We start from the raw sequence: 60,948 nt of genomic DNA, 5'->3' as shown, positions 1-60,948 counted from the left end.
CCAGGCCCAGAGGTGCCCAAGGCTCTGAACTGCCAAGCCCAAAGGTGCCGTTACCCTGAACTGCCCAGCCCAGAGGTGCCGGGGCTCTGAACTGCCCGGCCCGGAGGTGCCGGGACTCTGAACTGCCCGGCCCAGAGGTGCCGGGGCTCTGAACTGCCCGGCCCAGAGGTGCCGGGGCTCTGAACTGCCCGGCCCAGAGGTGCCCAAGGCTCTGAACTGCCCGGCCCAGAGGTGCCCAAGGCTCTGAACTGCCCAGCCCAGAGGTGCCCAAGGCTCTGAACGGCCAGGCCCAGAGGTGCCCAAGGCTCTGAACGGCCAGGCCCAGTGGTGCTAGGGCTCTGAACGGCCAGGCCCAGAGTTGCCGGGGCTCTGAACGACCAGGCCCAGAGTTGCCCAAGGCTCTGAACTGCCCAGCCCAGAGGTGCTGGGGGTCAGCCCTGACAAGCCCCGGCACAAATTAAGCACTGGGCAAATGACCATTAAGAAGGGCATTGTGGCTTCCCATGTTCAATACTCTTGGGGGTTCCGGGTAAATGTGCTGAATTACAGGTAAAAAGATGCTCAGCTTCGTTCCCAGAGGTGCCTGACATCGGGAAGACAAGCTGAGCTCTTGCCAGATCATACACCATCATCACCCGGCTTTTCCACATAAAAAGAGCACGTCCCTGCTTTCCCATCAAGTGACCTTTATTTCTGATTAAGAGAACAATAAAAATACAAGAAAGGAGAGAGAGCAGGGAGGGGGAAGGGAGCTGGGGGAGCACAGAGCACAAGCCGATTGGTCCCGTCCCGTCAGAGCTAGTCCTCAACCGGCCCCCAGGGGCCATTTTCTGAAAGGAGGAAGTTGCAGAGCAGGGAGAGACCCCTCCAGTAATGCCTGCCCTGCCCCAGGGAGGGCTCCTGACAGGGTTGGGGGCTGAGAGGCAGCTGTCAGAGGAGCGTGCAGTAGGATTCCTCCTCTGCAGCATGGCTACCATTTGCAAACATCTGGTTCTCAGTGATGGGGTATTCTTTGTCCGTAGTCCGAGACTGCAGATCAAAATCATCTCCTTCAGCTGCTCTCCACGTCTGCTGCAACTGAAATAGGGAAACACAGAGTTGGCGGGTTACTGCTTTCCAGACAAATTGCCCTTAGCTGGGAGCTCCGGGAGCAGCCAGGTCCCTGTGGCTGCCACCATGGACCCTTGTAATACGGGCACAATTAAGGATTTGCACGATTGTTTTCTCAAGGAAGAATTAATCTTGACATTTCAGATGTCCCCTCCTGACCACACCACAAGGCTGCTCCACCCAAGCCCGAGCCCCCAGCCCTACCAGTCTAGGTCACATCAAGCACTCACTACTGTGTGAGCTGGGAAAGGAGGGAGATGGGGGCACAAGTGAACCCCGGCGACCATAGTGCATGGTGCAGTTGAATTGCTGGGAAGACCCAGGAGAGTCTGAAGTGAGGGGCCCCTGGCCTCCCCCAGCCAACGGGGCTTGTCTGGGAGGAGTCAAGGGAAGGAGCCCAGCGCAGTTCTATGCACACTGCTTTGTGTGACTCAGTAGGGCAGAGCAAAGTCCCCATAACAGAGCAGCAGACACACCGACAGCCCCAGAGTCGGACAGACGGGCAGGTCAGCGACTGCTGGCCACAGAGGCATCAAATGCAATTGCTGTCTCTCTCTTGCAGGGAGGGGGCATTCCTCCTGGCCGGGCCAGCCGTGCTGCGGTAGGGAGCCGGAGCAAGGCGCTGGGCTACCCTACCCCCTCCAGTGCACGGGAGGGGATGCCCAATGGGCTGGGCTGTTTTACCCTTAGACACAATATGAGCCACTGCAGGAAATCCCGCCCTCACCGGCACATTCCAGGGCTGAACTGCAGATCCATTGCGCTTCCAGCAGCATTTCTGGGCACAGCAGCGCTCAGCCTCCTCTGCAACCAGGTCCCAGCGGCTCCCGTGCCCCACGATCCCCGTTGGATCTGCCGGGTCCAGGATGATGGGCCTGAAATTCAGGGAGACACAAAGAGTCACGGTGCAGATTCCAGCCGGGCAGAGACAGGGGTGCTGCAGTCCAGCTGGACATAACCCTGCTGCCTGACCCCTCCGGCTCTGTCCTGCTAAGCTCCCGTCTGGTCTTCCTAGGACACAGTGCGGCTAGTTAATGGCTGCCGCCACCTGGCCAGACGTCACAGACCTTCTTCATTTGCTTTAGCTGCTCTCTGCTCGCTGTCAGCCCTTGCCTAGCCCTGAGCTCTAAGGCCTGGCTCTCTCCGTTCTCTCAGACCCCGGGTGTCTCTCGGACCCCACCCACCTGGGCAGAATGAAGACTGAGTCCTTCCTATTCCCTCCTTCACCAGTTCCACTTCCCCAGCGTCTCCCACACATTGTGTGTTAATAATTATTGCCACTGCCTAGGGTATCTTGGCCATTCAGAGCATTAAAGCCCTGCCCCACTTGACGCTGGGGCTTCTCTCGTTCTCCTTGCCCCCAGGGTGCTGTGTCTGGGTCATCAGCAGTGAGTTTCACACACAAAGGGAGCTCCCTGCCCCCAGCTGTGCATGGGGGATCACAGGCAGGTCCCCATTGCCACGGGGACAGGGAGCCGGGATGCACACACAAGGGTGCGGTGGTGTTTGCAGGCACCTGGATTTATAGAGCTGAGACTTCAGGTACCATTCCAGGGTTTCATTCTCAAAGCCGTAGTTGATGGTCCAATAGACACAGAGCTGGGCATGCTGCCGGATCAGCTCCAGCACCGTCCGGAAGCCCTCGGCCATGTTGAAGGCTGGACCCCTGCCCCCTCTCTCCCAGGCATAGACACACAGGAGCTCCAGCGCGTACTGGGGGGGCAGGGACTCTTTCCACCCCAGCTTCTTTTTGTGGGGAAGGACATACTGGGGTGGACAAAAGGAACAGAGGTGAGACCGACAGGCAACAAACCCTCATTCACGCCTAATTCATGCCCCGAAATCCACTCAGAAAAGGTGGGAAGGTCTGGGAGACAGGGGGAGAGACAGAGCTGGAGCAGGGGGAGCTCCTGACAGCAGGGCTCTCTCCGGGGTACTTTGGTGTCTGCTGGGCCTCCAGCTGCATATTCCCAGCATGACTCTGTCCCCCGAGAGCTGCAGGGGGGCTGTGGGGAGCCAGTGCGGCTGCTGTACCTGTTTGTACCAGTGTTTCACCAGGCGGATCAGACTCTTCAGTTTGGTGGGGAGAGCCATGACGAAATTCCTCTGCAGCTCGGTGAAGCAGGGGGAGAACTCGCTCCCTTCGGGATTGCTCTCTGTCAGCCTGAGGTACACCGCGGGGTCGGGTTTATAGCCTCTGTACAGCTGGCCTGGCAGAGAACGAACACAGGCGTGTAGGCCATGGGTAGCTAAACACTGTACGTACCCAAGTGCTGTGGGTGGCATGGCCACTCCCCACCCCGCTCCCTGTGCCCACTACTCCGAGTGGGGCCTGGGGTTGCAATCACAGACCCAGTGCTCATTGGCTCCTGACCTTTCCCTGCGAGTTTCTCTTCCCCTTCCCATAGGAACTACTTTGCGTGGCAGAAGGATACACTTCATTCTGCTCACTCCCACCTCAGATTGTTTTTTTCAAGATTTTTGAAAAGAAAGGGAAAGTAAAGGGGCCAGACTCCATCCTGGCAGAGGCAGATCCTCACTGTGGGCCCCTGCCAGGTGCGTCCTTGGCCTGCCTGCTCAGCCTGGCTGGGGCGTGGCCCAGCACATCACCCTTGGCTGGCACAGCTGCGGCGGGCCCAGAGAATTCATGCAGCTTGTGATGATTGTTTCTGGAGGCCCCTCAGGCCTGTTGGGAGATCAGAGCAGTCCTGAGGTGATGAGTGGCTCTCGTGGGGTGGGGGGCGAGATGGGCAGGTGGACTGGAGGGCACTGTCACCAGAAAGCAGCCGGATGTGGCAGCGGGACCGAGGAGAGTTGGGCTGGGAGTGCTAGTCATTAGCTGGGTCCAGATTGTAATCCTGGTCCTCCCCCGGCCATGCATTGCCCCTCACACTTGGCCCCTAGTTCCCACTGAGCTGAGGGAGTGCTTGAAGCTTTGAGTTGCCTGCTGCATGTGTCTCCACTCTCTCTGAAAGTCCTGGGAGTCATTCAGGTAAGGCTCTTCCCTGAGGCCAAATGCTGCTTGCTTGCTCCTGAATGGTTAAATTTAAACAGTGACTAACAATCCCCCCGCCCCCCCCCCCCCCTCGCTATTAGCTGGTGCCTCTATTCTGAATCACAGGTGGGCAGGACAAGCGAGAGGAAGAGAAGCAGTTTAGGGGAGGTACAGGAAACACACTCCCTGGATGGTGCTTTCTTTTGATGAGGGCTAGTGCACAAGGAGGAGGTCAGGTGTGCGTAGGGTATGCATGTGTGATGGCCACCTTCTTGACCTGGGATTGAACTGGGGTCCTGCAGACCTACAAGCATGGTACGAAGTGAGCTAAAGCTAAAACGTACAGCAACCGACTCCTCTGCTCTGCGGAGCGGATACAGAGGGGAAGCCGTAACCACACTGACCAGTGGGTGAGGCACATCCGTGCACTTAAACATCCACGTGAATTTACACCTGCAAAGCTAGACACGTGAGATACATTTGCAAACCATAGTGGGGAAGTTTGGCCATGAGATTCCCCTTAAAATCTCCTGGTATCACCTGCTTACAACCCAGCACACCCCAGAGAACATGGAGCCATCGCTATCTCGAAAGAAGCAAGAGCTCTGGCAATGCGCCGTGGGAATCGAGAGAGACTAGACAGTCATTGAGAAACACGGCCCCTGCCCTGGGAGTCCAAAAGAGTGCATCTTACCTAGGGCGTCGAAAGCCGGCAGCACATCAAAATCAATATGCTCCCCCATGGTATTAGATGTTAGGGTAAAAGTGAGCACACGGGGGTTCTCCCACTTTGTTTTCTTAATGCTCAGCACTAGGTGTTTTCCCAGGGACCCTCTGCATTCCTCCAGCCTTGTCTGGATTTCAGTAATGATTTTTTTCCGTTCTGCTTTCAGGGACCGGAAATCTGTAATCTTGCTGACAAACACAACGAGGTCCACATCGGAGACGTCTTTCAGGGCCGTGCCCTTCCCTGACGAGCCGGCCTGGAGGAGAAAGCAAGAGACAGAGAGAGAGAGGTCCCACTGAGTCCTTCCGCAGAGAGCTCAGCTGTGGCCCACCCACCTGGAGGAGCTGCTTCCAGGGCCACCCTGGAGACATCCCCTGTGGGACATCCCACCGCTCACTCACGAGTGGGATCAGGGCCGAGCTGATGTGGTTTTGGCCGGTGGCTGTGGCAAACTGAGTCCTAGCCTTGGGACTGAGCATCGGCGGAGCAGGGAAAAGGAGCTTCCTCAAGAGTTAGGGCTGATTCTGGTCTCAGTCACAGGGGTTTTACACCGTGGACCTCAGCCGCGTTCCTCCCATAGATTCAGGCCCTTAGTCAATTCTTCATTTGACTTCAGCCGGCCACTCACATGAGTAACTGCTCCCCAATGGGAGTTAAAGTGGTCTGGGAGGGAAAATCTGATAAAGGACGAGGCCTGGGTGATCTAGCATTGGTGGGGCTGGAGGCCCAGTGTTGGTACCAGTCGTTATTTAAGGGCCCAGGCCAGGGATTCCGGGGAGGGGTCCCCAGTGGGAGAAGAACCATTTTAGCCTGGAAGAGGGCTGGCAAAAATGAGTTATTTTTGTTTGGACCCCTACATGTCTCTGGAAGGGGCCAACCCTCACTGGGGCTCGGCCGAAGGTTAATCCGACCTCACTTGTTAAAAGCATTGAGGAGACCATGTGCAAGCACCGCAGAGGGGTGGCAGGCGCAGCAGTGTGCCCAGCTGGGAGGGGGCTCAGGGGTGATCTAAATACACCCACCCTGCCCCCAGCTTTATAACGGGTCACTAGTGTTGTTAACTGCCCTTACACTAGCGGGTCGCATGCTGCATTGCTCACGTGGCCTGAGCTGCGTGTTTCCAACTTCTTCAGTGCACGCAGCTCTGCAAGTTTTCAAAAAGAATTTGACAAAGAGATTCTCTGGATGTGATGTATTGCTGGGCCCTGGGGCCTCCCACCCTGGTTGGGGGCTGGCCAGACTGATGGCAAGGGGCCCAGCTGGGGTATGTGGGATCAAAAGAAACAGCTGGGGGGGAGGGGCTGGAGTGGGGGCAAGAGCCCAGCTGAGACTAACAATCACCCTAAAAGTGACTCTGCTCCCCTCCCCCAGGCTGGGAGGCCACTGCCTTACCCCATAGCCAGAGTGACCAAACAGTGATTTTGGTGCAAATCCGGGTTTTCCAGTTTTCGCCAGGGCCATTCTCCACCCTTGACTCTGGCATCATCCCCTGCCTGATGCACTGCAGCCCCAAATGCCAGACCCCGAGCCCCATGTCCCAGGGGGCCATCGGTTGGGGGGTCTCGCTAAGGGAAGGGCCATTCGGCAGATATTTTGCCTGCCCTCTGGCTCTCCCCAGACACAGCCCTGCACAAATACTGACAGTGACTGTCTGTCCCCCATTTCCCCACACTGGGGTCCTGCACCTAGGAACTAGCCCCACCTCCCCGCTCGCTCGCCCCTTCCTCAGACACAGGCAGAGGGGTCCCCGACCCTGCGCCCTGATTTACAACAGCATCACCCTAGCTGTGTGCAGATCACCATTGAGTACATTCACCTCCTGGACTGTTCCCCCTCCCCTTCCCACTCCCCCCAATACCTGGAGAGGCAGGGTCTGTGCACCCCATCTCCATCACTCACCTTAACCACCTTCAGCACCCGCATGGTAGAGCCAGAGTTTCTGAAGCAGTTTTGGGTCAGAAACAGGAAGATTGTGTGAATGGCTGTGCTGATCTGCATCTTGAAAACTTGGTTGGGCTGCAGGTCGTTGGTGATGAATGTATCGAGTTCCTCAGCTGGCACCTGGTAGAGCCCCATGCTCTGGTTGAGCTCCATGAGGAGGCGAACAACAGGGGCTGCCGAGGACGGGACTAGCCTGTGTGTGCCCCTGGCAGAGAGGGACCGTCTCTTGCTCCTTCTGACTGCAACAGGCCCTGGGCAGGGAGGGGAACAGCAGATGCAGAGGGTTGGTTGCTGCATAGAGGCCTCGCCTCCTTTCACTTCCTCAGCTCTCTGATCAGTTTCGTTTCTCCCAGGCTGCTGCCTGCCCAGGAATGCTTTGGAGACTGCCCTATGCCCTGCTTCCTGGTTGTAAACTGGAATCTCTGGCTGCCTTCCCAGAACTGCTCTTGTGCTGGGCTCAGCTGTCCTGTCTGCTGCTCGGCATGCGTAGCCCTGGCAGGGTGAACGCGCAGATCCAGGTTACCGCGTCTCAGTGATTTCAGATCACATGTTTTCACTTCGCAAGTTGCAGATGGTTCCAGGCCAGCTGGATTCTGACAGTCCTTCCCTGTTTTTCCACCTCCTGCATCATCACCAGTAATCCAGTGTCCGCAGGCCAAACTCTGTCCTCTCCTCGTCCTGCATTCCCCTCCCAGGGCTTGCGCAGGAGTCACCGACTGGCCCTGGAACCGGAATTTAGCAAATCAGCCTGTTGCTGGTGCATAAGGAGGAGAGTGATCATACGTCCCGTTTTGGCCAGGACAGTCCCTTTTTTAAGCCCTGTCCTGACCCGCCTGACTTTTTTGGCAGAAGTGGACCTTTGGCCTATTTGCTCTTGCCAACTTGATCAGTCTGTTGGTGACACTGGGGCATGGCCACTAGGTAACTCGAGGGGATGGAAGACCACGAGTGTCGATGAAGCCCCCTCGCACTAGGCCCAGGTGTCCTTGGCCCCCCCTCCCACCTGGAGGCACTCGCAGCAGCTCTGCGTACTAGGCTCAAGTGTCCTTGCCCCCCCCCCCTCCCCCGCTTGGAGGCACACACCGCAGTTATGCTGAGGATCTGCAACAATATGCTGCAGAGTCAGACTGCCTGAAACTAAGCAAGGCCAAACAGGGCAGATATGGAAGAACAATGCTGAATAAAGCAGCTTTATGTATAGTTTAACAAATGATACAGAGAACCAGGGAACTAGCTGGGAACTGGATTGGCTGGCTATATGGATACTTGGGGCAGCTTGCGATTGGATAAGTATGCTGGGAAAAAGGATGTATAAAAGCCTGTGTAACTTCCTGCTCTGTGTGCAGGATTTGAGATTCTATTCTCCCTGTACCTTTTTGCAGTTGAAAATAAACTTTTCTGCTCCTCCACCCCGTTGTGATTATTGGGTGTAGCACACCGGGTAACAAACCACTCAAGCTGTTGTTCAGCCTCTTGGCACTGGGTGCCGGCAACAGCTTTTGGTGTCCCTGGGTGGGCTCGAGGCTGCAATTTAGCCTTGCCCAGACCCCTCCTGGAGGTCGAGGATTGCGGCGAGAACCAACACCCAGTGCGCACCGGTGAGTTCACCGGGGCCTCGGAGGAGATGCGATTTGATTGACCCCGGAGGGCACAACGGTGCAATGCACTCATATAGTGGAGAAGCAGTTGTGGTGGATGACGGTGAAGAACCGGTCCCTTGGATGAGGTAGGAACCTTTTGAAATCCGGATTGTATGCTCTGTTGGAACCTGGGAACGCCCAGAGTTACCCTCTAGGTATGGGACAGGGACAGAGCTCAGGGGTTAGGGCACGGTGTACGCCCCTAGAGTGCATTCTAGCAAACTGGAAGGTATTTGATGCGGATCCGATGACTAAGAGCCAATTAAAACGATTCTGTACAGTTGACTGGCCTCAATATCAACTAGAGGACCAGGAGTGGTGGCCACCAGGAGGGTCAATTAATTACAACACGATCCTTCAGTTACTCCTGTTCTGTCAGAGAACAAGGAAATGGAATGAACATATGTATGCGCATTTGTTTCTGACTTTATGTACTCGACCAGATATTTTACAGCACTGTAATCTGACTCCGACCGGTGTCCCCTTCGGCCCCTACACCCACACCTTGTAAGTCCCCAATGGTTGGCCTATACCCCTTAATCACCGAAACTAAAGTCGCCCGGTCCGGATCGGACAGGCGTCCGGCCACGACTGTGCAGGTTTATACTCATGTGCCCTTTAATCCAGTGGATTTGGCTGCTTTCAAAGCACAGGCAGGAGAGTTTTCCACCAACCCAAGCAGGTTTATATCAGTCTTTGAGGGGTGCCTCAGTAGTCACAAGCCGGACTGGGATGATTGTAACATCCTCCTGCGAACCCTATTGTCTGAGGTTGAAAGACAACAGGTTGTGTCCAAGGCAAGGGAGGAGGTGCAGAGACGGTACGACCGGGATCATATTAATGTCCCTGACCCGGAAGCACAAGTCCCCCGAGCAGACCCCAGGTGGGATCCAAATGATCATGGGGATATGACCCGCCTTACCTCCTATAAGGAGTTGGTTTTGCATGGACTCCGTCACTCGGCTGTCCGACATAATAATTGGGCAAAGCCATATGAAGTAATGCAGGATTTAAAAGAAAGCCCAGGGGCCTTTCTACAGCGTATTCGGGACACCATTCGACAGAACACTAATGCAGACCCCGATGATCAGGCAACTGAGTCAATTATTAAGGGAATTTTTACGAGCAGAGCAGCCCCTTATATTAAGAGAAAGTTACAAAAAAAGAAGGATTTAATGGGCATGACCATGGCACAAATCTTAGAGACTGCAAACCGAGCTTATAGTCTGAGAGAGACAGAAAAGGAGAGAAAGCAAGTGAGATTGATGGTAACAGCGCTACAGGCCGGCACTAAGAGAAGTGGCCGGGGAGGAAGGGGCCGTGGACGCGACCGTCTGGGCCCGCAGGAGAGACGACTGGGTTGCAACCAGTGTGCCCTGTGTCGACAGGAGGGACACTGGAAACATGAGTGCCCAAAGAGGAAAGAAAAGTGGGGTGCCCCTATGATGGCGATGGCGGAGCAGGAATAGGGGTATCAGGGGAGACGGACCACCCTACCCCCGGAACCCCGAGTAAAGATGCGGGTGGGAAGCTCAGTGAGTTTGTGTGTGTGTGTTTTTTGGAAAAAAAAGCGGGGTGGGTGAGAAAACCTGTATTTGTGCTGGAAATGTCCCACCTTGATTTTCATGCACGTTGTAAGGAGAGTGGTCACTTTGGATAGGCTATTACCAGCAGGAGAGTGAGTTTGTGTGTGTGGTTTTTGGAGGGGGGTGAGGGGGTGAGAGAACCTGGATTTGTGCAGGAAATGGCTCACCTTGATTATCATACACATTGTGAAGAGAGTGGTCACTTTGGATGGGCTATTACCAGCAGGAGAGTGAGTTTGTGGGGGGGGGGGGGGGCGGAGGGTGAGAAAACCTGGATTTGTGCTGGAAATGGCCCAACTTGATGATCACTTTAGATAAGCTATTACCAGCAGGAGGGTGGGGTGGGAGGAGGTTTTGTTTCATGGTCTCTGTGTGTATATAATGTCTTCTGCAGCTTCCACAGTATGCATCCGATGAAGTGAGCTGTAGCTCACGAAAGCTCATGCTCAAATAAATTGGTTAGTCTCTAAGGTGCCACAAGTGAAAGAAAGGAAGCTATATGTCAAGTTCCTACCCCAAGTAACCGTAAGCGGCTCAGGGCATTTCTGGGTATGGCAGGCTTTTGCAGGATATGGATCCCAGAGTTTGGACTGTGGGCTAAACCCCTGTACAACTGTGTAAAAGGAGCAAATCATGACCCCTTCTATTGGACCCCAGAGGCTGACAGGGCATTTAAAATCCTGAAAAGAAAATTGATGGAAGCCCCGGCTCTGGGCCTGCCGGATCCCTCTAAGCCGTTTCAGTTGTATGTACATGAACGAAGGGGGGTGGCCCTAGGAGTGCTTACACAGCTGTTAGGAGCATGGAGACGTCCCGTGGCTTATTTTTCTAAGCAATTGGATCAGGTTGCAAAGGGTTGGCCGACATGTTTACAGGCGGTCGCAGCTACTGCCCTAGTGCTTAAGGAAGCCGAGAAGCTAACATTGGGAGGGATTATGCAAATCTATACTCCCCATATGGTCCGAGCCTTATTGAATGCAAAGGGAGGGCTTTGGCTCACCCAGGCTCGGATTGCTCGGTATCAGACTGAGCTGTTAGAGAACTGTGAAGTCACCCTACAGCCTTGCCCCTCCCTTAACCCAGCCACTCTCTTGCCAGAAACAGAGGAACAGAAACATGACTGTTTAGAGATCATAGATGCCCAGTACTCCAGCCGTCCGGATTTAAAGGATGTGCCCCTCCCAAATGCAAATTATGAGTGGTACACTGATGGTAGCAGTACTGTAATAGATGGGCAAAGGAGGGCGGGTTATGCTGTTGTGACCCTCCATGACACTGTGGAAGCTGAAGGTTTGCCTGCTGGGACCTCTGCCCAGCTTGCCGAACTAATAGCCCTGACCCGTGCACTTGAACTGTCAAAAGGAAAGCGGGTCAACATTTTTACTGATTCAAAGTATGCTTTTGGGGTGCTGCATGCTCATGCTGGCCTATGGAAGCAAAGGGGAATGCTGACAGCCCAAGGCTCCCCAGTCAAGTGCGGGCCCCAAATCCTCCGGCTCCTAGAAGCCGTACAACTTCCCTCGGAAGTGGCGGTGGTACACTGTAAAGCCCATCAAAGGGAGGATCAAGATGTGGCCGGAGGTAACGCCCGGGCAGATAGAGAGGCTAAGCATGCTGCCACCCTGTCATCCCCTCAGACTGAGAATGCCCATATGCATGCCCTTATCCCATCCGTAGGGGAGCTTCCAACCCCTCAGTACTCTGGGGAGGAGAGACAGCTAACTGACAAACTCGGTCTCCGGGAAAAGGAGGGATGGCTCCATTCCCCCGAAGGGAAGGTCCTCTTACCAAAGGGCCTAATCCGGCCAGTGCTGCAGAAACTACATCAAAGCACTCATGCTGGCAGGGAAGCACTTATCAACTAATGGGAAAATACTTTATCGCTTCCGGACTCCGACCCCTGGCTGCCCAGGTACAAGCGGACTGCTTAGTCTGCGAAAAGAATAACCTCCGACCGGGACATCCTGTGCCACCAGCTGCCCTAGAACCCACTCCGGGCCCCGGACAAGTGTGGCAAATAGACTTTACTGAGTTTCCCCAGACCCAAGTGTTCAAATATCTCCTTGTTATAGTGGATCGGTTCAGCGGATGGCCAGAAGCCTTCCCATGCCGTAACTGCACTGCCAGAACAGTGGCCCTCAAGTTTGTGAAGGAGATCATTCCTCGCTTTGGACTCCCCCTGTGGATGGAATCTGACAACGGGACACACTTCACGTCAAAAATCATTCAAAGCATCTCACATGCCTTACAGATCCCCTGGAAACTCCATACGCCCTGGAGACCGCAAGCCAGTGGGGTAGTGGAGAGTACCAATCAGACCCTTAAACGGCATCTCTCAAAAGTCTGCCAAGAAGCCTCACTGCGATGGCCTGATGCTTTGCCCCTCGTCCTACTCCATATCCACGTTCTCCCAAAGGGTAGATTAGGGCTCAGTCCCTTTGAAATTATGTTTGGAAGGGCATGGCCTATGAATGGCACCCCGGTTCTGTCAGGGGAATGGGAGTTGGGTAATGGTTTTTTGTCACAGTATATGTGTTCCCTGTCTGCTGTGCTCTTGTCTCTTCACAGGTATACCAAGGATTCCCAGCCTCTCCCCTTGGACACTCCCGTCCACTCCTTACAGCCTGGTGACTCTGTGCTTGTTCGCACCTGGAAAGACGAGCCTCTCCAGGAAAAGTGGAAAGGACCCTATATCGTCCTGCTGATCTCCCATACAGCGGCAAAGATGGAGGGACACAAGAACTGGATCCATCACTCTCGTCTGAAGGCAGCACCCGCCCCCTCGTCAGCAGAACAGTGGACCGTCCAACCTGCTGACTCCTCATCTAGTGACGATCTCGGGCTAAAGCTACTGTTTAAAAGACACAAATAGCGGGCACCTTAACGCTAAAATGGGCCCACCCAGGTACTGGAGACCCTGGGTTGGGAAGACTCTGGTGATAATTAATTGGATAACATTGTTATTCTCTGTATTGGTATTTCCAGACTGTGCATATCGGGAGCATAACTCCTTTGTTTCGCTTGCGCACCATGTTGCTAATTTAACAAACCAGACTGATTGCTGGGTATGTGCTCCGACTCCACTGTCCCCCCAAAACGGGAATGCCCCTTGACATGCTGCCCCGACCCTAGCAGAATTAGCCACCACCAAAGAGCAGGAAAGAACGGACTCGCCGTTCTGGAATAAGACCTCTTTACAGCAGGCCACCTATCAGGACCAGGAGTATTCAGTTGCAGTACTCACTGAGGGAGTGTTATGTTTTACCCGAAACCAATCTGATCACTATGGGCGTCCTGTGGGAAAAAGCTCCTGTGTTATTACACAGTGGGCTGATGGGTATTGGATAAAGACCAACAGGGGAGGCCAACAGTGTGGGTGTAATGGTTCCTCCCCTTTTAGGGAAACTCTTACAAATAATCTTACCACAAAAGAGGGGTTTGGAAATGTAACTTGCCGTCCAGTTAACATCTCCAATGTAGCAAGCCAATGGTGGGTTTGCAGTGGTCCCTATGGCGAGTGTAATTTGAACGGCACAATTAGAAATGCCCCCACTTGTACCCAATCAGGAGGATGGGATGCCCCCCTAGGGGCATATGAACTGTTTGGAAAAGCAGCCTTAAATACCCCAGGAATCCCCTTAAGAAACAGTCCTTACTGGGCCCTACAGGGTCACTATTTTGTCTGTGGCCGAAAGGCTTACAAGGTGCTGCCAGCCAGCTGGACAGGTAGCTGTTATATAGCTCATGAAGTTCCTCATCTGTCAATAACTGCCACACTGCCCAAAGGAAAGATTAGAAATGCCCGAGACACCTCTGTTGAGTCACGAGAAAAGACCCTGCGGCGACTGACTAAGGCATTGGAGGGCAATATGAAGAATCCCCTCACAACCAAGAAGCTTGTAGGGTGCTCTGTACTGGGAATAGCGCCACTGGTTTCCGGGCCAGCCATGGCATGCACAGGCCACTATACTGTAAGGCTGCAGATGGTACTTGAGAAGGTGGCCTTAGAGTTAGAGGACTCGGTTAGTGAGTTAGGGTCGGCAGTAAAAACATTAAATAAAGAGGTACAGCAGCTCAGGACGTTTTCCCTCCAAAACAGGCTGGCTTTGGACTATCTCTTGGCATCCCAAGGAGGGGTTTGTGCCCTTGTCGGGCCCCGATGTTGTGTATATGTAAATGATGGCAGTTATAAGATCTATGAAAAGGTGGTACAGGCTGAGGCCCATGCCCGAGCCGGAGCACAGGTTGCCTATACTGCCCCAGAGAACGATTGGTTGCAAACCTTGTTTTCAGGCTGGGGTTTGTCGTCTTGGCTTGGTGGTTTATTTAGCCTGCTATTGAAAGTTCTCTTTCCTGTATTGCTTGTATGACTGGTATTATGCTGTGCAGTATCATGTGTTAGGGCCCTTTTGCAGAAGTTAATAAGTCATTCTCTTCAGGGCTACCACAAAGTGCTTATGCAAAGTCCTATCGTAAAGAAATAAGTAGCCCAAGTGAGAAAACTCAGAGCCAAGGTTGTTGAGTGTTCTCAAAGGGGGGAGTTGTTGGGGACACTGGGGCATGGCCACTAGGTAACTCGAGGGGATGGAAGACCACGAGTGCCGATGAAGCCCCCTCGCACTAGGCCCAGGTGTCCTTGGCCCCCCCTCCCGCCTGGAGGCACTCGCAGCAGCTCTGCGTACTAGGCCCAAGTGTCCTTGGCCCCCCCGCCTGGAGGCACTCACAGCAGTTATACTGAGGATCTGCAACAATATGCTGCAGAGTCAGACTGCCTGAAACTAAGCAAGGCCAAACAGGGCAGATATGGAAGAACAATGCTGAATAAAGCAGCTGTATGTATAGTTTAACAAATGATACAGAGAACCAGGGAACTAGCTGGGAACTGGATTGGCTGGCTATATGGATACTTGGGGCAGCTTGCTATTGGATAAGTATGCTGGGGAAAAGGATGTATAAAAGCCTGTGTAACTTCCTGCTCTGTGTGCAGGATTTGAGATTTTATTCTCCCTGTACCTTTTTGCAGCTGCAAATAAACTTTTCTGCTCCTCCACCCCGTTGTGATTATTGGGTGTAGCACACCGGGTAACGAACCACTCAAGCTGTTGTTCAGCCTCTCAGCACTGGGTGCCGGCAACAAGTCGACAAGAGCAAATGGGACAAATGCCCACCTTTGTCAGAAAGTGGGGTACGGAGTGTCACAGAGTCCCCAGGCGATGCTCTGGAACTGCTCCCTACGAAGCCAGGCAGGACTCTGGGGAAGTCTCCTTTCTGTGAGCAGACTGTTTGCAGGACACACAGCTCACACAGCTTCCACCTTCCTGGGTCTGACCCCGGAGCATTCAGCATCCTCTGCCCCTCTGTGCGCTTCCCACAGCGAGTCCGCCCAGGTGGGGTCCTGGGGAAGCCAGAGGGTCCCGCCCCCCAACTTCGCAGTCAGACGTGACTCTTAGCCAGCCAGTAAAACAGGGGGTTTATTAGACAACAGGAACATGGTCTAAACCAGAGCTTGTAGGTACAGAGAACAGGACCCCTCAGCCGGGTCCATTTTGGGGGGCAGTGAGCCAGACAACCACGTCTGCACTTCACTCCACGTCCCCAGCCAGCCCCCAAACTGACTGACCCTCCAGCCCCACCTCCTCTGGGCTTTGTCCCTTTCCCAGGCCAGGAGGGCACTTGATTCCTTTGTTCTCCAACCCTTTAGCCAGGGGTGAAAGTAAGTTAGAGGACTTACCGCTACCCCGGAGTCCTGAGCAGGGGGGTGGCCGTAACCGGAAGCGGCAGGGCCTTAAATCCCCAGGCCCTTTAAATCTTGATTTAAAGGGCCAGGGCTCCAGCTGCAGTAGTGGCAGCTGGGAGCCTGGGGCCCTTTAAATCACCCCCGAGCTGCCACCTGCAGAGGTGGCTGGGAGCCCCGGGGCTCGGGGGCGATTTAAAGGGCCCAGGGCTCCAGCTGCCGCTACCGCAGCGGAGCCCTGGGCCCTTTAAATCACTGAAGAGCCCTGGGGGCTCCCGGCTGCCACCGCTACCCTTGGGCTCTGGGCTCTGGCAGAGTTTTAAAGGGCCTGGGGCTCCACTGTGGTAGCTGCTGCTGGAACCCCGAGCCCTTTAAATCCCCGCCTGGGCCCTGCTGCCCGAGCCCTTTAAATCCCTGCCGGAGCCCTGCTGCCTGAGCCCTGGGGTAGCGGCAGCCAGGCTCCATCGGGGATTTAAAGGGCCCCGGGGCTCCAGCCCCCGCTACTGCCCCGGCCCTTTAAATCCACTCTGGAGATCTGCAGGGCTCAAGCCTTATCCCACCACCTAGACACTTAAGAACTGCATAGGGGAAACTGAGGCACCCACACAATATTCAGAGAAAACATTAAGAACAGTCCCACTTTGTCACACGGGGAAACGTGCAGGGAGGGAGGGGGGCAAGCAGCAATGCCAGCCCCACGCAGGGGGGGCAGGCAAGGCTCGGGCAAGCAGCAACGCCAGCCCCAGCCTTTGGGAAATATGGTCACCCTATCTAGTATGTGCATCGCTGCTCGCCCAAACCCTGTGCAGCGGCAGTCTAAAAAGGGAACAGAATGTTGGGAATCATTAAGAAAGGAATAGATAATAAGACAGAAAATATCATATTGCCTCTATATATATATCTATGGTACGCCCACATCTTGAATACTGCGCGCAGATCTGGTTGCCCCATCTCAAACACGATATACTGGAATTGGAAAAGGTTCAGAAAAGGGCAACAAAAATCATTAGGGGTATGGAATGGCTGCTTTATGAGGAGAGATTAATAAGACTGGAACTTTTCAGCTTGGAAAAGAGACGACTAAGGGGGGATATGCTATAGGTCTATAAAATCATGACTGGTGTGGAGAAAGTAAATAAGGAAGTGTTATTTACTCCTTCTCATAACATAAGAACTAGGGGTCACCGAATGAAACTAATAGACAGCAGGTTTAAAACAAACAAAAGAAAGTATTTTTTCACACAGTGCACAGTCAACCTGTGGAACTCCTTGCCAGAGGATGTTGTGAAGGCCAAGACTATAAAAGGGTTTAAAAAAGAACTAGATAAATTCATGGAGGATAGGTCCATCCATTGGTATTAGCCAGGATTGGCAGGGATGGTGTCCCTAGCCACTGTTTGCCAGAAGCTGGGAATGGGTGACAGATCACTTGATGATTCCCTGTTCTGGGCACCTGGCACTGGCCACTGTCAGAAGACAGGATACTGGGCTGGATGGACCTTTGATCTGACCCAGTCTGGCCGCTCTTATGATCTTATGTTCATCTGCTTCACATTAATGGGGTATTCTTGGTCGATCTCCCCAGGCTGCTGGGTGTCCTTGAACCCCGCAATCTACTGTCTACTGTGGCTGAAACAGGGAAACGCAGCAGTTGGGGATCGCGCATACCCAGTGGAGGCAATTGTTCCATCTTAGCCCCAGGGCTCTAGGATCAGCCAGGCCCTCGGGCCACCACAAGCATGGGCCTGTGTCACAGGCACCGTGTTTGTTTCACCCGACACGTGGGACTGTCTGTAAAGAGAAGCACCCTTAACCTTGGGAGGTATCTGCAGTGTCCTGATGGCACTGCAAGGGCGCTGGGGCCAGCCCTCAATCCCACCCTGCCAGGATGGGTCACTCCAGGGAGCCCAGCTGGGGGGTGGGGAGATACAGGACATGCAGGGCAGAGGGCTCGGGAAACTGTGCTTGGAGAAGGTGGAGCAGGGACTCCCCCATGCCAGATAGCACAGGGAGAGCGAAGGGCCAAGCCCTGCCCAGAGGACAGGCGGGGGCTGCACAGGGGTTGCAGGGATGACTCCCCTGAGGTTACCCTGCCTGCACCGACTGCAATTTGCGTCTGGGGGTGAGAGAGAGAAGCCTTGCTGTGAGGGGAAGGGGCTCTCCGAGGCCTGGCCCATCTTGGTGCCCTTGTGCATGGAGCTGGGGGCTGGTCCAGGTTCTGCCGGAGCCCCTCCCACATGGACAGGGAGTCCTGCTCTTACCAGTGCAGGCCAGGGCTGGAGTGCGGATCCAGCGGGCTTCCGGCAGCATCGCTGGCCACAGCAGCGCGCCCATGCAACTAGGTCCTAGCTGCTCCCCTTCCCCACAATTCCCATCAGATCTGCCAGGTCCAGGATGAGGGGCTTGAAACTGAGAGAGACACCGAGTCCCGGTGCAGCCTCTACCGGGCAGAGGCAGGGACCCTGCAGCCTGGCCAGGCACCACGCTGCCCCCGCGCCCACAGGCTCTGTGCCGCTTAGCTCCTGTCTCACACTGACTTGGACCGGATCTGGCCAGCTGCACCAGCCAGGTGTCCCTCTCCTCCCGGCTGCCAAGTGCATATGTGGCTCTCGCTGCTCTCCAGGGGCCCCTCGCCGACAGGGCCCCAGGGTGGGATCAAGCCCAGTGCTATGGGAGCCTTGTGGGGAGGTGCTGCCTCCCATCGTGACCCGCTGAGCCCCAGTAGCTTAGGGCAGCGCTGAGCCCTGCCTTGCAGCGGTGCTGCACTGGTACTCAATTCCCACCCTGCATCCCCACCCCTGCACCACCCCCTCCCTGCCCCCGACCCATCTGTCAGCGCCCTCCCAGCTCCACCTCAATCACCCCCCAGTATCTCCCCCTCCAGAGCAGTGCAGAGCAGCTGGAGTGTCTGGGGAATCAGAGCCAGGATCAATAGGTTAATGTACAAATAAATGGGAACATGCGGCAGGGGCTGGCATTTCCCAGCTCTTGGGTTCTCAGCTCGGCTACCATAATTAACACCTTTCTGGATGCAGGACTCCAGATGTGGCCTCACCAGTGCCGAATAGAGGGGAATAATCACTTCCCTTGGTTTGCTGGCAGCGCTCCTACTAAAGCAGCCCAATAGGCCGTTAGCCTTCTTGGCAACAAGGGCACGCTGCTGACTCATATCCAGCTTCTCCTCCACTGTAATCCCCAGGTAATGGGCCATTAGGGAAAACAATAGGCTTTAGGAAAAGCTTATCTTTCCCCCCACCCCCGAGCCTTCCTGAGAATGCTTACTCTGACTCTGCAAGGGCATGTGACCAGACCACATGTCTCTGGACTCCATTTTAGCTGCCTGTATTTTTCCACAAGCTGGGCTGGGAACTGGTTTTGGAACAAGGGGTTACCGCCATATGCTAATGCTATATAAGGGAGTGACATCATCTGTTGTTCTTCACTCCCCGACAACTGAATACCTAAGAAAAGCTCCAAAAGAAAAGGACTTGGAACAGGTGTAACCCTTCTGCCCGTCAGAGTTGGCAGCAACAAGGGCCAGGTTCAGTATCTAGGGGATCCATTCCAATAACACAACGCAAAACCGGCTCGAGCCCCCACCCAGTGACCTGGGACAAATACATACCACCCCCGCTGGGCGCCTCCAAGAGGCAATACTTCCCCTCTCGCAAGCACATAGTCTGAGTGTAACAAAAAGCCTTTTAACAACAGAGAGAAACAATGTGGCATTATGTTGGGGAAACACCACCAACAGGATTCATAACACAACCCAGGAGCAAAAACCCACCCCAAGCAAATTGGGGCCTGTCCTTTCCCTTTAGTTCGTGAGTCCAGCAACCCCAAATCACCCAAAGCCCCAAAAGTCCAACAACCCAAAAGTCTCTGTCCCTGGTCAGGGCAGCCCCAGAGTTCAAAAGTTTATCTGCAGAGTTTTATCTCCCAACCTGGGTGGAGATTGGGGGGGGAAGGTGTTAAGGGGCCCCACCTCTCCATGGGGCTCCGCTCTGCCAGCCACCCTATAGGCTGCTCTAGGCATCCCGCAAACTGCTCTGCTCCACCAGCCGCTCTGCTTCCCATCCCGCAAACTGCTCCACCATATATCTTCAGGCTCCCCCCCTACTCAACACAACACTCAGTGATTTCAGCTCTTAGTAAGTTTAGCTCTTTTGTGATTTCAGCTTGTAGTAGTGCTGGTACACTATTAGACCAAAGTGAATTCAGCTCAGACAGCCTGTAACTAGACTCCTAATAGAATCAAAATTAGCTCTGATATGCCACAGTGGAGACAGAAGGAAGTGCAATTAACATGTAAGGCCCTCACCCGGGGGGGGGGGGGCATACCTCCAAGCATTAATACCTGGCCCCAACCTCTCTCAAGTCACTGAGTTTTGGAACCCATGTCCCTTGCCTAGCGAGTGCTACTCAGTTGATGGCGAGTCCCTCCATCATAACAAAAGGCCAAGTGCAGTTCCACTGTCCTTGATTCCCATAATCAGGGTAATAACAATTTATTCTTCCTACCCCAATAACAGAGACACTGGGGATCCCACAGCAGCCAAAGTGACCATTTGGGCACCTATGGCCTCATGCTAGGCGGGGTGGGTGTGCCTATGCAAATGAGATCAGCCCCTGAAGTTCTTTTCCACAACTTGCCACACCTCACCACCAGATGTCAGGGTGGAGCTCATCCTGACTCTGCTTACACAGGGGTGGGGAGCCCAAGCTGCAAAGCAAGAGCGGCTTGTGCCCTGAGAATCTGCGAGCCTGCGTGTATCATCAGTCAGGGTGAGAGACTGTTAATTCAAATCCTATCCTTCTAGTATGTTAAGATTAGTTTGGGTTTTTGTTTATTTACTAGGTAATCTGCTTTGATCTGTTTGCTATCACTTATAGTCACTTCAAATCTATCTTTTGTAGTTAATAAACTTGGTGGGTTTTTTTTTTTTTGCTTTATCTAAAACCAGTGTGCCTTTGACTGAAGAGCCTGGAGAAAATCTCAGTTTGGTTTGACACAAGCATATTGTGCATCTCCTTCCCACCTTGAGGGGAGGGTGAACTCTATGAGCTTACATTGTATAAATCCCTGTGCAGTGTAAGATGGTACCATTTTGGGTTTATTCTCCAGAGGTGGGGTACGTGCCTGGGGAGCTGGGAAACTGGCTGGTGTCTGCTGGTTGCACTCAGGTACGCAGTTTGGGTGAGTGGCACCACCTACTGTCTTGTTGGGTGATAACGAGGCCTGGGTGAGGCTGGTTGTGTCTCCAGCCAAGGAAGCAGTGTGACCAGGCTCAGCCCAACTGAGTGGTTAGAGGAGCGCAGCGGTTTCTCACAGCTCCCAGACTGCACCCCAGGGGTGACAACCTGTCACACCCCCTCCTCTCAATTCTAGCTCCACAGCAGTGCCCAGTAGCCAGGACCAGCAATTGCAAGGAGAGTGCTGCTCAGCCCTGGGACGGAGCATGCTCGGTTGCTCTGTGCTGCTCATGCAGGTGAAGTCTGGTCACAGGTAGCAGCTGTGAGGGCCTAGAGCAGATGGAAGCTTCAGAGAGCTTAGCTGCGAAGTTCTAACAAGTCTGCACCGTGTGTGTGAAAGGGAGATATTTTACAGAGGCTTCTAACTTGGCAAAAGTTAGGGCAATTTTCATGGGATGGCAAAAGGCATCTCCCAGACCCCAGGGTGACCCACCTGCTAAATTTCCAGCTCCTGCTCCAAAGCCTCGGGGTGCTAGAGCTTCTCAAAGAAGGGGTTACGAGGGTTAACGTGGGCAAAACAACATATTGTTCGCTAATCTCATTCTCAGAAACAGCTGAACCACTTTCGCCTGAAATGTTCCCCCAAATATTCGGCCTGAGACACCCAACATGGGAAACTTCAACCCAAGCAGCTAAAGCCTGGCACTGTTATACCCAACTGAGACCAGCGCCTGAGACTGGAAGTGTCGGGCACCCCTCCCTGCGGGCAGCACTTCCTGCCCCAGCTATCATGGGTATTTTCATGTCACCTCCTCCTAGAGCACCCCTGATTCCCCAAGGGTGGTACAGCCTCTTATTCCTCCTTCCACAGGGCATGGTGACCCTCCACAGGACTAGTGGGCCTGTACACTCAGTGTCTCCGCCTAGTGGCTGGATCAGCCACTGGCTAGACAGCTCCTACAACCTCTGGCACGTCACGCTTTATTGTAAGGGGAACCCAGGACCAGCAGATAATGAAGAGAAACGACGTTTATTCCCAGAAAGATGGAGGTGAATTAAAAGAAGGAAACGGGACCCGACCCATAACCAACCCATCATGCTGCTCTAAGCGCCAAATGCTACGAACAGAGTAGCAAGGACGGCCTTGCCCCGGCGCCTCCCCACAGGCCTCAGCTGGCCGGTGGAGTGGGAGCTCAAGGAGAGGGGCTGGCATCTCTTGGAGAGAAGCCCTTCTCTCTCTTCTGGGTGCAGTGGGTCCCTGGTGGAGTCAAGCCCTGGCTGCCCCAGGCTTAGGGTTGCCAACTTTCTAATCGCACAAAACAGAACACCCTAGCCCACCCTATGCCTGAGGCCCCACCTCTGCCCCTTCCCCAAGGCCTCTCCCACAGCTCACTACATTCTCTCTCCCTCTGTGGCTCACTCTCCCATACCCTCACTCACTTTCACTGGGCTGGGGCAGGGGGTTGCGGGGTGCAGGAGGGGGATGGGCTCTGGGGTGGGGCCGGGGATGAGGGGTTTGGGATGCAGAAGGGGGCTCCAGGTTGCAGGGTGGGAGTGAGGGATTCAGAGTGCAGGATGGGGTTGTGGGTTGAGGCAGGAGGAGGCTCTTGGTTTGGGGGGGCTCAGGGCTGGGGCAGGGGGTTGGGGCATGGGCTTACCTTGGGTGGCTCCTGGTCAGCGGCGCAGTGGGGCTAAGACAGGTTCCCTGCTTGTCCTGGCACCGCACTGGGCCCTGGAAGCGGCCAGCAGGTCCAGTTCCTAGATTGGGGGGCCAGGAGGCTCTGTGCGCTGCTCTCGCCCGCAGGCACCCCCCCCCCAGCTCCCATTGGCCACGTTCCTGGCCAATGGGAGTGCGGAGCCGGTGCTTGGGGTGGGGTCAGTGCGCAGAGCCCTGTGGGCCCCCTGCCTAGGAGCCGGACCTGCTGGCCTCTTCCAGGGCACAGCGTGGTGCCAGGACATGTAGGGACTAGCCTGCTTTAGCCCCACAGCACCACCAACTGGACTTTTAACGGCTCGGTCAGCACCCTGGTCGGTGGTGCTGACCGGAGCCACCAGGTTCTCTTTTTGACCAGGCATTCCGGTCGAAAACCAGACACCTGGCAACCCTAGCCTGGCTCCGGGTTCAGGGAGCCCTACTGGGCACAGCTGGCAGTCAGTCCTCACAGACACAGGGCAGTCTTGGGGCCCTCTGGCCAAGGAAGTCCAGATGGCTTCTGCTGGGATCAGCCCTAGGGCTGCATCCCCTCTGGTTGCCAGCTCTCCTCACAAACACTGTCCCTGCCCCACTCAGTGCCCATCAGGGTGGTCCCAGCATGGGCAGGCTCTCCAGGGCCTCCAGCTGGTCACCCAGCTTGTCCACTGAGCTCCTGGCTTGGCCTCCACAGGCTGCCTGCGTCTCTCCAGCTCAGACTGAACAGGCTAGCTGCATTCAGTGCCATAGTCTCTGTGCTGCTGTCTGCAGGACCCACTTCTCCCAAGCCCCCAAACTGGCAGGGAGAATAAATTCTCCATACAGCCATCCTTCCTCGCCTCCACACACACACTCCTTCCTAATAGCGTCCCCCAGGGAAACAGATACGTTCTCCCCCCAAGTACCTCTCATCTTTCCTGCTCTGCTGTGGAAACCCAGCAGGACCCATGTTAAATGGGCATCACTGTTACATTCATTTTGATGGAATAAATGGGCCCAGAGCCTCAAAGGTGTTAACACGAGCCTGTCACGGTACAATATCAAACGGTCGGTGTGGTTCGGGGCTTTGTGAGACCGAGCTCTCGGCCTGCAAACAAACCAGGACATGTTTTGTTAACACCTTTTATAAAGAATAACAAAAAAGAAGGAAAAACATTAAAGCATCTGAAATGTAAAATATTAAGTACGGTTTGATTTTTTAACAGTAGCCCTTCTTCCCTTTCCCTTTAGCTGTAGAAAGTCTGTAGATAGAAAACCCTGTCTGAGAGTCTCGGAGATGATATCTAAGATGGTAACAACTGTCAATTTGCGGGGCCGGGGGGGTGGGGGGGGAAGAAAGTGAGTTGAGCTGGGTTGGAGATGTTGCTGTTAAAGTGCCATCCTCCTTCCTTTAAGACAAAACACACCCAAGGGGAGAGAACAGAACAGCACAGAGACAAAATACAGCCTGTCTCTGGTGCTGACTCTCACTTGCAACCTCACTGCTGGAGAAACACGCCAAGCCCACGCTCCGCTCAGCCGCTCCTGGCAAACTTGTACCAGCATTGGACGATTTAAGGCATTGCTTGTAGCTGCCTATGTGGATAAAGGCTCCCAGCAGTGATGGAAAATAAGCCAGACTCTTGTTAAACAGAAGGCAAAAGGTGAGGGATAGGAAAGAGAAAGTCTTTTCTTTTCAGCCCCCCAAAAGGGAGTGGTGGGTGAAATAGCCCATCCCCTTATTATTTAGGCCTAATTTCTGATGCATCCATTTTGGTTGATTGATTTCTGGCCTCACACTTCTCTTGTTTACCAGGCAAGATCTTAACACCGGCCTTGAGTTGAGTTATGTCAGGAGGCCGTTTGGTTTAGACTAATTCAGTCTGTCTCCGTTTGCTCCCCGAACACCAACACTGATGACAACCGGTTGTGACACGTTATGAACGTTCACTCACTTCTCACTGTTCAGCTCACTAGGAGGGTACATTACTAGACCCAAACATTACGACATCACTCAAACAGGGATATGCCCCACTGGGGACGTGGTCCCCCCACCCAGTCATCCCTCAAACACACACACGCACCCCAAGCAATGAACATGGTAAAAAACTCGGCAATCTGCAGAGAGGGGAAGTACCCCTGGACAGAGAAAAAATGCATCATAGACTCTGATGCCACCAGGGACCGGAGAGGAGGAAGTGCCCTCCAAATGCCAAGAGAAACGCCTGGAGATCACGGCAGGAGGGGAGACGGCGCAGGGAGACAGCGGGAGAAGGGCCGGGCTGTCCTCTGAAAGGAGGCAATTGGCCTTGAGATGCTCCCAGTTGACGCCCAGTCTGGGTGCAAAGTTAATAGAGAAGCAGCGAGTGAGTCTCGTTTTCCTGCCGTTCTTCCTTCCCCCCCAAAAAGACCCCTGGCTCTTGGGCCTGTTTATCTGTTTCCCCAGCCCCAGTGCTAGCACCTAGGGCCCCATTCCCAACCTGCCCTGGCATCATGCCAGCGTGGAGCGAGTCCAAACGCTGCCACTCTGAGTCAGTAGCATTTCCCACCCTCCCTGCCTCGGTGTCAGTGACAACGCAGGGAGCGAAGCGCTCCGGGGCCTTGTCCACACACGTCGCCCCGGGGTGAGTTCGTCCACATAGTGCAATTGGAAGAGCTATTCCGGTGGAGTGCACTCGCAGCGCGCACCTGCCAGGGCTCGCGTGGCCGCACTCCACATTGCTAAAGCCTGGTGCATTGTGGGGAGGTATCCCACCATCCTCCACACCCCAGCTGGCTCCCTGCCTTATGGGGAGTTTTGCTGTGTATTGACACCCCCTCGCATTGTAGGGAACTGTGGGAGTCTGGGATTTAATGCCAGGATTCCCTCACCTATCCCATAATTCACCTGTCTGCCAACCCAGAGAGAGGCCGCGCTGTTGTCCATTGCTAGGGCAGGATGCGCCAGCCTGTCATTGTAGGAAGGGCCTGGCAGGCAGGTGGGCTCAGCAGAGGAAGAGTTGCACAAGCTCACAGGGAGTAGCAGGGTGAATGCAGACAGACAAGGGAATAGACCTGGCCAGGGCTGGAGCAGCATAGGAGACCTGTCCTTGGAGGGGGATGAGGACGTAATGCTCATGGGGGCGGGGTAGCAAGTTGGGGCACTGGGTGGAATGGTCCCAGGCCTGGCTCACGCTCAAGAGCTGCCCACAGCTGGGGAGTGCTCTCCTCTAAATGTCCAGGAGCGCAGGATGGTGTTGGGATAGGGAGGCTCCAGGGTTCCCATCAACTCACAGGCAGGGGGACCATGACGCAGGGGGACTACGGGAACTGGCCACATCCTCCCGGAGATGAGACCAGCCCAGCTCCCATGGCTCAAGGTAGCATGAAAAGTAGGAATGGAGGGAGCCCCCAGAATTCTCCCCCTTCCTGTCCACATTCCTTCTGCCCCTTAGCTGGAGCCATCCCCGTAGGTAGGGCTGGAGAGGTGTCTCAGAGGATGGTGCAGAAGGATGGCTGCTGGTTGGCCATGGCTTGGTTATTGGTGCAGGTGCAGGCTGGCCCAGGCTGAGGTGCTGAGTCCGGATATTCTTGTGCTCCGGTGTGGATCTCAAAGCCCCTGCTCCCTTCGAGGGTTTGCTCAGGCTGGAACAGGAGCACACAGATATTGGGGATCAGTAAAGAGCCAGCGACTGCCCCGCATTGGCTCCAGGTCTCAGGAGCCAGCAGGGGCCCCTAGTGCTGCAGCATGGAGACCCTTTCTGAAACCGTCCTGCGTTAATAACGGCTGCTGTCTGGCGATAACGGAGGGCAGATGGCAGCCCAGCCAGCCAGGGGGAAGAGCTGATTTTCAAGGGGAGCAGCCCTCTCAGGCTGTTGGCACCTCCTGGCCAGACCCTGCTCAGATCAAGATGTCCAGACTTGGCAGATCTGGGCCAAGGATTTGGCAGCACCACGAGTCCTAAAAGGTCACTGCTCCTCCCTCCCCTGTGTTAGGTCTCTGGGGATGGAGGTGCTGCCAGGGGTGGGGGGGCCACAGGGACAGGGAAGGGAGAGGGAAGCCTGGCTGACCTCAGAAGAGAGAGGCTGTATCTGCAGCAGCCTCCCCGCAGGGCACCCAGAGCCCTGTGTCTGGGTGTGGGGCAGAGCAGAGAGGCTCACAACCAACCTTCCCTGGCGAGATGGTGCTGTTACCCTGACGGGGGCTTCCCCAGCCGCTGCAGGGAACACGGTTAGGGAGTGCCTGCCTGGAAAAGCCAGTGCCACTGAACAGACAGGGCCTTCGGAGGGCACCAGCTGGGCAGAGAAGGGGAAGCACAGGGCCAGGGTGAATGGATCTCCCCACTCTGCGGGGGGACGGGGGGTGGGACGACGGGGGAGACGGGGACGGACAACGACGGGATCCCCAGGCTGGGCCTGTGCTGTACAGGGGTGCAGAGGGGGATGCCCGGTGGCGGTGTCTGTGAGCTCAATCAGAGATGCTGTGGTGATGCCATGCTCACCGGCACGTCCCAGGGCTGCACAGGATCGCCGTCGAGGTCCATGCAGCATTGCTGGCCACAGCAGAACTCAGCCTCCTGTGCCACCAGGTCCCAGCGGCTCCCCTCCCCCACAATCCCCGTTGGATCCGCCGGGTCCAGGATGATGGGCCTGAAATGCAGCAAGACACGAAGAGTGGCGGTGCTGACGGGCCAGGCTAAGGCAGGGGGCGCGGCTGGGCACACGCTGCCCCCTTGCCACAGGCTCTGTCCTGCTAGGTGCTGTTGGCTGTCGGTCACACGTCCCTCAGCAGGGAGGGGCTTGGTTGCCGCTCGCTCCAGGCTCTCCCTACCTGTCCCATCCCAGAGTCCCGAGTGCGAGCCCTCTGCACCGCCCCCTCCCCTCCCACAGGAGCTATCCAGGGCCTCACCCCCCTGCTCCCCCAGCCCAGCAGCCGCGCTGCCCACTCTGCAGGGATGGGATTTCAGCCTCACGGCCACAGCTACTCTCCTGCCATTTCAGCCCCGCCCAGCAGCTCTGACTGGCTGCCTTCCCCACTGCCCCGCCTTCTGGGGGGGCATCCGACACTATTCTCACATGAGGGGAGGGGGCAGCTCAGCAAGGCTCCATCTCCTCCTCCTGTGAGCAATGGGGACAGGACAGTTCCTCTGCTCCCCCACCCCTGCAGCACCCACCTGGTGCTAAAGCCCCCCACAGCCTGGAAGGGGGTAGGGGATCCCACTGCAGCTGTCCCGCCCTGGCCTGGGAGAAGCTGGTGAAGAGCCCCAGGAGGAGCAGAGAGGAGGCAGGGGAGGACAGAACTGATGTGGGGGTGGAAGGACAGGACTGATTTGGAGGTTGGGGGCAGAATCAATTGCTGGGCAGGAGATGGACAGATGTGGGGTGAGAGCTGCAGCAGGGGCCAGACTCTCCTGACCCAATAAATCTGGGACCCTGTAGGGAAGCGGTGGGGGTCCCCGCTGCCCAGAGAGAAAGGAGCCCCTCCGGACACCACAGTGGGCGTAGCCAGGGAGCTCTGAGCCCGCCCCCCCAGAGGGTCAGGTGTGGCACAGACGTACAACAGCCCGACCCCAGAGCTCACGGGGAGGGCAGTTGCTGGGGAGACAAGATGCCTCTGGCCTCGCTCCCACTTGGGAAGCCCCAGCGACCTGCGGTGGGCCCAAGGGCTGGCTGGGCCTGCCCTGCCCCAGCGATCCCGAGGAACCCCCTGAGGGCACCACCCCTGAGGACACCACCCTGACCCCAGTACCTCCAGAGGTGGAGGCCAGAAGTAGCCCAGGGGCAGCCGATCCTAGTCTGGCTGCGACACTGCCAGAACGGGTTCCCTAGGGAGGTGGTGGAATCTCCTTCCCTTGAAGTTTTTAAGGCCCGGCTTGACAAAGCCCTGGCTGGGATGATTTAGTTGGGGATGGTCCTGCTTTGAGCCGGGGGCTGGACTAGAACCTCCCGAGGTCCCTTCCAGCCCTGCTATTCTGTGATTCCATGAACCCCTGTCACTGTGCTGCGGCCAGGATCAGCACTGATCTAGCAGTGGGTCTTCTGCTGTGCTAGGACCCCGGGCTGGGACGCAGTGGGTGGCCATCTCCCCCTCTCCCCTCTCTCCTTCGGACCCAGGGTCTGGGCCCACTGTATGTACGGTTATTGCTCAGTCCCTGCCTCAGGGCCTGAGCACCTGGCTCGCCCTTGCCCCACCCTGACCTAGGGCCTGTGTTGTTTCTGCCCTCACAAAGGCCGCGGAGGAAGACTCCTGCGGCCAGACTAATTCCCTGCTAGACCTCTTCCTGAACGGAGTGAGGCTACCCTCTCTGCAGACCCACACAGGGAGGGGGAGCAGGCCGAGGGCGACACTCAGAAGACAGATCGAAAATCACAGTAGCGTCTTTTAAAATAAATAAATAACAAATCATGATTTTTTGGGACCTGACTCAGGAGTTTTGATCTCCTGAGACTGGCTGTGCTGGGATCCGACGAGCCCCAGGTAAAAGCCTTGCTGAATTGCTGGGAGTGGAGGGGGCTGGGCAGCTGTAGGACTGGGGGGATGGGCTGCTATGGAGCTAGGGTTACAGCATGAAGTGCCTGGAAGGTTTTGCTCTGGGGAGGAGCTGCGAGTTCTCTGCACCGTCAGGCAGCACCGGGTACAAATCTGTGTCATTTGGTCACGGGTGGGTCTTGTCATGAGAGCTCCTGTAGCCGGGCCCGTCGTGGGTGGCTCACTGAGCACGGATGGGGCTGCTGGCGCTGCCTGTGGGGGTATCAAAATGAGGAAACAAATACCCCCACGTCTCCTGATTCCTGATTTGGGGGCCAGTCTCCTGGGCTCAGCCGTGCTGCAGTTGCCCCTCCCCCTGTAGCCTGACACCAGGCACCCGGGACTCAGCCCAGACTTCCTTGGCAGGGTGGGGAGCGGAGATGCAGGTGCCCCAGGAGCAGTTACAGTGTCGGCTCCTCCCTATGCCTGGGACAGCAGATTTCGCCTGTAGCACATACCCCGAGCTGGAGCCAGCAGCCTAGACGTGGGAGCACCAGCCTGCATCTCCCACCCTGAGCTCCCTGCTCTGCCTGGACTGAGCCCTGAGCACGCTAGTCACGTCCACACACCATGCTGCTGGTTTCATGGTCCCACCAGCCGCTCCCAGTGCGGACCTGAACAGGACCACCCCAGGGGCCCGGAGCAGGAGCGGGGTGTGTGGGGCATGATGTGGAGGGAAACTGACCTGTCTTTCTGGAGCTGACGGTGCAAGAATCGTTCCAGGAGCTCGTCCGCAAAGTTGTAGTTGATGGTCCAATAGACACAGAGCTTCTTGTATTGCCGGATCAGCTCCAGCACCGTCCGGAAGCCCTCGGCCATGTCGAAGGCTCGATCCCTGCTGCCCTGCTCCCAGGCGTAGATAGACAGGAGCTCCAGCGCATACTGGGGGGGCAGGGACTCCCCCGCTTCCAGGTACTCTTTGTATGGACGGATGTGCTGGCATGGACAACAGGAACAGAGATGAGCCTTGATTCAGTGCCCAGTTCGTGCCCCAAAATCCACTCAGCAAAGGGCACCAGGGCTGGGGCAGGGGGAGCTCCCCGCAGCTGGGCCCTGTCTGTACCAACCGGAACTCAGGCACAGTGAGCTTCCTCACCACAGTGCCCTGTCAGTGCCAGCTCAGTCTGGGCACCATTCAACCATCTCAGACTCAGAAGGAAAAGCATTTAGGGAAGAGGCTTTGCTGTGCCAGTCAAAGCGAGTGGAGGGTGCAGGGAGGGGAAAGCATGATCCCCCCACCTCTGCCCCAGGGGCTCTAGGAAGCCTGGCCTGGCTACCGTACCTGCTTGTACCAGTATTTCACCAGGCGGATCAGGCTTTTCACTTTGGTGCGGCGATCCACCACGAAATCCCGCTGCAGCTCAGTGAAGCAGGTAGAGAACTCGCCCCCCCGGGAGTAGCTGTGGATCAGCTCCTTGTACACCTGGGAGTCAGGCTTGGCACCCGAGGCTGGCAGGGAACATAAACACACAGGTGCATGCCAGGCTGGGCTCCATCTCTGTTTAACCTCAGCTTGGCACCTGCAGTGCAAACCTGGACCCTGGTAATGCAGGGGGACCCACCTGGGACTATTTAGCAGAAGGACCCAGCTTGGGGGGCAGAGGCCTGGTAGGCAGGCTGGGAGCAGAGGAGGATTCCCATTGGTCTGCCCCTGTCTCTCATGCCACCCGGTGCAGCACGAGTGCCCGTCCAACCCCTGCAGGAGTTCACGTGACACCTGAGCTGTGGGAGCTGGCACAGCGCCTGGGGGAGGGCATCTGCATTCATTTCAGGGCAGGGGTGTGTGCAGGGGGGCAAGCAGGGGCACGGACCCCCCAATCAACGGGGGTACAGAACTCAGACGGGGCAGAGAGAATGAGCTCCACCAGCCCTGGGGCCATGGGGTGGGGGTGCGGGGTGTGCACCAGCTCTACCGGGCGCAGTGAGGAGAAGCCAGCTCCTCCAGCCCAAGGGGCTGCAGGGGTGGGGGGTGGAGAGCAAGCTCCTCTGGCCGTGGGAGGCACAGAAAGTGCCTCTCCAAAAGCGGCCAAATTTTTATTCCCCTGCACACCCATTTCCAGGTGTTGTACCATTGCAGAGAGCGGGGTAGCAAAGATCTAGGGATCTGTAGAGAAACCGTGACACCAGGGACCCGGAAAACACAGCTCTTGGCCCAGACTCTCCCCCCAAGGAGAATCCCTGCCTTTGGAGATGGCCAGAGAGCAGGCAGCCATCACAGCCCATGTCCCTGGCGGAGTAGGGGCAGCAGGACGTACACAGGGCGTTGTAGGCTGGCAGCACGTCAAACTCTATGGATTCATCGAGCGTCTTGGAACTCATCATGAAGCTCAGCACACGGGGGTTCGGCCACCGGGACTGCTTAATTGACACCTCAAAGTGCTTCTGCTGCTGGCACTTCTCCAGCATCCTCTTGATCTCCTTGATGATCGCTGCCCGGTTCGTCTCCTGATCGCTGTACCCTTTGAAGCAGCTGAGGAACACCACGAGGTCGGCATCGGAACCACCTTTCAGTGACGTGCCTTTGCCCAGGGAGCCTCCCTGCCGGGAGAGGGGAGTTAGTCCCAAGTCACCTGCTGGGCCTGCCTCCCCTACCCCTCCTGCAGAGCCCACTGATCAGCTAGTCTGAGCCCTGGTGAACGCAGCGCCAGCCCTCTGCCCAGGGACTCCTGCATCCAGCCCATCACGTCTGGCTGAGCTACGCAGACCTGTTAGAAACCCCAGTCTTGACTGAAAGACTTCAAGTGACGGAGAAGCCACCACGTCCTAGGTTAAGCTGTCCCTTTGGTTAATGACACCCCCCGTTAAAAAAAAATGTATCTTCTTTCCAGTCCAAATTTATCCCGCTGCAGCTTCCAGCTACTGGATCTTGTTCTGCCTTTTTCTGCTAGATTAAAGAGCCATCTGCTATAAGAAATCTCTTTCCAGGGAGGTAGGTTTAGCCCATGATCATGTCACCTCCTACTCATCTCTTAGCTAAGCTAAAGAAAGGGAACTTCTTAGGCCAAACAGGGTAAAGACGGGTTTTCAACACTTCAGATCATTCGTTGGCTCTTCTCTGAACCCTTTCCAGTTTTTTCAGCATCCATTTTAAAGTGTGAGCAGGATCCAGGAATGGTCTCGCCAATTCTGTACCCAAAGTGAAAATACCACCTCCCTGTTCCAACTGCATCCACAGCTGTATTTCTGCAAATGACCAAGGATCACAGAAGCCTTGCACTGGGAGCTGATGTTTAGCTGCCTTCCCCCATGACTCCTAAGTACTGTTCAGTCACTAATGTCCAGGATCCAGCTCCCCGCCCTGAACCTATGACTCGCTGTCTTCGTTCCTAGGTGTATGTGTGACGAAGTGGAACTGTTCTTAATGTTTCCTCTGAATAGTGTGGGGGTGCCTCAGTTTCCCCTAGGCAGTTCTTAAGTATCTAGGTGGTGGGATAAGGGTGTATGATCATTGCAGAGCCCTAGAGGGCAGGTGTGTGCAGGAGTCTGGACACAGAGAACGGCCGACACCCTGTTTCCTGGCAACTGATGGCCTGGGCCCTTCCCCCCAGCAAGGTGAGAGCTAAAGGGTTGGAGAACAAAGGAATCAGGTGACCTCCTGGCCTGGGAAAGGGACAAAGCCCAGAGGAGGAGGGGCTGGAGGGAGTTTCAGTTTGGGGCTGGCTGGGACATGGAGTGAAGTGCAGACGTGGTTGTCTGGCTCACTGCCCCCCAAAATGGACCCAGCTGAGGGGTTCGGTTCTCTGCACCTGCAAGCTCTGTTTTAGACCATGTTCCTATCGTTTAATGAACCTGTTTTACTGGCTGGCTGAGAGTCACGTCTGACTGCGGAGTTGGGGGGCAGGACCCTCTGGCTTCCCCAGGACCCCACCTGGGCGGACTCGCTGTGGGAAGCGCACGGAGGGGCAGAGGATGCTGAATGCTCCGAGGTCAGACCCAGGAAGGTGGAAGCTGTGTGAGCTGTGTGTCCTGCAGACAGGCTGCTCACAGGAAGGCGACTGCCCCAGAGTCCTGACTGGCTTCATGGGGAGCAGTTCCAGAGCATCGCCCGGGGACTCCGTGACAGTATGACCTTGCATGTCGCTGTAGTAATGTTGTTCCAATGAGCCCAACTTACTAAGGGATCCAGATCACTCTGTAGCTGACCTCTCCCCATCACTATTTACCATGGTATCAATCTTTGTGTCATATGCAATCTTACCAGCAATGATTTTATATTTACTTCCAGATCACGGATAAAGATATGGAACAGCATTGAGTCGAGAGCAGATCCCTGCAGGACGCCACTAAAACCCCACCATTGGATGATAACTCCCTATTTACACTTGCTTTTGCACACCTATCAGTAGGAGCGCTCTGAACTCATTCGATATGGGTTACAGTGATTTTGCACGGTGCTGAGTTTTCACTCCCAGTGTCACATGGGACCAAGGCAAATGCCTGCCAGGAGTCAAAGTACATTATGTCCACACCTCTCCCAGGGGAGCACCCTAACCGCTGGGCCAGATCCAACTAGGCTTTGCAATGCTGAGCCAGCTTCAGGTGCTCTGCCACTCAGTGGAATCCACAGCCCGGCATCAGGCACCCAGCCTCCCTGTGCAATGCACGGGGAGAGCCAGGCACCCAAGAATGGGTCCCACTCAAAACACACTGGAGCAGGAGGAGCACTCCCCCAGAGTGGGAGAGCTTGTTTCAGATCCCAACTCTACTTAATTCAGGGCAGGGCCTTGCACATAGGGCTCCCACTGGGAGTCCAAATCACTGGCTATAGGGTATTCTGGGGTGAGACTTGCAATTCCTCCTGGGAATGTAAGTACCTACAGGATTAGGCAGTAGCTCAGTAGCAGTTTTGAGGATTTAAATTTTGTATTTAGGTACCTAAAGCAGCAGTTAGATGTCTAAACCCCTTTGTGGATCTAACTGCAAACTTGTAATGTCATCCGAAAACATGATTTGTTTCACAAGATCTGTGGGCCATGAAATCATGTTGACTGGCAATACATATTCTGCCATTCCTTAATTCCTTACTGATTGTGCTCCATACCAAACTTTCCCTGATTTTCTCTGGGACTGATGTCTGACAGCTTTACTGTCCTTATCTAGTATTGGACCGATACCATATGCTAGGATTTGATTTGTTTTTGAAATATTTAAAGAATTTCTTCTCATCGTCCTTAACCCTATTGGCCATAGAGTTTTCATTGATACCTTTAGCTTCTCTTATCAATTGTCTGCAATTCCTAACTACCAGTTTGTACTTATTGCTATTTTATATAATTGCTCCTTTCACCTTCCCTCTCAACTATGATTTTCTTTAATTGCAGATCCCTTGGGCATGTAATAAAGCATCCTTAAACTGCTCCTAATCATTCATATTTTTATGTTTACGTTTTTCCTCCTATTCAATTTTGCTCAGGACTGTTTTCAGCTCTGGGAAACTGGCCCTCTTAAAGCACCAAGTCTATATATTGGTTGGGACTATCTTCTGTTTGCACAGAGCAAATTAAATTAGATCATGATCACTTGCACCTAGGTAACCATCAGGTTTTAGTTCAGTGATAATTCATCTTTATCCTTCAGAATGAAGTATAATATAGAATTCCCCTGAGCTGACTGTGATGCTTTTTGCATTAGAAAGTTCCCAGCTATAATGATTAGAAACTCCAAGGATGTTTTTCCCATGGTAGCATGAGCGCTGCAGCATGTGCCCCCTCCCCCACGATCCAAACCCCCCATGATAAAGCAACTCTTCCTACACATACTAGATAGCTTCTCAAGGAGCTGCTCCCCTGTGCCTTCATCTGATTTTGACTATAGCAGAATGCACAGTACCTGCCTTGGGACGGATCAGTTAGAACACAGATCCACATGCATCCCAGCTCCTGTTCCTCTGGACTGTCACTAGCTCTAAAGCAGGTAACGGTATCTATGATGCAGATGTCATCCTACCCCCTTCTGTGCTTCCACATCACCCCCTTCCCCATCTCCTCCCCAGAGATTCTGGCCACAGAACCCACCTCCACTGCTCCTTGCTCCAATCCCCAGCGAGGTCCCCACCAGCTCTCTCCCACCTGGGCAAGCCTGGCTGCTGGTCCCTCCCTCTTCCTCCCCAACCTGTGCTCTTGGCAGGGGAAGTGGCTCCCAGCTGGTAACCCAGGCATGTTGTGGGCTGCCAGGTGAGGGCCTGCCCTTCCCTTCAGCACAGCCATACTGCTCTCAGCAGCTGGAGGGGCTGTCCTGGTGCTCAGCCTGCCCAGAGGCTGCCCCCTCCTTGCCAGGTAACCACATAACACTCTGTTCCTTGCTGCACACACCCTGGCAGCGATCCCTCCTGCGAGCCCCAGCACTCCCTCCTGAGGCACCCCAGATCCTCGGCATCCCTGGCGGGATCAGTGCCACTCAGCAGAGCACCCACGGGGTCTCAGGAGCGCCCTGCCCAGACGCACCTGGCCCATTCTCCTCCTTGACTCTAGCATCGGTCCCTGCCCCTGGGGCCCCAAAGGCCAGAACCCGAGTCCCACGTCCTGGTGTTACACCCGGGGCCCTGGCCAGTCACTCTGGGGTCTCCTGAAGGAAAGGACCGAGTCCCTCTCCTGTATCCCAGACATGCACACAGAGCCTGGCCACTCGGGGCAGGTCACCCCTACCTGGCATTGACTTGCACCTTGTGCAGAGCAGCTGCCTGGTGTGCCACACCCCAGCAGTCATGCCAGGAGCAGCTGGGACAGGCCCCACCACTCACCTTCACAACCTTCAGCACCTTGATGCAGGGCCGGGGGCAGTCGGCGAAGCAGTTTGTTTTCAGGAACTCACAGATCGTGTCGATGGCTTGGCGAGCCTGGCGCAGGAACGTGTGGTCGGGCTGCAGTGTGTCGAAAATGAACTTATCCAGCTTCCGAGCAGGCATCTGGTAAAGATCCAGAGCCATCGGAGCAGGCCTATCCTGGGCCCACGCTGCTTTAGAGCCCCTTGGGGGAGCCTGGGCTGCAGTCGATGTCTACAGCAGGGGCAGTGGGGAAGGCAGTGTTAGCATGGCCCCGGCTGCAGGGCGTTTGCAGGGCCCTGGCGCGGCGCTGTAGCTCCAGCTGGCTCTTTCCCCTGGCACGCCCTGCTTTCGTTTTCGTGCCTCCCTTATGGGTTTCATTTTCTGCTGCGGCTCAGTGCAGACTGGCTGCAGAGAGCTGCTCGCAGGAGTCAGGTTTCAGAGGGGAGCCGTGTTAGTCTGTATCCGCAAAAACAACAAGAAGCCTAGTGGCACCTTAGAGACGAACACATTTATTTGGGCAAAAGCTTTCGTGGGCTAGAACCCACTTGCCCAAATAAATGTGTTTGTCTCTAAGGTGCCACAAGGACTCCTCATTCTCAGAAGTTAGATAACGTAAGGCAATGTGGACTGGAGGAGAAGCCCCATCGCTTAGTGAAGCTCTCCAAGCCAAGCCCTGTAAATGACCCTTTCTCCCAGCACCTGGGCCCTGATTCATAGATTCATAGATATTTAAGTCAGAAGGGACCATTATGATCATCTAGTCTGACGTCCTGCACAACGCAGGCCACAGAATTTCACACACCACTCCTGCAAAAAACCTCACACCTATATCTGTGCTATTGAAGTCCTCAAATCATAGAATCATAGAATCATAGAATATCAGGGTTGGAAGGGCCCTCAGGAGGTCTTGTAGTCCAACCCCCTGCTCAAAGCGGGACCAATCCCCAACTAAATCATCCCAGCCAGGGCTTTGTCAAGCCTGACTTAAAAACTTCTAAGGAAGGAGATTCTACCACCTCCCTAGGTAACGCATTCCAGTGTTTCACCACCCTCCTAGTGAAAAAGTTTTTCCGAATATCCAACCTAAACCTCCCCCACTGCAACTTGAGACCATTACTCCTTGTCCTGTCATCTTCTACCACTGAGAATAGTCTAGAACCATCCTCTTTGGAACCACCTTTCAGGTAGTTGAAAGCAGCTATCAAATCCCCCCTCATTCTTCTCTTCTGCAGACTAAACAATCCCACTTCCCTCAGCCTCTCCTCATAAGTCATGTGCTCTAGACCCCTAATCATCTTTGTTGCCCTTCGCTGGACTCTCTCCAATTTTTCCACATCCTTCTTGTAGTGCGGGGCCCAAAACTGGACACAGTACTCCAGATGAGGCCTCACCAATGTCAAATAGAGGGGAACGATCACGTCCCTCGATCTGCTGGCAATGCCCCTACTTATACATCCCAAAATGCCATTGGCTTTCTTGGCAACAAGGGCACACTGTTGACTCATGTCCAGCTTCTCGTCCACTGTCACCCCTAGGTCCTTTTCCGCAGAACTGCTGCCTAGCCATTCGGTCCCTAGTCTGTAGCGGTGCATTGGATTCTTCCGTCCTAAGTGCAGGACCCTGCACTTATCCTTGTTGAACCTCATCAGATTTTTTTTGGCCCAATCCTCCAATTTGTCTAGGTCCCTCTATATCCTATCCCTACCTGCCACCGTATCTACCACTCCTCCTAGTTTAGTATCATCCGCAAATTTGCTGAGAGTGCAATACACCACCCTCCAGATCATTTATGAAGATATTGAACAAAACTGGCCCCAGGACCGACCCCTGGGGCACTCCACTTGATACCGGCTGCCAACTAGACATGGAGCCATTGATCACTACCCGTTGAGCCTGACAATCTAGCCAACTTTCTACCCACCTTATAGTGCATTCATCCAGCCCATACTTCATTAACTTGCTGACAAGAATACTGTGGGAGACCGTGTCAAAAGCTTTGCTAAAGTCGAGGAATAACATGTCCACTGCTTTCCCTTCATCCACAGAACCAGTTATCTCATCATAGAAGGCGATTAGATTAGTCAGGCATGACTTTCCCTTGGTGAATCCATGCTGACTGTTCCTGATCACTTTCCTCTCCTCTAAGTGCTCCAGGATTGATTCCTTGAGGACCTGCTCCATGATTTTTCCAGGGACTGAGGTGAGGCTGACTGGCCTGTAGTTCCCCGGATCCTCCTTCTTCCCTTTTTTAAAGATTGGCACTACATTAGCCTTTTTCCAGTTGTCCAGGACTTCCCCCAATCGCCATGAGTTTTCAAAGATAACAGCCAATGGCTCTGCAATCACAGCCGCCAACTCCTTTAGCACTCTCGGATGCAGCGCATCCAGCCCCATGGACTTGTGCACGTCCAGCTTTTCTAAATAGTCCCTAATAGTCACTTCTTTCTCCACAGAGGGCTGGCCACCTACTCCCCATGCTGTGTTGCCCAGCGCAGCAGTCTGGGAGCTGACCTTGTTCGTGAAGACAGAGGCAAAAAAAGCATTGAGTACATTAGCTTTTTCCACATCCTCTGTCACTAGGTTGCCTCCCTCATTCAGTAAGGGGCCCACACTTTCCTTGGCTTTCTTCTCGTTGCCAACATACCTGAAGAAACCCTTCTTGTTACTCTTAACATCTCTTGCTAGCTGCAGCTCCAGGTGCGATTTGGCCCTCCTGATTTCATTCCTACATGCCCGAGCAACATTTTTATACTCTTCCCAGGTCATTTGTCCAATCTTCCACATCTTGTAAGCTTCTTTTTTATGTTTAAGATCCGCAAGGATTTCACCATTAAGCCAAGCTGGTCGCCTGCCATATTTACTATTCTTTCAACACATCGGGATGGTTTGTCCCTGTAACCTCAATAGGGATTCTTTGAAATACAGCCAGCTCTCCTGGACTTCTTTCCCCCTCATGTTATTCTCCCAGGGGATCCTTCCCATCAGTTCCCGGAGGGAGTCAAAGTCTGCTTTCCTGAAGTCCAGGGTCCGTATTCTGCTGCTTCCCTTTCTTCCCTGTGTCAGGATCCTGAACTTGACCAACTCATGGTCACTGCCTCCCAGATTCCCATCCACTTTTGCTTCCCCTACTAATTCTTCCCGGTTTGTGAGCAGCAGGTCAAGAAAAGCTCTCCCCCTAGTTGGCTCCTCCAGCACTTGTACCAGGAAATTGTCCCCTACATTTTCCAAAAACTTCCTGGATTGTCTGTGCACCGCTGTAGTGCTCTCCCAGCAGATATCAGGATGATTAAAGTCGCCCATGAGAACCAGGGCGTGCGATCTAGTAGCTTCTGCGAGTTGCCGGAAGAAAGCCTCGTCCACCTCATCCCCCTGGTCCGGTGGTCTATAGCAGACTCCCACCACTACATCACTCTTGTTGCTCACACTTCTAAACTTAATCCAGAGACACTCAGGTTTTTCTGCAGTTTCATACCGGAGCTCTGAGCAGCCATACTGCTCCCTTACATACAGTGCTACTCCCCCACCTTTTCTACCCTGCCTGTCCTTCCTGAACAGTTTATAACCATCCATGACAGTACTCCAGTCATGTGAGTTATCCCACCAAGTCTCTGTTATTCCAATCACGTCATAGTTCCTTGCCTTCACCAGGACCTCCAGTTCTCCCTGCTTGTTTCCAAGGCTTTGTGCATTTGTATATAGGCACTTGAGATAACCTGCTGATCGCCCCTCATTCTCAGTATGAGGTAGGAGCCCTCCCCTCACAGACGTTCCTGCCTGTGCTTCCTCCCGGTATCCTGCTTGCCCACTTATCTCAGGGCTTTGGTCTCCTTCCCCCGGTGAACCTAGTTTAAAGCCCTCCTCACTAGGTTAGGCAGCCTGCTCGCAAAGATGTTCTTCCCTCTCTTCGTTAGGTGGAGCCCGTCTCTGCCCAGCACTCCTCCTTCATGGAACACCATCCCATGGTCAAAGAATCCAAAGCCTTCTCTCCGACACCACCTGCGTAGCCATTCGTTGACTTCCACGATTCGACGGTCTCTACCCAGGCCTTTTCCTTCCACGGGGAGGATGGGCGAGAACACCACTTGTGCCTCAAACTCCTTTATCCTTCTTCCCAGAGCCACGTAGTCCGCAGTGATCCGCTCAAGGTCATTCTTGGCAGTATCATTGGTGCCCACGTGGAGAAGCAGGAAGGGGTAGCGATCCGAGGGCTTGATGAGTCTTGGCAGTTTCTCCATCACATCGCAAATCTTATCCCCTGGCAAGCAGCAGACTTCTCTGTTTTCCCGGTCAGGGCGGCAGATAGATGACTCAGTCCCCCTGAGGAGAGAGTCCCCGACCACCACCACCCGCCTCCTTCTCTTGGGAGTGGTGGTCGTGGAACCCCCAACCTTAGGACAGCGCATCTCATGCCTTCCAACCAGCGGAGTCTCCTTCTGCTTTCTCCCCCCAGACGTATCGTCTGGTCCACTCTCCGCAATGGTACCTGTGGAGAGAACATGAAAACGGTTACTTACCTGTGTCTGTGTTGCTGGTACCCGGACATTCCCCCTAATTCTTCTGGAGGTCACATGTTGCCAAGCTTCTTCACTGGCCTCTTGGCTCCGCTGTACAACCTGCTCTAAATCTTTAGAGCTTTGTGCCCATAGAAGCATACCCTGACTTTTGTCCAGGAAATCCTCAGATTCTCGTATGCAACGCAGGGTCAATATCTGTAGCTCCAGACCTTCAATCTTCTCTTCCAATATGGACATTAGCTTGCACTTTGTACAGACAAAGTCGCTTCTGTCCTGTGGAAGAAAGACAAACATGGCACATCCAGTGCAGGTCACAATAGCTGAACACCCCCCCTCCATATCATCTGTAGTATCGTAGTTTAAAGACTTCAAGGATCAGAGAATCCTCCAGCAAGTGACCCGTGCCCCATGCTACAGAGGAAGGCGAAAAACCTCCAGGGCCTCTTCCAATCTGCCCTGGAGGAAAATTCCTTCCCGACCCCAAATATGGTGATCAGCTGAACCCTGAGCATATGGGCAAGATTCACCAGCCAGATACTACAGAAAATTCTTTCCTGGGTAACTCGGATCCCACCCCATCTAATATCCCATCACAGGCCATTGGGCTTATTTACCATGAATATTTAATTACCAAAACCATGTTATCCCATCATACCATCTCCTCCATAAACTTATCGAGTTTAATCTTAAAGCCAGATAGATCTTTTCCCCCACTGCTTCCCTTGGAAGGCTATTCCAAAACTTCACTCCTCTGATGGTTAGAAACCTTTGTCTAATTTCTAGTCTAAATTTCCTGGTGGCCAGTTTATATCCATTTGTTCTTGTGTTCACATTGGTACTGAGTTCAAATAATTCCTCTCCCTCTCCAGTATTTATCCCTCTGATATATTTACAGAGAGCAATCATATCTCCCCTCAACCTTCTTTTAGTTAGGCTAAACAAGCCAAGCTCCTTGAGTCTCCTTTCATAAGACAAGTTTTCCATTCCTCGGATCATCCTAGTGGCCCTTCTCTGTACCTGTTCCAGTCTGAATTCATCCTTCTTAAACATGGGAGACCAGAACTGCACACAGTATTCCACGTGAGGTCTCACCAGTGCCTTGTATAACGTACTAAAACCTCCTTATCCCTACTGGAAATACCTCTCCTGATGCATCCCAAGACCACATTACCTTTTTTCACGGCCATATCACATTGGCAGCTCATAGTCATCCAATGATCAACCAATACTCCAAGGTCCTTTTCCTCCTCCGTTACTTCTAATTGATGTGTTCTCTAGCTTATAACTAAAATTCTTGTTATTAATCTCTAAATGCATGACCTTACACTTCTCACTATTAAATTTCATCCTATTACTATTACTCCAGTTTACAAGGTCATCCAGATCTTCCTGTAGGATATCCCTGTCCTTCTCTAAATTGGCAATACCTCCCAGCTTTGTATCATCCGCAAATTTTATTAGCACACTCCCACTTTTTGTGCCAAGGTCAGTAATAAAAAGATTAAATAAGATTGGTCCCAAAACCGATCCTTGAGGAACTCCACTGGTAACCTCCCTCCAGCCTGACAGTTCACCTTTCAGTAGGACCCGTTGTAGTCTCCCCTTTAACCAATTCCTTATCCACCTTTCAATTTTCCTATCGATCCCCATCTTATCCAATTTAACTAATAATTCCCCATGTGGCACGGTATCAAACGCCTTACTGAAATCTAGGTAAATTAGAGAGCACCATCTGGATCGCCTGTGGTGGGCCTGTGTCACGGAGTCCCTGGGCGATGCTCTGGAACTGCTATGAAGCCAGGCAGGCCGCTGGGGAAGTCTCCTCTCTGGGAGCAGCCTGCCTGCAGGGCAAAAAAGCTCACACAGCTTCCACCTTCCTGGGTCTGACCTCGGAGAATTCAGCATCCTCTGCCCCTTCGTGCGCTTCCCACAGCAAGTCCGCTCAGGCGGGGTCCTTGGGAAGCCAGAGGGTCCTGCACCCCAACTTCACAGTCAGACGGGACTCTCAGCCAGCCAGTAAAACAGAGGTTTATTAGACCACAGGAACATGGTCTAAAACAGAGCTTGCAGGTGAAGAGAACAGGACCCCTCAGCTGGATCCATTTTGGGGGGCAGTGAGCCAGACAACCACGTCTGCACTTCACTCCATGTCCCAGCCAGCCCCAAACTGAAACTCCCTCCAGTCCCTCCTCCTCTGGGCTTTGTCCCTTTCCCGGGCCAGGAGGTCACCTGATTCCTTTGTTCTCCAACCCTTTAGCTCTCACCTTGCAGGGGGGAAGGGCCCAGGCCATCAGTTGCCAGGAAACAGGGTGTCGGCCATTTTCTGTGTCCAGACCCCTGCACACACCTGCCCTCTAGGGCTCTGCAATGATCATACACCCTTACCCCACCCCCTAGATACTTAAGAACTGCATAGGGGAAACTGAGGCACCCCCACAATATTCAGAGGAAACATTAAGAACAGTCCCACTTCGTCACATCTCTCCCCCCTTCGAGATCGAACTGAGCGGGTCACTTTAGCTGGTGACCTGAGGACGTTCAAAGCCACCAACGTTCCCATGGATGCCCCAGCATCTCTCTCATTCCTTGGTAGGAGTTACACCAGGCCCTTCCAGTTTCACACCCTCCCTTAGGTCCGGGGTGGTCGATAGCACTCGCAGGCTGCATGTGGGAAGGTTTATGCGGCCCGTGCCCTTTGGCCACTCCCAAAACCCCAGGGGGTCAAACTGGGATTGGGTCTTCTCCCCAACAAGCTGGCCAAACACAGCCACTTGGTTATAGGACTGTTTAACTTTCTTAACAGCTTTCACTTCATCTGAGACCTTCTCAAAGCTATCCACACTGGATCTTTCAACAGGAAAGTCAGTGGATCCATTCACAACAGAAAACTTCTGGCCGTTAGGAACTGAAACTTTCTTGATTAAATCACTTTCACACCCTTCAGTTGCAGTAAACTGCTTGCAAAGACTCCATGAGGATTCCTTTCCCTAGGGCTTTTCGATGCAACAATTCACACTTCTCAGAAATTCTGCTCTTACCCTCTTCACCTAGGGCTTGCTCTAGAGGAACACTTTCCTGAGCAACAACAGACTCTTTCTGGGTCTCCCTTACATCCAGAATCACCTCTGGCCAATCCGGCGGATTCCTACACAATCCCCTTTCAGGCAAACTTACAGACTTCCTAGATAAAATGTTAGAAGCATTCTCCTTCCCTTTGCCACACACAAGTTCAGGAATCTTTTCCTTCTTGCTGCAGGTTTCCACACCCTCAGTAGGTAACATAATCAAATCATCTTCATGCTCTCCTTGTATCCTGGCTAGGATCTCACCCTGATTAGACAGAGTTGCTCTACCCTTTCCCAACAACACACTAGCAACAGGCAAAATACAAGCACCAGAATTGTCTGGGCTCTGGGATTTTACATAGACACTAACTGGATGCGACATAGTTACAGGGCCATTCTCCCGAGCAGACACAAATTTAGGACCCTTCCCTTCCTGGGCTTTAGCTGAATCCAGAACCCACTCTGAGACAACTGCACGACCCTCAACCATCACACGCTGAAAGGTCCCTTCTGTCTGCTCCACAGACAAAGAAGAGCCGGACACACTTTCTCCTTTACCAGACACACAGCTTGGGATCTCATTCCCCTTGTTCCAGCACACAAGGGTGGTCACAGACAACTGCTTGGAGACGGGGGTAGCTCCCTCCATAGGCAAGTCAATACCCCTGAGAGACACAGGCACATTTCCTTCACTGTCACAATTCTCCACCCAGCTAACAGGTAAGGTCCAAGGACACTCATCTTCCACTCTCCTCACCTTCCCACCCTGCTGACTAGACACAACCATCAGCTCACAAGGCTGCCTAGGCTCATCCAAACTTTCCCTACCAAGCACCTTGCCACTCCCAACAGATACCCTGCCCTGCCTGTGTCTCCCCCCACTCAGCTGGGGTCTCCGCTCCCACTGTGCTCAGCGCTGCCCTTGCTGTCCCAGTGGGGGTAGGCAGCGAGCTCGCTGCTTTCCTCACTGCATCAGAGCCAGTGTGAGCCCCCTCTCCAGTATGCAAGGGGGGCGGGGAGCATCTCTCTGTCCCACCCAGCTCCAGGGGTCTGGTTACAGGCAGGCAGGTAGCCTGAGTCTAGGAGCTCCTCCCTGCTGCCAGCCAGGTCATCTGCATTTTCATTGACCATTTCCCTCTCCACCGATTGGTTCCCTGTATTCAAATTCAAACCCTCGGCAGTTACCGGAGCAGGGCCTGGTTCCTGTCCCAAAGAGACACAGTCACCCCACAACAGGGTCTCGCAGCTGGTGTCCTAGAGCACCCCAACGGCCAGCCAGCCCGACCCCTCCTGGGTCTGCACAGGGATCTGGGCCATAGGCAGGGCAAGGGGCTTCGTCCCTGGGACCTTCACCCAGCTCACACAGCCCCTCAGCATCTGAGGCTGCACCACCCAGGGCCTGACAACAGTTCTCTCTGTCTCAGGATCTCACCACCCCAGGAATGTCTCCCCATTGACCATCACCTACCGCTCCCACTGGGGGTCCGAGGGGCCTAGCCCCAGGAGACTCCACACAGACATATAGGTTGGGGTCAGGAGTGGGAGCCTGTCCACCTCCCCACCCATCTGGCTGACGGAGTCTATGGCCTTGGGACCCAGCAAGGGAGCTAGACACCGGGGCTTTTCCGCAGGGTCCCCCTGGTTCAAATTGCCAGCCTGCTCAAAGGCAGTCAGGTGGGCATCCACATCCCCCCACTCCTTAACCAGGGGCAGCAATTTAGTCTCGAGGTTCCCTGAAGAACTGGCCCCCCGGGGTCTATCCCCACTCACCCCTGGGAGGTCCCCTAGGCCTCTCCACTCCACCACCGCCAGTTCATGCTTCTGCTGCTTCTGCAGCTCTTTCTCGGGCTCTCGCCGTTTCTCACAGTCCTCTTGCTCTCTCGGACTCAGCTCCAATCCTGTCCGTCTCCGATCCCCGGATGGGGAACCCGATCATGAAGACCCTCATCTGGTCGGGGACAGGAGTCTTGGGGATGCCTGGCTACCACTTCAGCTGCTCCCAGATCCTGCTATAGCCCCATTTGGGGTTACGAATCTGTTCCTTAGCGCGGTCATCCTCCTCCAGCTGCACGATTAACTGTGCCTTGGTGAAATTTCCAATGCTCAACCCTCTCTTTTTGCACAGGGTTACAATGTCCGTCTTAAGGAGACGGTGACAGGCCATCACTCCGCTCTTCCCAAGTTGTTGTGGACTCACAGGCCTGTGTGCTCTCAGCTCCCCATGGTTTCCAAGGAGAAGCCCTAGTGTACCAGCCCTTCTCGAGGTCACCACCTCTTTGCCAGGGTCGAGCTGCAGACTCCTCCGCCCCTGGGACCTCTCGCTGCAATCCCCCGGGGGACCCTGTTACTGCAAAAGTCCTTCTCTCTGGTCACACACTCCCAGGGGTTAACTGCCCCCTGAAACCGTCTCTCTCTGAATCTTCAGCACGCCTGGTCCCCGTCAATCCCCCTTCGTTTTACTGCTCCCCAGTCACTTACTGCAGGAAGCACCATCCACGGGGTGCAGCACATCCCACCACTGCCACCAGTTGTCACGGAGTCTCTGGGCGATGCTCTGGAACTGCTCCCCATGAAGCCAGTCAGGACTCTGGGGAAGTCTCCTTTCTGTGAGCAGCCTGTCTGCAGGACACAAAGCTCACACAGCTTCCACCTTCCTGGGTCTGACCTTGGAGCATTCAGCCTCCTCTGCCCCTCCGTGTGCTTCCCACAGCGAGTCCGCTCAGGCGGGGCTCCTGGGGAAGCCAGAGGGTCCTGCCCCCCAACTTCGTAGTCAGACCTGACTCTCAGCCAACCAGAGGTTTATTAGACGACAGGAAAAATGGTCTAAAACAGAGCTTGCAGGTGCAGAGAACCGGACCCCTCAGCTGGATCCACAACCACGTCTGCCCTTCACTCCATGTCCCAGCCAGCCCCAAACTGAAACTCCCTCCAGTCCCCGCTCCTCTGGGCTTTGTCCCTTTCCCGGGCCAGGAGGTCACCTGATTCCTTTGTTCTCCAACAGGCCATCATTTGCCAGGAAACAGGGTGTCGACCATTCTCTGTGTCCAGACCCCTGCACACACCTGCCCTCTAGGGCTCTGCAATGATCATACACCCTTACCCCACCACCTAGAACTGCATAGGGGAAACTGAGGCACCCCCATAATATTCAGAGGAAACATTAAGGACAGTCCCACTTCGTCACAGCCTGATCCTGTCCTCGCTCAGCTAAAACTCCAGCAGTTCCATCCCGGCCCCATTTGAAAGCAGTGGAGCCAGGGGCCAACCCCCAGCGTGAGGGCAGGAGTCCAAGTCCTTTGCCATCGCAGAGGGTTAGCAGAGCTTGGACTCCCGTCACCTCGTTTTTAAGCCTTTTCCAGACCATCTCCAGGGGCTCGGTTCTGTGAGCTGCACGCAGCTGCTGGGGAGTCCTGGGCAGGGGGCGAGGGAGGCGGAGTGGGGGGCAGGAGCGGCCCGAGGAGCAAGGCAGAGCCATGGCAGCTGGGGCCCAGCAGCACATTCAGTTGGGCAAGAAATCTACTGCACTGGGCAGCACAGCATGGGGAGGAGGTGGCCAGCCCTCTGTGGAGAAAGAAGTGACTATTAGGGACTATTTAGAAAAGCTGGACGTGCACAAGTCCATGGGGCCGGATGCGTTGCATCCGAGAGTGCTAAAGGAGTTGGCGGATGTGATTGCAGAGCCATTGGCCATTATCTTTGAAAACTCATGGTGATCCGGGGAAGTCCCGGACGACTGGAAAAAGGCTAATGTAGTGCCCATCTTTAAAAAAGGGAAGGAGGAGGATCCTGGGAACTACAAGCCAGTCAGCCTCACCTCAGTCCCTGGAAAAATCATGGAGCATGTCCTCAAGGAATCAATTCTGAAGCACTTAGAGGAGAGGAAAGTGATCAGGAACAGTCAGCATGGATTCACCAAGGGAAAGTCATGCCTGACTAACCTAATTGCCTTCTATGATGAGATAACTGGTTCTGTGGATGAAGGGAAAGCAGTGGACGTGTTATTCCTCGACTTTAGCAAAGCTTTTGACACGGTCTCCCACAGTATTTTTGTCAGCAAGTTAATGAAGTATGGGCTGGATGAATGCACTACAAGGTGGGTAGAAAGTTGGCTAGATTGTCGGGCTCAATGGGTAGTGATCAATGGATACATGTCTAGTTGGCAGCAGGTATCTAGCGGAGTGCCCCAAGGGTCGGTCCTGGGGCCGGTTTTGTTCAATAGCTTCATTAATGATCTGGAGGATGCTGTGGATTGCACCCTCAGCAAGTTTGCTGATGACACTAAACTGGGAGGAGTGGTAGATACGGTGGCAGGTAGGGATAGGATACAGAGGGACCTAGACAAATTGGAGGATTGGGCCAAAAGAAATCTGATGAGGTTCAACAAGGACAAGTGCAGAGTCCTGCACTTAGGACAGAAGAATCCAATGCACCGCGACAGACTAGGGACCGAATGGCTAGGCAGCAGTTCTGCAGAGAAGGACCTAGGGGTGACAGTGGATGAGAAGCTGGATATGAGTCAACAGTGTGCCCTTGTTGCCAAGAAGGCCAATGGCATTTTGGGGTGTATAAGTAGGGGCATTGCCAGCAGATCGAGGGACGTGATCGTTCCCCTCTATTTGACATTGGTGAGGCCTCATCTGGAGTACTGTGTCCAGTTTTGGGCTCCACACTACAAGAAGGATGTGGAAAAATTGGAAAACGTCCAGCGGAGGGCAACAAAAATAATTAGGGGACTGGAACACATGATTTATGAGGAGAGGCTGAGGGAACTGGGATTGTTTAGTCTGCGGAAGAGAAGAATGAGGCGGAATTTGATAGCTGCTTTCAACTACCTGAAAGGGGGTTCCAAAGAGGATGGATCTAGACTGTTCTCAGTGGTAGCTGATAACAGAACAAGGAGTAATGGTCTCAAGTTGCTGCGGGGGAGGTTTAGGTTGGATATTAGGAAAAACTTTTTCACTAGGAAGGTGGTGAAACACTGGAATGCGTTACCTAGGGAGGTGGTGGAATCTCCTTCCTTAGATATTTTTAAGGTCAGGCTTGACAAAGCCCTGGCTGGGATGATTTAGTTGGGGATTGGTCCTGCTTTGCGCAGGGGGTTGGATTAGATGACCTCCTGAGGTCCCTTCCAACCCTGATATTCTATGATTCCAGTTTCCCGATGTAAGCAGAGTCAGGATGAGCTCCACCCTGACATCTGGTGGTGAAGTGTGGCAGGTTGTGGAAAAGAACTTCAGGGGCTGATCTCATTTGCATAGGCACACCCACCCCGCCTAGAATGAGGCCATAGCTGCCCAAATGGTCACTTTGGCTGCTGTGGGATCCCCAGTGTCTCTGTTATTGGGGCAGGAAGAATAAATTGTTATTACCCTGATTATGGGAATCAAGGACAGTGGAACTGTACTTGGCCTTTTGTTATGATGGAGGGACTCGCCATCAACTAAGTAGCACTCGCTAGGCAAGGGACATGGGTTCCAAAACTCTGTGAACTGAGAGAGGCTGGGGATAGGTATTAATACTTGGTGGCCCGGCCCGGCCCTTACATGCTAATTGTACTTCACTGAACCCAGCCCTTGTTGCTGCCAACTCTGACAGGCAGAAGGGTTGCATTTTGGGGGGCTTGTCCAGGATCCTTGTGTCAGTACCCCTTGCAAGCACCTGTTGAGTGATCCACTACATTAGGAAACAATTTATAGTTTGTTTGTTTGTGCTTATATTTTGAGGAAATTAATGTTTGTATAATGGCTAATATGTCAGGTTTGTTGGGTCCCGGCTCAGCAGCTTCTAGTTCACAGGCTGCAGCCTCGGCTGATGATTGGACAAAAGCTCTGGGGCAAACATTGGAAAAGGTTGTGCTGTCCCATGCTGCTTCAAACTCTTGTTGCAAGTTAAGGTTATTTGGTGGGGAGAAGGAGTTTGAACCCTGGTTAGAGCATACCACTGAAATGCTGCAAGAGTGGGCCGTACCAGATGCAGAAAAGCGAAGATGCCTTGGCAGCCCAGCATTAGATGTGATTCGCACTCTGAAGCTCATTGACCCTGGGGTCAGTGTGAAGGACTGCGTAGAGGCCCCTGAACTCACTTTGGGAGCATAGAGGGCCCTGAAGACAGCTACTGTAAGTTCCTTAATTCCTGACAGCAAAAGGGTGAGAAGGCTTCAGCCTACATCCAGAGACTGGAGAGACTGCTTCAGAGAGCTGTCATGAGGGGAGCAGTGACTGCTGAGCAGATGGAGCAGACCAGACTGGCTCAAATTGTAAGAGGAACTCAGTATCAGAACCCGATTCTACTTCATCTCCAGCTTAGAGAACGACAGGAACATCTCCCAAGTTACTCCCAGCTGATAAAAGATTCAGAGAGGAGGAAGAAAGGCAGGCTGCCAGTGAGTTTTGGGAAGCCCAAACATCGGATCCAGCCAGCACAACACCACTGCCAATGGCCAGTGTACTGATGGTGAGCACCAGAGAGGAACTTGCCCAACAAATGCAGGTCCTGACGGAACGGATAGCTGAGCTGCAAAGCACCATTGACCACGTTAAGACTTCCAGGAATAAGGAGCCTCAAACTGTGGCAATTGAGAAGCCCGCACTTAGAGCCACCATCCCACCCAGGCGAAGGGGGAAAGGTCAATTCTTCTGCTACCGATGTGGTCAGGATGGACACAGTGCTGCCAAGTGCTGTAATGAAGAAAACCCCTCCTTAGTGTATGGAAAGCTGAGGATCAGTTGGGAGAGATCCGGTAGCTGCCAGAGGGTCTGGGGACAGGGACCCCCCAGGTCTGCAGGATTTGAAGATTCCCCCAGAAAAGACTGTCCAGCTGGGATCCCCGCACGACTGATAGGGCCTCGAGCAGAGGTCACGGTGAGGATTGAAGGGGTGGAGTGTAAAGCAGGGCTTGACACTGGATCTCAAGTGACTATTATATTTCAGTCATTCTACCAACAGATGCTTAGGCACCTGCCTATACAGCCACTGACTGGCCTTGGCCTGTGTGGCCTCAGCATGGATGAATACCCCTACCAAGGGTATGTCATAGTGCACCTGGAATTCCCAGAGGAGGTTGCTGGGGTAAGAGAAGAGGTAGACACATCTGCCTTAATATGCCCTGACCCTAAAGGGACCTCTGATGTGTCTGTGCTGATAGGGAGCAACTCCAGTCTCTTCAAGGTACTCGCAGATTACTGAATACCCTGATGATCCATATGCTTTGTGCTGAAGCCTATAGGAAAATTGAGAGTGCTAAAAGGGACACATCTGAGCTACCGCGTGGGGCACTGAAGTACGCGGGCACGACCCCCTTAGCAGTGCCTGCAAGGACGGAGCAAGAAGTGCTTGTCATGAGTACCTGGCTGAAAGGCAGTAAACGGACGTTAGCAATGATAGAGCAGACGATGGGAGGAGAGCTCCCTGAAGGAGTGCTGGTCCCCAGTGGAGTCATAACCCTACCTGCTGAGCCCAGGAAAGGGTGACTATACTGATTGCTAATGAAACGAGTCGTGATGTTGTTGTGAAGCAAGGACAAAAGATAGCAGACCTCTTTGAGCCTGAGTTGATTGTAAAACCCCAGAGTGAAACTGAAGTTCCGACAATAGACCCAGCAAAGTTTGACTTTGGAGATTCACCAGTGTCCGAGGACTGGAAAGATCGCCTGAGGAAGAAACTTTGTGAAAGATCCAAGGTGTTCTCACTGCATGAGTGGGATGTGGGATGTGCAAAAGGAGTAGAGCACAATATCAGACTACATGACTCTCGACCTTTCAGGGAGAGATCTAGGAAGATTGCTCTCTCTGAGGTGGAAGATGTGCGACATCACCTTCAGGAGCTGGCTGCGAATGGCATCATTACAGAGTCCCACAGCCCATACGCCTCACCCGTTGTGGTAGTCCATAAAAAGAATGGGAAAATCCGGATGTGTATTGACTACCGCACCTTAAACAGCCGTACTGTGGTCGACCAGTACACTATGCCTCGAGTGCAAGATGCCTTAGACTGTTTGCTGGGAAGCCAGTGGTTCTCTGTGTTGGATCTTCGAAGTGGATACTACCAGATCCCTCTGGGAGAAGAAGATAAGGAGAAGACAGCCTTCATCTGCCCATTAGGGTTTTATCAGTTCGAACGCATGCCCCAAGGGATTTCTGGAGCACCTGCCACCTTTCAACGTCTCATGGAGAAAGTTGTGGGAGACATGATTTTACTGCAAGTGTTAGTTTATTTGGATGACCTGATTGTGTTTGGAAGAACCTTAAAGGAGCATGAAGAAAGACTTCTTAAAGTGCTTGATAGGTTGGAGGATTATGGTCTGAAGCTTTCAATTGACAAATGCCAGTTCTGCAGAACCTCAGTGAAGTATGTGGGTCACATCGTGTCCCAAGAGGGTGTGAGTACTGATCCCAATAAAATAGAAGCACTCACTACATGGCCACGTCCAGGTAACTACAGAGAACTCAAGACCTTTCTTGGATTTAGTGGCTACTACCGCAGATTTGTGAAAAACTATGTTACGATTGTAAAGCCTCTGAATGATCTTACCAGGGGACACCGTCCAGCAAGAACAAATCTAAGACCAAGAATAAGGGGAGGTCCCCAAAGCCTCCTGTGCAGAGACACTATGGCACCTTCGAACCATTTGGGCCATGGTGGGATGAGAGATGTGAAAGGGCTTTTTGAGAAATCATTACTTGCCAAACTCATGCTCCAGTCCTAGTTTTTCCTGACCCAAGCAAACCATTTATCCTGCATACTGATGCCAGTTTGGAGGGTCTGGGAGCAGTCCTGTACCAGGAAGTGGAAGGCAAACGTAAACCTGTAGCCTTTGCCAGCCGAGGATTGTCTGATAGTGAAACTCGCTATCCCACCCACAAGCTGGAATTCTTGGCCTTGAAATGGGCCATCACTGAGAAATTTCGAGACTACTTGTATGGTGCTCAGTTCCAGGTGTGGACAGAGAACAATCCACTGACTGATGTGTTAACAAGTGCTAAGCTGGATGCTACAGGGCAGAGATGGGTGGCCGCCTTGGCTAGCTATGACTTCAGCATTCAATACCGATCAGGGAGAAGCAATGTAGATGCAGATGCCTTGTCCAGGCGTCCGCAGGTTCCAGAAGTTGCTGTGATACCCACAGATGGAGTGAGAGCTATTTGCAGTGTGAGTCGCCGAGAGCCAGAGGCCAGTGAGAGCCTTCAGGGATGTGTTGCAGAAGCTTTGGGCCTGCCCCCTGAATGCATGCCTTCTGCTTCAGTGAACTATAGTGCATTGGACCAATCTCCTTTGCCCATGCTCAATGCGGCTGACTGGCAAGAAGCCCAGCGGCAAGATATTGACATTCGTGATACACTACTTGCCAAAAGGGAGGGGCGAAGCCCAGCTGCGGTTGTCCCACCTAACCCGGAGGGTAAACTACTATTGAGAGAATGGACCAAACTAAAACTGATTCAGGGAGTGCTACACCGAATGACCACCGACCCTTTACAAAAACAATGAGCACAACTAGTACTGCCAGAAAAGTACAGAGCCCTGGCCCTGAGGGCCCTGCATGATGACTTTGGGCATTTAGGGATGGAGGGGACCCTGGAACTTATTCATAGTAGGTTCTATTGGCCCCGAATAGCTGAAGATGTTCACAGGAAATGTGAGACTTGCGCTCAATGTGTTCAAAGGAAAACTCTGCCCACGAAGGCTGCATATCTCAAGAACATCGCCAGCACCAAACCTTTGGAACTGGTATGCATTGATTTCTTGTCTGTAGAGGTAGACAAGAGGAATGTTGGGAACATTCTAGTAGTGACTGACCATTTTACACGGTATGCACAGGCATATCCCACACGTGATCAGAGGTCCACCACCGTCGCTCGAGTATTGTGGGACAAATATTTCTCAGTCTATGGATTCCCGGCTCGGATACACTCTGATCAGGGGCGGGATTTTGAGAGTCACCTTCTGAAGGAGGTGCTGAAGATAGCAGGAATTAAAAAGTCTAGGACAACGCCTTATCACCCCCAAGGTGATCCTCAGCCAGAGAGGTTCAACCGAACCCTATTAGATATGTTGGGAACTTTGCAACCAGAGCAGAAGACAACCTGGAGCCAGCATGTCGCATTTCTGGTGCATGCCCACAATGCCACAAAGAACAATGCTACGGGAGTCACCCCATATCTCTTGATGTTTGGGCGAGAACCAAGATTACCCATAGACTTGTGCTTTGGTGTATCAGAGGATGGAGATAGCTATGAAACTCATCAGCAATATGTATCCCGACTAAGAGAAAAGCTGCGGGATGCTTATCACTTAGCTACCGCTGCGGCTCGGAAGAACGCAGACCGCAACAAACATCGATATGATGCTAGAGTGCGTTCGCAGGAGCTCCAGCCAGGGGACAGAGTCCTGCTGCGAAATTTGGGTATTGCTGGCAAACACAAGATAGCTGACGGATGGAAGGCAATACCTTACCTGGTGATGGAAAAGCTGGGAGATCTGCCGGTCTACAAGATCAAACCTGAAGACGGTCCAGGGCAAATAAAGATGGTGCATAGAAACCTTTTGCTCCCTGTGGGGGAATTAGTAAGTACCCCTTATGAGATGGGCTATAACAGGGCAACCGGGCAGGATAAAGGTGCTAGACCAAAGCCACCATCCAACATGGACAGCCGGCCCCCTGCAGCTAACCTACCCCCATGCAGCACATCCGAGAGTGAGTCTGATGAGGAAGACACAACCCTGGTATATCCTGGAATGGAGACAAGATTTCAGTCTCGATCAGCTGAACCAAACGAGAGTTCCCCCTCTTCCACCCTAAACCCCATGGAGGAATTATTTAGGCCCATTTCTGACACCCCTGTGCCGCTGATGGGACCCCCATGTGATGACACACACAGGTTATTGGACAGTGGAGACACACAGGTAGAGGATGTCCTAGGCACCTTGGACCCTGCAATGTTAGAACTAGAAGTGTAGGGGCCTACGCCAGTCGCCGAGGGACCCTCAAAGGAAACCTCTCCGTCCGTCACTCAAGAGGATGTTCCCCCTACCACGGCAACAGAGATTCTCAATAGACGAGACAGGGTGACAAGACCAGTAAAAACGGTTAACTTATGATGCACCTGGGGTGACTAGTGAGGAGCCAATACATTTAGCACACAGGCTTGTGGAAGCTAAAGTGGGCTTCCTGAGGCCCTTTGGAGGAAACCAATGAGTTGGTATAAAGGGAGTGTGATTTGTCGGGACGACAAATTCTCGGCTGGGGGGAGGATGTAAGCAGAGTCAGGATGAGCTCCACCCTGACATCTGGTGGTGAAGTGTGGCAGGTTGTGGAAAAGAACTTCAGGGGCTGATCTCATTTGCATAGGCACACCCCACCCCGCCTAGAATGAGGCCATAGCTGCCCAAATGGTCACTCTGGCTGCTGTGGGATCCCCAGTGTCTCTGTTATTGGGGCAGGAAGAATAAATTGTTATTACCCTGATTATGGGAATCAAGGACAGTGGAACTGTACTTGGCCTTTTGTTATGATGGAGGGACTCGCCATCAACTAAGTAGCACTCGCTAGGCAAGGGACATGGGTTCCAAAACTCTGTGAATTGAGAGAGGCTGGGGGGCAGGTATTAATGCTTGGTGGTATAGGTCCCTCTGGTGAGGGCCTTACATGTTAATTGTACTTCCTCCTCTCTCTCTCCACTGTGAAATACCCTATTAGGAGTCTAGTTACAGACTGAGCTGAATTCACTTTGGGCTAATGGTGCACCAGCACTGAGGCTCCCCTAGTACAAGCTGAAATCACAAAAGAGCTAAACTTACTAAGAGCTGAAATCACTGAGTGTTGTGTTAAGTAGTGGGGGAGCCTGAAGATATATGGTGGAGCAGTTTGTGGGACGGTGAGCAGAGCAGAGTGGAGCGGCTGGTGGAGCAGAGCAGTTTGTTGGATGCCTAGAGCAGCTCATGGGGTGGCTGGCAGAGTGGAGCCCCATGGAGAGGTGGGGCCATCAGCTTTGGACCACATAAGGTGCCCCTTAATGCCCCCAACCCCCCAATGTCCACCCAGGTTGGGAGGTAAAACTCTGCAGATAAACTTTTGAACTCTGGGGCTGCCCTGACCAGGGACAGAGACTTTTGGGTCGTTGGACTTTTGGGACTTTGAGTGACTTTTGGGTTGCTTGACTCAAGAACCAAAGGGAAAGGACATGCCCCAATTGCTTGGGGTGGGTTTTTTGCTCATAGGTTGTGTTATGAATCCTGTTGGTGGTGTTTCCTCAACATAATACCCCATTGTTTCTCTCTGTTATTAAAAGGCTTTTTGCTACACTCAGACTATGTGCTTGCGAGAGGGGAAGTATTGCCTCTTGGAGACACCCAGTGGGGGTGGTACACATTTGTCCCAGGTCACTGGGTGGGGGCTCAAGCCGGTTTTGCATTGTGTTATTGGAATGGAACGCCTAGATACTGAAGCCGGCCCTTGTTGCTGCAAACCCTGACAGGCAGAAGGGTTACACCAGTATCACCACCAGTGCCACTCGTTATGGGGATGACTGGTTATGAAAACCAATACCCCAGTAAAAGAAAAGAGGTTCTCTCGATCCCAAAGGACCAAGCCCCAGACCCAGGTCAATATACAAATCAGATCTTACCCACAAATTACACTATTGCCAATCCTTTAGAATCTAAAGGTTTATTCATAAAAAAAAATATAGATGAGAGCTAGAATTGGTTAAATGGAATTAATTACATGCAGTAATGGCAAAGTTCTTGGTTCAGGCTTGTAGCAGTGATGGAATAAACTGCAGGTTCAAATCAAGCCTCTGGAGAACATCCACAGCTGGGATGGGTCATTCAGTCCTTTGTTCAGAGCTTCAGTTTGTAGCAAAGTCCCTCCAGGGATAAGAAGCAGGATTGAAGACAAGATGGAGATGAGGCAGCTGCCTTTTATAGTCTCCTCCAGGTGTAAGGCCACCCCTTTGTCCTTACTGTGGAAAATTACACCAAAATGGAGTTTGGAGTCACATGGGCAAGTCACATGTCCATGCATGACTCAGCTCTTTACAGGCAGCAGCCCTTGCTCACATGTTATCTTGAATGTCCCAGGAAGACTTCTTATGTGGATTGGAGTCTCCCAAGGTCCATTGTTAGTTAAGTATTTCTTGACTGGGCACTTAACTTGCAAATTCCTTTCTCGAGAAGCTGACCAAATGCTTTACTAAGGCTACTTAGAATCAAAATATATTGATCATAGAATCATAGAATATCAGGGTTGGAAGGGACCTCTGGAGGTCATCTAGTCCAACCCCCTGCTCAAAGCAGGACCAATCCCCAACTAAATCATCCCAGCCAGGGCTTTGTCAAGCCTGACTTAAAAACTTCTAAGGAAGGAGATTCTACCACCTCCCTAGGTAACGCATTCCAGTGTTTCACCACCCTCCTAGTGAAAAAGTTTTTCCTAATATCCAACCTAAATCTCCCCCACTGCAACTTGAGAGCATTACTCCTTGTCCTGTCATCTGCTATCACTGAGAATAGTCTAGATCCATCTTCTTTGGATACATCTTTCAGGTAGTTAAAAACAGCTATCAAATCCGAGTCATACAAGTACATAGTATACAAGTACATAGCCAATATTCATAACTTCAACCACAAAAATGATACACACATACAGACAGCATAATCATAATCAGAAAATCATAACCTTTCCATAGACACCTCACATGACAACCTTTGTATAATATTTGCTGCAAATATAGAACAGTGGTTGCAACAATGATCTATACGGTCACAGGTTATGTCAGTAATGTCACATGCCCATGTCTGTCTGAGGTTCCCAAAGTGCTTTACCCTCACAGCCGTTCCTGTGGCACTTCTCGCTGTCCTCTCAGACGTTACCGGTGACGAACAGTTGCCATTGCAAGTGAAGCCTCAAGCCAGCCCTGCCAGGCAGCGTCAGCCCCAGACCGCAGGCACAAGCGGCCTCATCTCAGGTCACCCAAAACCAGTAGCAGAGCTAAGAGTTCCCAGGCTGATTAGGGTTGCCAAGCGTCCGATTTTCGACCACAACACCCAGTCAAAAAGGGACCCTGGCCGCTCCAGTTGGCACTGTTGACCGGGCCATTAAAATTCCAGTTGGCGGCGCAGCGGGGGCCTGGGGCTAAGGCAGGCTCCCTGCTTTTCCTAGCTCAGCACGGCTCCCGGAAACAGCTGCCAGGTCCCTGCAAACTCCCTCCCTGAACCCACACCCCACCAACACCCCGCCCCAGTCCCCTCATACACTCCAATCCCCTCATCCCTCGCCCCACCCCAGAGTCCACAACCCCCCACACTCCAACCTCCTTTCCCAGCCTGGAGTCCCCTCCCGTATCCAAACTCCCTCCCAGAGCCCACACCTCACCAACACCCCACCCCAAACCCTCATCCACCCCAATCCCCTCATCCATGGCCCCACCCCAGAGTCCACACCCCCAGACAAAGCCCACACTCCCAGCCCAGAATCTATACCCCGCTTGCACCCCAACCCCATGCTCCCAGCCTGGAGTCTATCCCCTCCCGCACCCCAAACCCTTCATCCCTGGCCCCACCTCAGAGCCCATACCCCAGCCAGAGACCTCACCCCCTCCTGCAACCCAACCCCCTGCCCCAGCCTGGTAAAAGTGAGTGAGGGTGGGGGAGAGCGAGAGACAGAAGGAGGGGGGCTGGAGTGAGCAGGGGGTGGGGCCTCGGAGAAGGGGCGGGACAGGGGTGTTTGGTTTCATGCCATTAGAAAGTTGACACCCCTAAGGCTGATGCTCTGGCCACTAGCCCATCCCCTCCTCAGGCTCCTGCTGCCCAGTCCCCTGGGACTGCAGACTACCCGGGGCAGGGGCTGCATCTGGCATGCAGCGCCTGGCACGGTGGGGCCTAGGTGAGTTATATGGTCCCATGATGCCTGGGCTCCACCAATATTCAGGGCCTGGGGAACTGGCTCTACTAATGTTCAGGGCTGGGTCTCTCCCCCGGCCCCACCTGCCACCCCGAGTGCCTCACCTGGAGCCAGAGCCCTTATTCCCCCCTCCCCCCCGTGCAATATAGGGAAACTATTAAACACTTACTGTTTCCAGTCCATTTTTAAACATTATCACTTACAAGGCGGGGGGCGGGGCAGGACTTGGACCCGTTCTGGGCACCACCAAAATCACAGGTGCTGACTCTGTGGGTGCTCCAGGGCTGCAGCACCCACGGGCAAAATTAGTGGATGCTCCACACCCACCAGCAGCCAAGCTCCCCCAGCCCCGGCCCCAGCGCGCCTTCTTAAGCCCAGCTCCTCCCCCTCCTTCCCAGTGCTTCGTGCCCCCCGGCCCCCGCCCGCTCCTAACAGCTGGGTGGCAGCTTAGGACTTTCCGGGAGGGAGGGGGAGGAGGCGGAGAAGGGTGGGGACATTGGGGTGGGGGGGTCGAGCACCCACCAGCGGAGGGGAAGTCAGCAGCACCTTTGCAAAAATTATACAAACCTGCCGTTCCTGCTCCAGGTGCTGGTCTGGGTCCCCCAGCTCAGCCCCCCTTTCAATGCCCCCCCACGTCTCGGCAGGACCCGCTGTGACCTGCCCCAGCCGTGTCCCCACAGGGCCAGGGGCCCAGACGTGCTGCGGTGCGATACCGCAGGCTGCCTCCAGAGGGCGGCAGAGGCCGGAGGAGAACGCCCCCCCCGTGCAGGCAGACACCCGAGGCGGGGGCGGGGGGAGAGAGGGGACCGGGCGGCTCGTCTAGTCCGCCCCCCTCAGGTGCAGAGGGCAGAGTCCAGCCCCACCCCACCCTCTGCGTGTAGCAGGACGGTCAAACTGGACCCTGGGCACCAGGCAGAGATGGGGGGGGGAGCCTGACATTGTTAGGGCTCCTTCACCTAGGGGAGCAGCACCCCCACACCCCGCCCTTCCCCCTCCTTGGGATAGCAGCACCCCTCGGTCCAGCTCCGCCTGGCATGGAACAGCAGTGCCCACACAGGTCCCCCCCGGCCGGTACTCCCACCCCTGCTCCAACCTGCTTCAGCCCGTGCTGCAGGGCAGGCTGTGGCCCTGCTCTGTGTCTCCCCACTGCGGGGCCGACCCCATTCCTGGGCTGGGGGAGCTGCGCCCCCGCCCCCACCCCCACCCCGTTTGCCCTGGTCTCTCAGCAGATGGGATTATAATTTCCAGTCTGGCCTTTGTCACGTTCCTTGCGGGTAGGGTGACCAGACAGCAACTGTGAAAAATGGGGACATGGGTGGTGGCAATGAAGAGCTGCCAAAATCTTAAAAACCAGTTCCCTCCTCACCCCAAGAGGGGGTTATTGCCCACTCCCGCCCCCCTGGGACTCCTGCCTCATCCAACCCCCCTCCCCTGTCCCTTAACTGCCCCCAGAACTGGGCAGGAGAATCTCGTGGGCCACCATAGTGGGTGCCCACCCCACCCCTAAGAGCCAGAGGCACCTGCCGGGGGGTGAGGTGGGGAGTCCCGGCGGTGCTTACCTGGGGCAGCTCCCAGGAAGCATCCGGCAGGTCCCTCTGGCTCCTAGGGGCGGGGGAGCGTAGCTGGGGGGGAGCAGGGGGAGCGGCCGCTCCCCCCACTGATCACATCAAAGGTTGCACCTTAGGCACCAACTCCCTGGGTGCTCCAGGGCTGGAGTACCCGTGGGGAAAATCTGGTGGGTGCAGAGCACGCACCGGCAGCTCCCCGCCCCACACCCGGCCCCAGCTCACCTCCGCTCCGCCTCCACCTCCTCCCCTGAATGCGCCGCCCTGCTCTGCTTCTCCGCCCCCTCTGCCCCCACCCCGGTTTACCTGCTGCAGCGCAGGCAGCCCTCCTCGCGCCCCCCAGCCCCAGCTCACCTCCAGTCCGCTTCTGCCTCCCTGGGCCTGAGCGTGAAGCTGCCGCCTGCTTCTCCGCCCCCCAGCTTCCCGCTCGAACAGCTGATTCGCGGGAAGCCTGGGTGGGGAGGGGGCAGAGAAGCAGAGCAGGGTGGCAAGTTCGGGCCAAGGGAGGCAGAAACAGAGCGGAGGTGAGCTGGGGCCAGGGGTGGGGCAGGGAGCTGCTGGTGGGTGCTCGGCACCCACCAAATTTTCCCCGTGGGTGCTCCAGCCCCGGAGCACCCATGGAGTTGCCGCCTAAGGCACCACTTTTGGCCGGTGGTTAAATTTAGAAGCCCTTTTAGAACCGGTTGTCCCTCGCGGAACAACCGGTTCTAAAAGGGTTTCTAAATTTAACAACCGGTTCCAGCTCACCACTGGGTGTGGGGTAATAGGAGCCTATATAAGAAAAAGACCCAAAAACCGGGACTGTCCCTATAAAATTGGAACATCTGGTTGCCCTATTTGTGGGGGGAGACCTGGGGCTCTCAGCAGCCAGGGACCTTGGTCAGACCCAAGTGCGTCCAGGCAAAGCTGCGTGGGGCTCGGGCTGGAGGGAGCAGAGTTCCCGTCTCCCACGGGCCACGTGTGACTCCACACTCCGAGCACCTCCTTCCATTCTCCTGCCAAAGGGGGTGGCCTGCTCGGGAACACCCCCACCCTCAACAGG

At 54.1% G+C, this 60,948-nt stretch overlaps 1 protein-coding gene across 1 annotated transcript; it reads right to left on the bottom strand.

The window, feature by feature from the left end:
- Window positions 1-669: 669 nt before the first annotated feature.
- LOC102937233 lies at window positions 670-36,128 on the bottom strand. The gene is made up of 12 exons (XM_037879000.2): window positions 35,843-36,128; window positions 31,359-31,641; window positions 30,386-30,552; window positions 29,789-30,039; window positions 27,077-27,224; window positions 26,070-26,219; window positions 6,732-7,292; window positions 4,800-5,088; window positions 3,145-3,320; window positions 2,627-2,877; window positions 1,838-1,985; window positions 670-1,077 (listed from the first exon to the last, which is right to left on the bottom strand). The coding sequence occupies exons 1-12, from the start codon at window positions 36,026-36,028 to the stop codon at window positions 931-933; spliced, it is 2,757 nt and encodes a 918-aa protein (XP_037734928.1). The 5' UTR covers window positions 36,029-36,128; the 3' UTR covers window positions 670-930.
- Between the last annotated feature and the right edge of the window lie 24,820 nt (window positions 36,129-60,948).

This window comes from Chelonia mydas, chromosome 15, assembly GCF_015237465.2.
Source record: "Chelonia mydas isolate rCheMyd1 chromosome 15, rCheMyd1.pri.v2, whole genome shotgun sequence".
Taxonomy (NCBI): Eukaryota; Metazoa; Chordata; order Testudines; family Cheloniidae; genus Chelonia; species Chelonia mydas.
Note: the sequence above shows the minus strand (reverse complement) of the source record. Positions and strands in the feature narration are given on the sequence as shown.

Bases quoted from the DNA above. Each gene is read 5' to 3' on its own strand.
- LOC102937233 (XM_037879000.2), bottom strand. From the start codon at position 36,028: ATGGCTCTGGATCTTTACCAGATGCCTGCTCGGAAGCTGGATAAGTTC. The intron at 30,553-31,358 runs GTACGTCCTGCT...GTTCCCTGCCAG, and splicing joins GCCAGCCTACAACGCCCTGT to CCTCGGGTGCCAAGCCTGAC. The intron at 30,040-30,385 runs GTACGGTAGCCA...TGTCCATGCCAG, and splicing joins TGAAATACTGGTACAAGCAG to CACATCCGTCCATACAAAGA.